At 42.2% G+C, this 71,886-nt stretch overlaps 1 protein-coding gene across 1 annotated transcript; it reads left to right on the plus strand.

Annotated features, from left to right (window-relative positions):
• The first annotated feature begins 377 nt into the window (after nt 1-377).
• SLC7A11 (solute carrier family 7 member 11) lies at nt 378-60,466 on the plus strand. Its single transcript, XM_075150139.1, has 12 exons — nt 378-775; nt 3,707-3,833; nt 7,852-7,967; nt 15,708-15,833; nt 18,059-18,158; nt 21,266-21,310; nt 46,190-46,313; nt 47,505-47,608; nt 48,110-48,206; nt 51,177-51,326; nt 53,027-53,204; nt 58,245-60,466. Exons 1-12 carry the CDS (start codon nt 499-501, stop codon nt 58,310-58,312), a joined length of 1,512 nt encoding a protein of 503 aa, XP_075006240.1. The 5' UTR covers nt 378-498; the 3' UTR covers nt 58,313-60,466.
• Nucleotides 60,467-71,886: the final 11,420 nt, after the last annotated feature.

The raw sequence follows: 71,886 nt of genomic DNA on the forward strand, positions 1-71,886 counted from the left end.
CTCGGTTTGCTTGCGAGTGCTTTGTTCTTCCCACCACCCTCAGGTCGGTTGTGCAACATGCCCCTACTGTTTAAAAAGGAGGAAGGGAGAAGAAAAAAAAAAAAAAAAAAAAAAAAAGAGAAATGCTGAGTAATGCCAGAGGTTTCTCAAATGGCTGATGCAAACCTGGAGAATTTGCATCATCATTCAGCTGAAGTAACTTGGTATGACAAGAGCTTAAATACAAGTCCACGCGGAAGCTGAGCTGGTTTCCAATGATAGGGCAGTACCAGCTCGCAGTGTGAAAGCGCAGGTGTTCCCGAGCAGCGCTCGGATCGCAGTAAAGGCTCAAATACACTTTAGGAGCTTGCTACCTGTGCGTAGGAGCCGCTGGAAAGATAAGAGAGGGCAGAGGAAGAGACTTCAGTAGTTGGCTACACAGAGAGGAAAAAACCCTTGAGTTTCTGCTGCAAACTTTTTTGCCTGCGCTTGCCGTCGGTGTGCTGGTGGCACTGTAGCATGTTTAGGAAAGCTGCTGTAACCACCGTCTCTAATGGAAGCTACTTGCAGGGGCAAGCTAATGGCAGGTTGCCCTCTATGGACAGCGGACAGCCAGCCCAGGAGGGAAAAGTTGTGCTGAAGAAGAAAGTGACACTTTTGAGGGGGATATCCATCATAATTGGCACTATCATTGGAGCTGGCATCTTCATCTCTCCCAAAGGCATCCTGAAGAACACGGGCAGCGTGGGCATGTCCTTGACTGTCTGGACAGTGTGTGGCATCCTCTCGCTCTTCGGTAAGTCCCTTAAAAGTTTCTAATTGGTCCAGAGGGGCGGCCGGTGGATCATTGCTGCTATTTGTCTGATTTTGCCATTGGATAGCAAGGCACAGTGTGGAGCTTGAGGACCAATAGGGCTACAGAAGGTTTTTGCTGCGTGGTAGGTTGCGTGGAGGTATGCAACCCCTGTCCCCCCGGCGCTGGGTCGGTAAAGGTTGGAAGCGTAAATTATTGTTTCTTACGGGTCCCTAAAGGAACAGGAAAAACAAATGTCCGTTTTATGCCATACAATGTGCTGTATGTATAATGTTTTTCTTCTGGCTGTAAGAGGCAGTTTACGGTTTGCTTGTAAGGCCCCCAGCAGCTGGGGATGCGGGTCACTCTGCTCGAACACCGGTGAAATGTTTAGACAGCTCGAGTTAGTTCCCTGGAGGCTAGAGCAAGGTCCGAGAGGAATAATTCCCGCTGGACTTAAGCTGTATTGGCATGAAAGAGAGCAAAGTAATAACAGAATAACCCCTCTCCCTAGTCTTGTATTACTGCTCTTTACTTCGTTCCTCGCTCACGATGGTGCTTTGAAAGATTGCGCTGCAAAAACCAGTGTGATGGAAACAAATTTGTAATGCGAGTTTTATTGCTGGCCTGCCTATCGTGTCAGTTTTTACTAATTTTGTGTATTTTTGAAGAGTATTAAATTCTGAAAAATGCCAGTTTATTTGTTCTGTTCACAAAGCCCCCATTCAGAGTGGAAAACCCCACCCTGGCCTCTGCGGGACAGAGGGTCCATTGACCTACTTAATGAGTTAATCTCAAAGAAGCTGAAGAACTAACATGAATATTGGCTTTATTTAAAACAGAAACGACTTGTTTTCTGGCAGGAGGAAAAGAGGACAAACACGGACTAACACGTGTCTGCTTAATAGGTGGAACATGCAAATGCCACCCTGTGTAAATTGGCTCTGAGCTTAAAAGAAACATGGACTGTTCACAGGTTAAGTCCACCCAAGCCAAACAGACAGCGCAAGCACGTTAGGACCCATTTTGGTCAAATGTTAAATGTATTGGTACAACGTGCAGCATAATCTGTTGTACAAATTGCTATAACCAAAATTCCCCTATAAAGAAAGACCTCAGATACAATTTGTAACCCTGTCAGACGACCTTGGTCTTTAGATTTAGTCAAAACAGAATTTGCTTAAGCATTGCATTTTTGGCTTTTGCTGTAATAGTAGTAATTTTCTGGCTGTGAAGTAAAGTCTGTACAAAAAAAAAAATCTCTTGTATCAGATGGATTTTCTAGGTCACTTTCCAGATCTCAAGATATGAAGAACTGTGTAATTTGGCCTAGCAAAAGATACTATGTCTTTCTCTGAATGGACCTGTTACAGTTATTTTTTCATATTTTTTTTGTGCCGTGGGTGTTTTTAATTCCCTGCATGACTTAATTATAGTAAAATCACGTGCAAAGATCACTTAAGGTCCTGCTGAGGCTGTGTGTGTAACATGTATCGAAACACAATTTCATTTCTATGATTCTATGAACCGCAACAGAAGAGGCTGGCAAGAGAAAACCTATCAATAGCTTTTTTTTAATGTGGCTGTAAGAATTCCTTTAAGTACATTTTCAGATAAGCTGAAGAATAAGAGCTGCCATGTTTTTGAAAGCCCCAAACAAAGCAAGTGAACGAGGATGGAATTTGTCATAATGTGGGTACAGCTTTAACGGGCTTGTACATGTTATGTGACTTTGACAACTGTAGTTTTCATCTTAAGGTGCTGCAGCATAAAAGCATGCAGGGAACAGAGCCGAAATGAGTTCATATGTGTTGCTGATCTTAACTCTATGTGATGCGGTGTTTACAAACTTTGTTACTGTTTTCATCTGGCTTCTCAGACTCTTCTAAAAGAGCTGCCTGCGTTTATCGGCCGTGGTACGTTTCTCTACTGATGCGGACCACCCGCGGAGCCGAGAATCCACTGGCTTTGTCACTGGGTGGTGGCTCATCAAGCAACGGTAGCAGATGGTGCATGGGTGAAGAAGGCTTCTGCAGGTCCTCATAGTTGCAGCGTGCCGTTGCCTGCTCCATAACGGCAGAGGCCGCGCGTTGTGTCGGCAGCAGCCTCGGGGAGCTCTCTGAGAGCTGCTACTTGCTGGGAACGCCACTACCACTTGCTCCAAAGGGGCCTGAACCACTTCTGCATGAGCTAATGCAGCTATGTGATAACGATTTGGGTTTTTGTTCGGTCAGTGGAAATGCACCAAAGGATGAAATGAGCCTCCTGCTATGAAAACGTGAAGCGGTCTGTATTTAAGGCAATGCAGAAATGAACTGAGCTTTCATTGCAGTAGTAATACACAACAACACTGCACCACTGTGGAAAAGCCAGGGCTAAGCCATCCCCCGAATTTTGCATATAAGATGTTGGGAGTACTATTGAGGAAAGTTCTTAATCTGCAATTCTTTCTTCCCTATTTTGGCCGGTCGATTGCTTCGCCCGTGGTTGAGGAGGGGGAATACAGTTTTCAGGCTTTTCTTCAGAGGCTGAGCCAGGCATCTCTGAGGCTGAATGGAGGTGATCATCACTGATAACAAGCAAATGTGTCAGAAGGCTTTCACTCGGTGGTGCAGTCGGGCTGCTGGGGAGCGGGGGTAGCTGGCGTGACACAGCGTTTTGTTGTCCCTTTTCACAAGATACGGATGAGTAATGAAACGTGTTGATAGCAAATAGTTTGTTCAGTGGCTTATACGTAAATGTAACTGGATATATGCACAGTTGGGTTAACTGCAGGTCTAGCTGAATGAATTAAAACTTATAAAATTGCTTAAAAAATGATTAAAATATATCAAAAGTAGTTGTGATACTACGGCAGCTCCATTGTTTAGCTTATAAATGTTTTGAAAGGTATTTTTGGACATCTCTCGTGATGCCGCAGTTTAATTCTCACAGGTGCCCTCTGCTATGCTGAACTAGGAACATGCATTAAGAAGTCTGGCGGTCACTACACCTATATCCTGGAGGCCTTTGGCCCGTTACCTGCTTTTGTGAGAGTCTGGGTTGAATTACTCATCATTCGGTAAGTGTTTTTTGGCTTTTCTGTGTTTCTTTTCTGATGGCTTTTCAGTCATAAAGAAAAATCTCCAATGTGCAAAACAAATATATCTTGATCAATGAGCTGTGTTCTTTAGTATGGTTGCTTCAGAGAATTTAACAATGCTATTTTGCTTGTCAGCATTGAAACATTCAAAAGGACATACGTGCATGTATGGGGGGAAAAACAGATTCTAAGGGAGAATCACATGAATTCAGCTACTTGCTTTAATTTTGCTAAGCTTACTGTATCCATTAATGTCACTAATAATGTTAATACCCATGCCTACATATAGTATAGTGGAAGAGGGAAGTCACCTTTATGTTTTTCTTAGTCTTGGTACTAACTTTTGGAGCGGTTGCTGTGGATACAGTCTATGGATACAGGAATAACTCCTGGTGAAGCTATTGCCCAGTAGTTTTCAGCTTTGGGGGCACCGTGTATCCTTTGCATGTCCATTCAGGTCCCCATTTTTTGTTTTTTGTGGGGTGTAGGAGAATTTAACTCTTGATTACTATGAAAAGCACTAACTGGCCAAATAAAGCAACATTAAGTCTACGTATCTAAAATGTCCAAAGTATTGTTTTGGTGGGTAAGCCTGTGGCTCGTGCAGCCCTTGATGTTCTATATGAAGATGCCAAATCATTGAATCATATCAAATAAATTTTCATAATATAAATGGATCTTTGTATCAAACTCAGATGTGGCCTTTTGAATTTTTTTTTTTTTAAAGTATTGCTGAGGCTGGAGAGCTTGTTACATGTAGAACAGGGAAACTCGCTTATGCAAAATGACTTCAGGAATGCTCCATTCCTGCCTCAGGCTAGTTAGCACTCCCTTCCCCTCTCCTCCTGAATCAGCAAATTAGTCACAAAAGTGCAAGCCTCATTTCAAATCACAACTATGTTTACATAATATTGACAAGTTCTGGCGTAGACTGTTTAAAAGCACTGACAGTGCTGAGTCATTATGAATCCATAAATCCTTATCTTGTTTCCGGAGGAAATCATTGTGTAAGTCAGATGGTCCTTTACATCCTCCCCACCCGTACGTAACCTTTGAACTAACTGCATAATTTCCATCAAACGTGGTGAAAGAGCAGATGGCTTAACCGTATTAACTTTTTGCCAAAAAGGAAAACCAGATAGAGTTTTCACTGTGAGAAGCGCAGTGCTGTGAACGTAGCGATACCATTGCACATCACAGAACCAACAGAAGAGAGAACAGTGTTAGAAATCCTGCTCTTAACCTGCACCTTCCTAAGCAGGGGGATCTTATTAACCTAGGCACAAATACCCACAAGAATCCAGGCTTCATAAATTCCTCTCCTCGTAAAATTATTTTTTTTTTTTATACATGACAGTGTCTCAGGAGTGTCATGAAAACACTCTTAGTCATCGTGATTTGCTCCACACCCAGAAAATAATCATCTTGCATGGGAAGGAACATCAGTGGATTCTTTAATCATCAAATCTGAGAGGCAGCGAGGGAGGCGTACTTGTTATAACTTGCGATGATCAGAGCAGCGCTGCCGAAACTCTGTGTAGAGTTTTATATCGGACTCCTGCATCAGTAAACTAATTGGCTGCTGCTATCAAAGAAGTTGAGACCTAGTATGTATCTAGGTTTTTTTCAGGAGGTGAAGTTGCACACACACTTCTCAGCTAAGCTGTTTTTTCCCCTGAAAGATTGCAGGATTGTCACACCTACGGGCTGGTGGAGCAGCCGCAACCAAAATAAGCATCTCCTGCTCTCGTATATCTTTTCAGCCAGTATTTTACAGTCTAGGACACACTTAAACTCTGCCCACATACGGATCAAACTGTGCCAGCATCACCTGCTGTTTAGAAGTGCCTTACGCTACGCTGCTCCTCATCCAGTACAAGTAGGAACTCTTTCTCTCCCCAAAAGTCAGGTTGCAGGTATATTACATACCTTTAAAAAACCAAAAAGCTAGTTTTCAAACAAGCGAAGACGACCGTGTGAATGCATGGTCTGTAGTGCTTAACTACGGCGGTTGCTAAACCCAGGTTGGGCGAGAGTGCTGCCAGGTGAGTCACCCACCCGTGGTGTGGCTGGGGCACTGTCCCTGCGCCTTCCCCGGTGGCTTTTTGTGCTTCTTGCCCTTCGATGGAAGCTGCTGACGCGCTTTCTGTCCGCCCCTGGGCAGACAGCTGTTGGGGGGCTGCCGGTCTGTCTTTAGGACGGCAGTCAAAAGGAAAATGCCCCATTCCTTCAGCTTCCACCTCCATTGATCGACTAGGCTGCCAGCAACATCTCCCTCCAAACGTGGGACTACGAGAGAGACAGCTATTTATTAGAGGTATAATTGAGCAGCTATGTTTTTAAAGACTTAGTGGTGTGGATAGCAGCGGCTGCCTCTTTAAAAAGGCCTTTCTTAAAATGAGAGGGAAAAATCCAAGTTCTGGAAAAAGGAGCCAGGACAGAGGAAAAAAAAGTCTGGGAAAGCTCCAAAGATCTTATCTTTCATCTGATCTAGGACACTTCAAACTACTTTTGGCAGGCTGCGGTATTTAAAAGCCGGAAGTCTGGTGATCTTCTTACGTAAATTAGAAATATTGCACCAAGGTAAAGGCAGTGAATGTATGTGTAAATCCAGCGCAGAGGACATTCGGTCCCTGAGCAAAGGCAAAATTTGCAAAGCCAATTGTTGGCCGGTGAAAGGAACAGTCCTCGTGCGTGGGGGACGTGCAAGCAGCAGCCCTCTCTTGTCCACGCAGAAATTTTCTGAGGAAGATACTTCTGCTCTGTCCTCCTCTGCAGTTTGGTCCAACACAGTGTGTGACATTTTGGTTGACTCATAACGCTAAGAAAGTGGGTTTTGTTTTAAGGGCGAAACTTTCTTGTGGAAAATTCCTTTATCGTTCGATGGAAAATAATAACTTCTCTGCAGAATTTTTCCACTGTTCCATAGCATTTTTAGCACCTATATTTTTATTAAAATTCTGTAAGGTGAGGCATTGTTTTATGAAATACTGAAGATTTTTTCACAAGAAATTTGCATGGACTCTTGTTTAACTCAAAAATCCTTTGAGGCAGAATCATATGCCCTTTTGTCCTTATTGTGTGTGAGCGTGGGGTGAAGCACAGATGCCACCAGCTGCCCTAAGTAGGGTGAAAGTGTCCTCCCAAACCACACGTGAACAGACCACTGGAACTGTAACATGCAGACAGTGTCTGATCCGAGGCACGGGGTAATTTGCTGTTAATATGTGTCAGTGCTAAGGCTTCTGGCAAACATTTAGCTTGTCTCAAAGAGGAAGGCTGTATGAATATGATGAGTATTTCAAATTTGTAAATGCAACAACTGCATGCATGCCTTTCTTTACATTTCTCTGTTTCGTGGTAGGTGCTTTCTGTACTTCGAGGATTTTTGCTCTCACTTGCAGTGCTAGGAAGATGTTAGTCAATAAAAGGAACAAGTTCTGCTTGCGTTTTAGGAAGTCCCACTTTCATTCATTTTTTGCATTATCTCAGATCTTAATAACGGACTTGGCTAGGTGTTGGATACTTAGTAAAGCAGAATTCTCAGCTTGACTGAAATTAATTTGCTCGTGTCTCTGAAGGGTGAGATATGCCTGGCCACTAAAATTTGGTCCTCAACGACTTTTACTCAGGGTTTTGCCCACGTAATCTAATTCTGGCCATGTTCACTTCAAGTGAGCGAATGAAGGTTTCTGTTGATACCTTTCCTTTCTGTTTACGGCTGCTTCACAACATGGAAGTCGTAAGAGCAATCCTGGTAAGAAGTGTTGGTGTCGAGATCAGACCCGCTGAGCAAAGCTAAACTGCTTGTGGTTTCCTGCTACGTTCAGAAGTCATGGTACACGGCGGCATAGTTACAAGCAGGCACCAAAATTAAGTACGGTTCACAGTTCTGTGATAAAAAAGTTACAGCATGATCCCGTAAGAGTATTATCTATGTACTATTGCAGATTCATTTTGTGATTTTTTTTTTTTTGTTGTGTTGTTTTTACTCTAGCCCTGCTGCCACAGCAGTGATATCGTTGGCATTTGGACGTTACATTTTGGAACCTTTCTTTATGCAGTGTGAAATCCCAGAACTTGCGATTAAACTTATTACAGCTGTTGGCATCAGTAAGTATCCAATTTTAGGTTTCAGGGAAGGGTAAAGATGATGTAAATTGGAAAAAAAAAAAAAAAATTGCACGCCTAACATTTGAACAGGTAGTCATTTGATGTGCATCGTTACAAAACGACTGTGCATCCAATGCCAAGGGCATCAGCGTGACTTTTTGCCTGGGTATGTGTGTTTGCGAACATACGCAGTAGTGAAAAGAATAGCAGACTTTATTAATGGCAGGGAAAATCTATTGCCAAGGCTGATTCTATTGCCACTTGAATTAATGGCAGAACTCTCATTACTTTTGTGGAAGCAATTTCAGTCCCTAAGAGATGGTGAGCCACTGCCAGAGATATGGAAGAATGATTACCTGATTTTAAGTGCTTTGCTCTACCTCTGTTTTAGGAGGCAATTGAGTGCCAAGTATGATGCCATGAAGAAGTGTCGTTCTCTTGAGTGGAGCACAGGCAACATGAGATCATCTTCCCTAGTTCCACTCTGTCCTTCATAGCCATAAAACTTAGCGAGGTGCTCGCGGTGCAGGAAGCAGGAACCCAACCGATGACTTCGGGAGCCGGGCGTACGGCTTGGTGAAAATGCATGTCTGTTACCAGCAGCTTGTCCTACTCTTGCTGACTTTGCAATGAGTGTAAAAGGGACCATTTAGGGCTACAGAGAACTGATAATTGCCAGTGGAAAGAGGGGGGCTACCCTGAGACCAGGAGCTTTACAGTGTACCTGGGCTGGTGAGGGAGGCTGCAAATCGTGATGCGAATGGGACTCTGGAGCCGGGTGCCTGTTTCCAGTTCTGTCTGGTCACTGGTGATGATGGTCCTTGCACACGTGGGCTCACGCTCGCGTTCAGCTGTGTTGGGAGGAGAGTGTGGGGTAGACCTGAGTAATCAGTAACAGATTGTTCCTTTCAATTTGGTCAGTGCACGTATCAGAAACAAAAGGACCGGAGAAAGGAGTTAAGACGTGCAAAATGATCAAAGGCACACAGGAGACCCCTTCGGTTTTGCACAATAATAGGTTCAGATGACTTTTTCTTTCTTTGGGGTAGGGAGTTCAACTGATATTGATATTTCCAGTCTGCAGGTTGCTGTGGCTTTTTGTAGGAGCTCGCTTGATAAGAGTTCCCTTCTGCCAGCAGTGTTAAAAAAATCAGTTTGTGACCGCATTTCTTTCTAACTTAATTATGCACAAACTATAGGTTTCATAGGAATAATTGAATTAAGGGCTTGAATTTTGAGGTCAATGACTTTTTATAGCTACATCTGTCTAAAATATTTCAGTGCAAGATAAGGGTGAAACAGATGTTCAGTAATGTCAAGGTCACCGAGACAGAAGGAATGTTAAGTGAGGACTCCATCAAAGCATTTTGTTAAGTGCATGTGATTCAAGCACAATAAGTGAACAATTTGAAATAGGTTTTTATTGCTTTTAATTTAATTGAAAATCTGTGTGATAAGCCAGGGCTTCGCAAAGTAATTAAACAAAGAAGTAGCATTGCAGGAGGGGTGGAGTTATGCTGAAAAAATTACAGCCTAAAGGGAGAGAGGAGTTCCCAGCAGACTGCTCCTATGGTGAGCGCGGGTCCGTACAGCACAGGTAGGATGAGCTGTCATTTCACTGAAAGAAGGGATTCTTGTAGAAAGTTGTAATGGTGAATAGGACAATGGTGAGGAAAACACTGATGTGTCAGACTGAGGCTTTATCTTTATTGTTTGCAGTATGCTTTACAGTGGAGTTTCATTTGTAGTAGTTTTTGATCATATGCTATGCTTAAGCTTAGGGATCCCAGAGTGTATGACTCTTATTCTTGTACGGTAAGAATTAGCTGTTGTGGTGGTAATTGTTATGAATGTTTTGTATTGTGCACGTAGGCAGAGTGATAGGTAAGATTAAGGTGGTGTTGAGCTGAACAGACACATTGGAGCCCTGAAGATCTTATAATCCAATTTAATGGCGCCAAAGGCAGTGTTTGCTTCCACCGAAAATTTTAAGTTAATCAGAAAGTGAACTGACATGCCTTTTGTCTTCTTATCCACTCCTGGTCCTTCTTCCTCCTGTGCCTGACGACAGAGTGTTCACTGCATATCTGTCTCTACTGCGCGGGGGAAAGGTAGTGGCAAGCACCACTAAACGCTGTCCTTGGGTGAGACTTTGTTCTGTAGTTTTACCTTGTCATTTCTGATCGTACTAGAAAGGGCAGGAAGAGATTTTGAAAAACCTCCAGGTGATCCCCTGCCCCCAAACACACCATATCTAAACAATTTCTGACAAATGTTTGTCTAAACTGGTCTTAAAACCTCCGGTGAGGGAGTTTCTAAAGCCTCACCTAATACTGTAGCCCAGTTTTTTCTATCCTTGTCACAGGACAGCTTTTCTCATTTTTTTTTTCCCCCCGCCTAAACCTCCTTTTCTGCTATTTAAGCCTATTATTAAAAGGTTGCCTGAGATGGATGCAACCAGGATTGTGATGGGGAGTGGCAAATACTGTTGTTCCTCTACCAGCTGCAAACAAGTACTTCTCGTAGAGGGGCTACAGCCCATTCTGCTCCCCACCGTTCCACCTCAGTGCCTCTGCACTGAAAAAGGAACAACGGTGCTGCAGAGAAGATGTAGATCAGATGAGAGCTAAAATGGAACTACTGGAGATGGTGACCTTTAAAAAAACCCCCCTCATTCTTGGTTTATTATTTATAGGAAAAAAGCACATGCTGGGCACAAAATTCCCCTCAAAATCATCTCTGTTCTGAGCAATTTTGAACAATCTGTAGAAGCAAATTTTCAGTTCCACAATATGGTGCTTTCATTTTTATTTTTTTTAAATAAAAACAACCAACCAAAAAGTCCAAACATTTCAATGGCTCACTGGAGAGAAGAATGCTGTGTGGAGGTTCTCTTCAGATGCCCCAGCTTTTTGAACCTCTGAAGCAAAGGCTGCCTGTTCTTTTCAAACTTAGAAATAACTTTAATTCACGTGGTATTTCTCAAGAGAATTTCCGCAAGGAGAAAAACCTAGGCAAATACTGGATATGCATATCTCAATCTATCTGTCAGTCTGCCATAAACTTTTTCTAAACTCCGTCAATTTAACTGTACCTGAGAGAAGAACAGACATCTCAAAGGTATCTAATTACTACAATTTTTATGAAAATAAGCAGCCAGGTAGGGGAGAGAGGACCTGGATGTGCCCCAGCATATGGAAGGACAGCTGAAGAAAATGCAAACGGGAGACGAGGACTTCTAAATGCCTAACTTTGCTTGAGTTGGACACAACAGCCCCAGCACGCAAAGCAGAAGGGATGCTGTCCCCCTTTGTTCTGATGCTGAAGATGGTCTTTTTAGGAGAAAGAGTTAAAAATTCATTTCTCTCTTTAAGTGAAAGCTTCTTCCAATGAAGAAACATCCTATTACCATGCCTATCACCATTGCAAAGCATATGGTGATAGACAGTGCAAAAAACCCCTAGATTGATATATTGCTTTATTTCTATCTTCTAATTCTTCTCCTAATGGTAAGCTTAAATATATTGGTAACAGGAAGGGATAAATTATACTGTGCAAAGATATTGAACTGTGCTATCAGTATGTAACCTGAATAGATATGCAATCTTAACTGAGCCTGTTCTAATCTTTTCACTTGGCCTCCATATCAGAAAGCAGATAAACAGGTTTCAGGTATTAAAAACTGCGAGACTGAAAGCAGGTTACCAACTCGCACATGTTCTTAAAGTTTTTACACTCATTCTTGCATATTTTGGGCATTTTCCGCTGCAGTAATTGCCCACTTCTTTTGGAGGTCTGCCAAAAAAACTCAAATACCCCAAACTATGGCTGTTGGAACCAATATTATGCTTGAAAACTAAGGTCAGCTGTACAGAACTATCAGTGCTTGCTGGAAAATACTCCAGCCCAAAGCTTTATTAGCATAAATTTGGTGTGTATGTGAGGCTATAGTTAGCTGCCTTTTTTTTTTTTCATCATGGCAGATGTTACAGACATTGCTCTCTACCGCTGACAGTTTTCAGACAAGCAGTTTAAATTAAGACATCTCTTGGCTTGCAGGGATAGCAAAAGCTGCTCTGATGGGTGCTTTTGCCTCCTGTGACTTCATCTTAATTGACACATTAAGATCTGCAAATTGAGGGTATTTTTTGCTTTGTGTGAATGCCTTGACCCTAAAAGCCTGACAAGTTAGGGGAGGGCAGATTCCTTGGTTTCCCGCTGAGGCAATGGTACGTATATTCTTGAAAAGTAGGCCAGGATGTAACGCTTACTGCTGCTTCTCCCATTAGATTTCGTTATCCATCTATAGCTGTGGCTGCGTAAAGGAAAGAGATTGTGAAAAGCAACGTGATCGGTGTTACCATTGTGTTTCGTTGTTCATGAACCCCATTTTGTTCTCCCCCCATATTCCCCTCCGTTAGGATTCATCTCGCTTTTAGTTAGGTGTTTAGTTTAAGGTAATTGTCTATGCCTCCCCATAGAGTTAGTGGAGAAAGAGGGAGACACTTCCTGAAGGCAACTCATCTCACCTGAGATAGGCATCTGAAAGAGGTGGTGTTATTCATCCTCTGGAGGTAACTTCATTGAGGGTGCAGCCACACTAGATGCCTGACTTTTAGTTAGCAAAGTTAGAGATGAGTCCTCCTTTCGCTGTCCTTTTGTCTGGGGAGTTGCTGCTTCCTTCTGATCTTTGCTTGTGATCCTGTATCAAAGCTTCTGCGACCAGAATTATCTCCATAAGGCCCTATTCATAGAAGAGAGGTGTTGAATAATGACCATAGTCCCAAGGTATAATTTCCTTCTTGAATCCTGGCACAGTTGTCATATTCTTTTCCTGCTCTTTAGCAGGTTTCTTCATGACTCCTCTTCTCCGTTGCTCCTTTCACTATCCCGTTGCTAACACAACCAGTAATGGTGCTGATACGAGATAGCAGTATAAGCCCCACATCCCTGTTATGCACGTAGAACTGCTGGGATTGAATATTATAAGACGACTGTAAATTCTTATAGCCTATTAAGTCCAATAAAATGAAATTCCATAAAATACCGATTGGTCTCAAATCTTCTAAGAACTTTAGTCTCAGCCCTGCAACTTGAACTACTATATTTGTGCAGTGGTCCAATCTGCAAGGGACGGACTTACTCTTATAGAGGACTATCAAAACTAACGGCACGTGCCCCGGACTGACTGCAGGTGTAGCACGCCTTCAGCTTCCCGATTAAATGAAGGTCCTTGCAGTGTCCGTTTTGCTTCTGCTATTTGATTAGATAGCCTCAGATGAAACATTTGGCTGGCTTGAACTCACAGTTGGGGATGGAGGAGGTTTTAACACAGCCTGCTCACAAGCAGGCTCTCTTAATGAAAATACCAGCCTGCCTTTTTTTCTTTCAAGCCAGTGTAGCTCTTATACAGATTTGGGGCTTGTGATTTGTGTGTGGCTGGCCAGCAAGGAAGGTTACGAGTTTCCACGTGAGTTGACGTTGGTACGTTGTTCGTACTAGTTTGCCACCCAGCGACATTCTCGTACGTGTATCAGAAAGGTGAAACCGATGCGTTAGAAAACCTCGAGGAGGGCTCTCTGCAGGGAGGATGCTCACGTTACCTATTCTGACCTGTGTAAGGTAACAGGCCGATTGCTGCAGTCGGCTTGAACTCTGAATAAGCTGGATGTCAAATTGCAGATACTTTCTTACACATAAAACTCTTTCTTGACATTTCCTTGTGGCTCGGTCCCTGCCTGGGCTTCATCTTCTGGGAAAGAAAAGTATGATGTCCTGAACTTTCTAGGAAATTTGAAATAAGCCAGTGCTTGTTTATGGCACTGGATTTTCTTTATAACTTAAACGCTGTTGAATGTTTTAAATATATTTTGCTTAGACGATGGTTGTTAACCTTCCTGGTAATCAAGCCCTAGGAAAAGAGAGGGAGCCTCAATCAGCGCTAATATTCAGCAGCAACCTAAAGGGATCTTTCAACATTTAAATAAGTGAAGATATGTCAGGGTAGTTTTGGGACAATAGAGTGATGAATCAGGCCCCTGGGATTTTCTGTTTCCTGCCAAGTATAGGTATACATGGAAGTAATAAAGCATAAAATAAGTAATTGGATCTCAAGTGATACTTTGCAGAAGTCCAAGTTATTTCTTTGTGACTTAGAAAAGAACACCTCAGTTCTGAAATATAGTGAAATACAGAACTGGAAAAACATTTTGACCTTTAAGATCTTTTTTTGGTGAAAAATTCACATTAAGTGATGTTGCAAGTTTATGTTGACTTTGGTAAATTGTTCATTTGAGAGTGGGGCCCTCTCTTTCCCCCCAAAAATTCGAGAAAATACTTTTTGTATTTTTTCCTGGAATTTTTATTTTATTAAAAATATCTAAAAAAATACATTGGAATCCAGATTACTTGGAATTTTCTCCCTTTTCCGTTAAACCAAAACTACTTTTGGTTTAAACTGAGAAGAATTTTTTATGATATATTTTCTGGCCTTGCTGGTGAACAGAATCTGTATAAAAGACTTGGGATAAATCAGCAGGTTTTGCCGCCAGAAAGCTCGTACCATGCCAGATTTACAATACTAGCTCATACAAACTAGCTCCCAGACTCTGGAGGGAGATAGCAACTTGTGTTTTTATGCGTCCCACGATGTGCGATATGGCTGATGATACAGTCAAAGCGGTGCTCTTGAGAGAGTTTGAAGTACGGGAAGACTGGGATGAGGAGCTAATTCATTAGCTCCATACGATGGCAAGAAAGAGAAGATGAGCGAGCAGGTTTGTTTGACTACGTTCGCCTTTCCCTGCAGCAGAAGGGGCAAGGGATTTTTTAACCAGTGAAATGTCTCACATTTTCCGTTCTCTAGGTGATTTTTTTTTTTTTTAAATATCTGAACTCCTTTAGTGATTCTATTTTGCCAGGGTAATTGTTTAAATAAGCTAGAATAACTGGCACTCAAATGATAAGACCTACTGTCATCTTGTCAGTCAGAGCTGTCGCAAAGGCCAGGAGATGCCCTCCCTGACCCAGAAGGAGCCGCGAGCCGAGCAGGCGGGACGTAAAAGCCCTTCTCGGCTCTCTGCGTGATGGTGAGGCGCAGACCTGGGCTTTGTTTTCAAGAAGTAAAAGGTCTCTCTTTCTTCACCAGTTCCCAACAGGGGCAGGGACATTTCCTGCACTCTGGTCCTCCTGCATCTTCGGTGGTACGGGCGTAAGGGAGGAGAAAGAGTGGAAAAGAGGAGCGGGGGTAAATAAGGTAGTGAGTGACAAATTTATGCGGGGCCTAAATGGGGGTGAGAAAGCTTAATATGATTATTAATTGTTATTATTTTCTCAAAATGCAAATCTCTACTCAAACCGGCGCTGATACAGAAATCTGGACTGATGGGGTGGCGCAATTAATTTCTTTCATCCAAGGCAGGGTCCTGCCAGCCCATCGTCTACCAACAGCTAACGATTCTGGGTAAACGAAGCTGTAATTTGGTGTGGAGGGAGCCAGGCAGAGAACAGGGCGACGGATGGGCTGCACAGGGGTTCAGAGGGGCTCAATTCAAGCGTTTTGTGTGGCGTCTGGAAGGGGAACGTGAGAAGAGGGAGGGCAGCAGCTGGAGAAGGTTATCGGGGTGTACTTCCTTTAATGCATCCGAATCCATTGTGTGTGGCCTCTCCGCTGGCAAAGAGTTTTGTGGCCATTTCAGCGGCACGAATATTTCTTTCTGACTTTTCTTTTTCCCCTTGCAGCGCTGGTGATGGTCCTGAATAGCACGAGTGTCAGCTGGAGTGCCCGCATTCAGATTTTCCTTACCTTTTGCAAGCTTGTAGCAATTCTGATAATTATAGTCCCTGGAGTTATCCAGCTAATTAAAGGTATGAAATGAAAAGTAAATGCTTTTAAAGTGCTTTTATCTTCACCCTCCCCAGTCTTTCCCCACCTGCCTCCACCAAATAATGCTTAGAGCAGCAAAATCTCTTAATTAGTCTGTGCTTGTTTAACTGAAGCTCTATACTGTCATGTAATTGATTAGAAGTGGAACTACACTGGGAGGAACTGGTATTTCTTTCAGCATGCCAATGAGTCTATTCAGATCAGACTCGGTTTTCAAATGAGCGACAGGATTGCTCTTCTCTGTAATTTGCCTTTGGTGTGAACTTTGTGAAAGGAGCAGGATGGGTTTTAATGACAGATGGGCATACCCCTCCCCAAAGCACATGCCTAGTCCAGGCAGAATTATGTCTCCTTTAACTGGGCTAGTGCCTGGTCCTGTTCAGTACTGGGTATGTGGTGGCAGAGGGGGCTCAGAATTGGGGAATATATGAAAGAAACAGTATCACGGATGCTGTTCTGCCGCTTCGGTGGTGTAAATTGTGAAGTTAAAGGTGCTGCACTGGCAGAGAAACTGTAGTTAGCTGTTGCTTTCATGGGCTTCCTGCCTGCAAGTGCTGGATGCTCATGCTGCATGCACGCTTTGCTGCTTCCAAGTGAAAAACTAAAGCATGCAGCAAAAGGCAATAGGCCGAGGCTAACCCAAGCGTAGGAAAGGAAAGCAGAAGTGTTTGGAGAGCCAGAATTACTCTACAGACTTTTATCAATGTTGCTGCCTAAGCAAGGAGTGTGAAAACACACCTCAGTTCTCCCCAGAGCGCCCAGCACAGACGCGGCTGCGCAGGCCTTTCCTTGGCTCTCTGGAAGTCGTTTAGGTAAAGCCATGCTGGCAGAGAAACTCTTTTCACTGACGTACGCTCAGCCACCTGAAGAGGCTTTTCCATTACAGCCCTATCGGCAGCGGGGCTGAGATGGTGACAAGCCCCAGCTCGCTCTCGTTACAGTAACGCTAGATGTACCGACACAAAACTCGAGGAGCCATTCAGTGCAGAGGGTCAGAGCGGGGAGCAGTTTTTTAATGAATTGGTGGCAGATTTTGTCTAACAAAAATCATCACAGTTGTTGGCTCTCTCCCTGGGGATGCTCTTTTATGATGCTTCACAAAGCCTCCCGTCGGAGGCAACAGCACAGCGTCAGGCTCTGCGGTGAGCTCAGTTTCTCGGCTCTCTGTGGTTAGCAACAGTCTCCGAAATAAAAGTTTTCCTGTGTAGCACTCTGCTGATTCACTATTTCTGTTTTCATGTTTTTCACTTCCTTTCTGGCAGTTGCAATGCCTCTTCCCTCACCTCCTTTCATGTGCAACGTTTCTCTCTGTTCCCATCCGCCCCATTTTTCCTAGCAGGCCAGAACCAGGTTAGGATGGGTTTTGCTGCCCTTAAGTAGCTCAGATGGTGTCCCCGATTCCTCACTGGGACCTTCCTCTGGCCACAGCTCTTCCCTTTCCCAAAAAGCCTCTGCTTCAGTGGGAATTTTGACTGAGAGCTCAGTAAAAATCGAGTAAAGGGTAGAGGATTTGACCCGTTGCTAATTTAAGTCTGAATGAATTGTGCTTCTTCCTGCTCCCTTTTCTGTGGAGGATCATTGCTTCTCAGGAAATTTGGGATATTGTAGGGAGGTCTTACATACCGTAGAGCACCTTGTAAATGAGTTAAGAGCATAACACAAATCTTACGTGTTTGCATTTATAGATATGTATTTCTTACTTAGTGTAATATTAATACAGTACTGACTATACTGTGGTAGGGAGTTACTAAATTTTTCAGTGGCAAAAACGTTTAAGATATTGGGTTTATTTACTTTAAAAATGTTGCTTGTGAGTGAAATGCTAGCAATGTTCCTTCTGATTAAAATGTTAAACAAGTGAAATTTTCCACAGCAAAAACTACAGAGCTCGTTCTGCTCTTTCATGTTGATGTAAGTCGCTGCTGGAGATGACAGTGCAGTGAGGGTCATCAAGCTCAAAATGCTTTGAAAAAAACTAATAGGTCAAATTCTGCTATTGCATGACTAGGGATGCCACGAAACCTTTTACAATTGCTGGCAGACTACAGCTGCAAGGGTTGGGTCAGAAATTAAGGTCAAGGGCAGAACTTGAAGTCAGTGAACTCTTGGGTGATTAAATGTTCCATGGTGTGATATATTTATTTGTTTTAAAGTAGTAGGTGACAAAAGAGCTTATTTTTCAATATTGTTTTTGTTGACGTTGCAGGAGAAACACAGCACTTCAAAAATGCCTTTGCGGGGAACGATGCCAGTGTTATGGGATTACCACTTGCTTTCTATTCAGGAATGTATGCCTATTCAGGCTGGTAAGTTGTTGAAACCCATAAGAATTTGTCCAGAAAACAGACACCAATATGCTCTAACAAAGACATTTATTTATATGAAGAAATGAATAGCATGTTTACCTCTTTTGCCAAACTACATCATGCAGTAAGGGTAGATCTCACCACTGTTCCATATGCTCAGTAGTTATTCTGCAAGCAACTCTACAAAGGGAAAATTTTTCTTCTACAGCGTACAATAGATAAACAGGCACTCAACACTAAAAAAAATCAGACTTTTTTTTCTGTTCTGAAGACTAGAAATAAAGGCAACAAGAAAGGAACGTTCTTAATTTTTTGTTACGTATTTTGATAAAAGGATAAAAGGGATAAGCTTTAATTTTTGTTGAACAAGTCAGTAATTACATGAAAAATCTGTGAACTGTTACAAACCTGTGGATCTCCATCCCCCTTGTGTGGAGCTCAGCCTCTGCTTTATAAAAGCAGTATTTGAAGAATAAGAAGCAAACTACGATAACATCAGTATAGACCACAAAACAAGGTAAAAAACTAGATTCTTGCACCTCTTACTCCAAGGGAATTGGACCTCACTTAACAAGAAGTGCAACTGGCTTCTATAGAAGTCAAGCGCTATTGACTGTATGAGAATCTGCCTCCAAGTATCCTGCTCAGAACTTTCTTTCAAGTTCTTTCCCTCTCCCCCACCAAAGTACACAGCAGCCTGTTTGAAAGGTGCTGCCGCTCTTCGAATCTGCCGTTCGATTTATTCATGCTTAGCCAGGGCTCCCCATCGCACAGCGCAACAGGGGCGGGAGGGGAGAAAAAGACTACAATGCACAGAGTGGGCTTCTTCTGAGATAGCTTTGTCTGCAGGTCTTCCCTTTCCTTTCCATAGCCTCACAGGCAGCCGAGTTCTTTACCTCACACAAAAGGCGAGGGCTGAGAGATAAGGGTTTTATTTATTTAATTCGGAGGGACAATGGGCCGAGCATTTGAGTTCTCTGCCTGTCTGTAACTCCCTGGTTGCAGGAGCATTATAAACATGCACACTGAAGTACTGAACAGAACTTTTATATTAGATAGTGGGGGGGGGAACCCCAGAGAGTCCAAAGCTTTTATCTGTGATAGATATATAAGAAAAGAACCTGGCATTTTGAAGCCTCAAAGAAATTGAACTCATTATGCAGACAGTCTTTACCTTCTTCTCTCTGTCTCTCTCTCATATAACCACCTCTGTTTCTCATAGCCATACATATGATGGTTTCTCACTTTTAAAATATTAACCTAACTGTATGTTTTTGTATGAAGGTGATTTTAAAAACTCTTTAATATTATTCATCACTGAGAGTTTGTTTACTGTAAAATGCTACATCAAAAATACTGTTATTCCATTGCTTCTTTCCCATTTCTTTCCATTTTCCACCTAATGTTCCAAACCCCTACAATAAAAGTAATCTCTGTTTTTCCTTTACACCTTCTGACTTTTACTTCAAGGTCCTTATTTGCCACTTATAAAAGAAATTAGCAGGAAGAGACCTAATTTGGCTAGTGGTTCTTCCCAGCTGCCTATTTGTCTTTGTCACCAGCTCAAATTGATTGCCTCGGAGCACAGAAGAGCAGACCATTAAGTGGAGTGTCAATACCCTTGCACTATCGGTTTCATGGGGCTAAATCAATCCAATAAGCTGAACGTGAAGGAGCGTTGCAAGTGGTGGTGGTGTGTCCCAGGACGCAGGCAGAATTTTATGCATAGCCTGTGAGACTATAAACTTTTGATGATACAGCTTTAAAAAACAAAACAAAGGGTGTATCGCTTATATGTGTGGGCTCATCCTGTGAAGAGCAAGTGTAGACTATTGGGTGTATAACATGCTGAGTGAAGAAGGTCAAGTAGAGAAAAGAATGCAAGGAAACATGCTTTTGCATCAATAAAAGGACTGATGCAGCGCTGTCAAATTACTTCTATCTAGAAGCAGGACTAAGACCAGAAAGAAGCAGCTGAACGTCTTACTTGTCAGAAGCCACCTCTCCTTTGAACTATCCCAACCCCTTCTGTTGTGCTCTGTGCACTACCAAGTTTAGAAACAAGTACTGAGGTGGTTGTATCAGATGGTAAATCTAGTTTTACAGAATGTCATGCTCGGTCACAAAATCACATTTTTTAAAACGGTGAGCCAGCGCTAACTCGTTCTGCTAAGCCAGATCTGGTCCAAGACTTGTGATGACGAAAAGTTCCCAGACTTTCTGCCAGATCAGGTACCATTTCTTTACTCACTGTAGCACTGTTGGGTCAGATATCATTTGTCTTCCTGTATCTGTCCTAAAAGTAGAAAGCCAGCATAAGCACTGTATTGACTGCTCTGTTTAATTAGTCAGGATGTGACTTTGTGCCCGTATCTGAGCCAGGCACATCTGTGTGATCCAGCGATGCACAGACCTAGTGCTAATAAATGCAGAACAGAGGGTTCAGTGACCTTGAGGCTTACGGTTGCTTTGTATGCAGGGCTGTGCCCGGTGAGTAGTTCCTATGAATTCCCATATGGAGCTGTCTCTTGCACGCTGCTGGAATACGACCAGAGCGCAACCTGTACTGGAGGTTGTGCAAGAGCACGCAGGATTAGCAGCCCGGGTTTGTGATCGTATGCGACACTCTAGTGTCAAAACTCTGGTTTTAGGAGGGTTTTTTAAGGCTTCATTCATTTTTATTGTTAAGAAGTCCTTGCTGAGTACCTGGATGAGAATTTTTGCCAATATAACCTGAAATTGTAAAAGGCTACAGCCACAAATGGAATATGAGGCTTGAGGGTGCGCATACATTTGTGTATAGGATTAGGGTAAGCCATAATTTACCTAGTATGCTGGGGAAAAAAAAATTAATTTCATTCTACATGGACATTGCATAGCTTTTGTCTTTTCTTCTGCTTTGCTGTCTTTTCTGAGAATTCCCTTCCTGAGTGTGGGGATGAGGGAAGGTTAAATCTCACGCTCTCCTTAATCCAAACATGGGTCTGCAAAGTCTACTATAATTAACAGCAGTGCTTTACTAAAAGCATAATCTTGATTCTTTGGGAAAGAAATACAGAATCAAAATCTACTAAGCCCTTATAATATATTTTATAACTCTTTTCTAGGTTTTACCTCAATTTTGTTACTGAAGAAGTGGAAAACCCTGAAAAGTATGTACCTAATGTTTTTCTTGACTTTTGAAAAATGGTCATAAAATTTAAAATGCTATAGAAGTAGTGATCTTCAGAAATTCTGCATGCTGGTCAAGTTGCTTGCTTTCCAGCAGATCTGGTATCTATTTGAATTGCAACTGCTTGAAGATTTGCTATTTTTGGCCTGTCGTGACCTTGTTATGTATTTTGCTTTTATGTGCACAGAAAGCAGAAAACTAAGTAGATGTCCAGGGCTCTTATTCTCCCCCTCAGGATACAAGTAACTATCAGTGGCTCCTTTCAGTGGAAGTTACTGGTATCCCGTCAGGGAAATCTTGCCCAAGAAACTTATCTGCTGCAATATTTGGCAGTTTTGCTATGTTTAAATATTAATCAAATACTTAGTTCTACTTGTTTTAGATGTCTCAGAGTTACAGGATGTTGAATACACATAGCACAGCATCCGATCCAATTAAGCCTAACAGGGGATATTGGTGGGAGTCTGTTTCAAACCAGAGACGAATCCTCTCACAGCGCCTGTCTGTAAAATATGGAAAGAAAAGCTGTCCTGTTACAGAAAGTTTGATTTGGCAGATCTATCTTGGTAGATATGTTTTGGTACATGCAACTAGTAATAAAACAATATTAAGCTTTTCTAAAAATTAAAGGAAATATGCCTTGTCAAATCAAATTGTGTTCTTTGAGGAAATTAACAATTTACTTAATCAAAAATTAATGGGTAGATATAATTTTCTTAGGTTTTTAAAATAAGATACCTGGCTGGGTTCCAAATAACTTACTGTTTAAACAGACCCCCCAGCACTGTACACTCAGAGAATATAAAGCTACATATCTGAGACATGTAAAGAAAGAAAAAAAAAAAACCCGAACAGCCATCGGGGAGCATGTGGAAGGTTTTCAGTTCGTTTCTTCAAAGTCTGAACCAAGCCTGGTGCTGTTTGGACTTTTCATCAGAGACCTGAAAACAATTATAAAGAAATTGATGATAAAACATGAGGATGGCAGAAAGACTGACAGATTGTTTCAGTGCCTTTGAGGGGTCTTGGGTGATAACGGGCTCTTTAATGTGATCAGGATATGTATACCGAGGAATGTAGGACTGGAAGCTGAAACCGGACAAATGCAGGTAGCAAATAACAGCATTAATATTTAACGAGGTGGTTGACTAATCATTAGCACAGGTACCTACGTAAAATTGGGTTTTTCATCAGTAGTCTTCAGTTCAGACAGAACACCTTTTTAGAAGCCATGTGTTAGTAAAACACAAGTCATTTGGCTCGGTGGAGAGCAGCTGGCTAATACTGCCCAGGCCTGGGACACTCGGAAACTCAAGCTAGATGATCTAGTAGAAAATCTGCGTTTAAATACCAAGGAGCTGTGTGCTTTCTAAATCAGGGGAGGCAGACATTTAAAAAAATCCACATTTTTTTAACTTTTGAAAAATGGTTGTGTGGCAGACTGACTTGAAAAAAAAGGTGAAACTAAATAAAGGAGTGAAGTGATTCTGGTCCGAGACCGAGACTTCGACTGCTTCAGAAAATTCTGGAGAGATGTGCTCAAAAGCATTTACTAGAAGCAATATAATTTGTAAATTATCATGTGGTTGCCATCAATACTGTGTGATGTTTTTAAACATGCCCATGCCTACCACCCTTTGGGACGTTTCATACACTTGTGTGTCTCTGCAGTCCTCTGTTAAGTATGGTGATTAACTGAAATTATTGGTAATTTTCACTACAGCTATTTTGGTTGACTTTTTTTTCATGTGGTCTTAGTCAGAAGAGTGCATATTTTTGAACATGATGTTCTCTGCTGCGTAGGACAGAAAGGCATAGTTCCTTTTTTTTTTTTTTAAAACACCCATTGAAGCATGTTTATCACAGCTAAGAAAAGTAGTGTGGGTTAGATTTGGGGGTTTTCTTTGTTGCAATTGGGATGTGAGGCAGGGAAATGCTCTTTTCTGCCCCCATCTCGGGAGAGCTTCTCTGTTCTCCAGGATACCCTTGGAGAGCTGCTGACGTTAATTGTGCTGCTAGTGGGGATGCAGGACTCGGGGGCAAGCCATGTGGCCTGGGTGGTTTGGTGTATTCCAGGACGGCTCTGGAAAAACCAGCTCAGTGTTACACGTGCGATGTTGTCGCAAAGCTGTTAAAGCTTCCCTTCATCACTCTTCTTCTTGGGGTGGGACTTTGAGAGGATGAGAAGGGAAGATGCCCGGTGTTTACAACGGGGTGCCTGGGATCTCAATCTCCACGCGCAGGTACCGATATACAGTAGAAGAGATTGGGATTTTGAACATTGCTAAATAAGTGGCGGGTGATGGCAGGGCAAGTGGATTGCTGCCTGCCGTGCTGATGGAGACCTCTGCACCACCTGTAAATGGGGATTCTGCACGCTGTTAGCCTGAAACAAGTGATGAAATGAAACAGTTGTAATATTTTTTTTTATCCAGTTGCCACCTATAAATTGCTCTTTTGGAAAGACGTCCTGCTGAACGGGGGGCCCGCTCCACCACCGTTTCCAAAGATACAGGGCAAGGGAATAGTGCAAACTAAACCCAGGGGCCACTGTCTCAGCTCCCATCAAACTCAGTGCAGGCGTTGGGTGAGCCGGTAATCATCCTGCTGTTGTAGGCACGTATTAGAACTCGACTGCTTTATTTATTTAATTATTTTTTAACCTAAAATGCTGTCTTTCCTTTCATTCTTGTTGTATGCCTTATGTTAAAGGTTGCGTATAGTGCTGCGGAGGTATTATGTAGCAGTTTTTAAAAGGGAAGAGGGAAGTATAGGCTTGAACCACTTAGTCTGCAACAGCTCCAGGTGTGCAATTTGTAATGTTTGTCAATGATTAGGGATGCAAACTACTTACAACGACAGAGGTGAGCGCGGTGATGCCTTCTGCGCTGCGCCTGCCAAGGTAAATGTTTGTCTGAGAATCAGTCACAGTTGCGTATTTCCAGGTGTGCGGCAGCTTTTAAAGTAACTGACAGCTGGTGCCGAGGTGAATGATCAGCACCGTCCCCGCGTTAACCAGCCCGCTGCAAACCCGCAGTGAAGTCTACCGAAAGAGTTGCGGGGAGGATCGCGCAGTTACAGCAGGGGGAATGCAGAAACGCTCTAGCAGAGAGAGGAGCTGCCGAGGGCCCGCGTTTGTGGAGACCTGGCTTTAAGCCCCTTTTCATGTGGTGAGAACTGGACTCTCTCTCTGCTCCTGTGGTATTGTGGAGGGTGAGAGAGAGATGGGTCAGGGCCTTAGAGTATATCCTGAAATCTTGAAAAAGGTGGGAACGTCTACTTTTAGACGTTGAAGTTTTCCAGATAGGGACCGCTTTGTTTGCTGGGGTGTGTGCGGCCCCAGGAAAGCTTGCTGGAGTACAGCAAGTGCCACGGGAGATGTAGGAGAGAGGCAGGAGAGGGGGGGATGCTCATGACCTTGCCCAGCTGAAAGCCGCCTTTGTGCTCCCTTGGAGTGGCTGTTTGTACAGGCAGAAAGGGCTCCTGAAGGCTGTGGGAGTCTGTGTAGGTGCAGCAGTCTGCCCAGGTGCAGTAAATTGCAGATTTAGGTCTATAAATAGGATAAATACTATGGGCCTGAGGCACTGAGATACCTAGGCGATACGAAATCCTAGATAGAGTGAGCTGACACAGAGACAGTGGAAATGAGCCAAGTGGAGAGGAAGCACCCTTTAAATTATAGAAGGGAAAATGGAAAAAGGAAGAAAAAATCTGGAAGTGAATGCCATTACTTTTTGAACAGATTTTTGGAAGTAGTGCTGAATTCTCACTTTGGAAATGTTACAGTCCCTTCTTTTGTATAAGAAAAAGGACGTTATTATAGCGCCAGTTATCATAGGATGTAAAAGTAGCTGTTTCTGTCTCCTGCTAACCCCCCTTTTGATGTCTCATTTTTAAGCTTGGACTCATTTTTTTTATTCCTCTTCGTTAAAGTGTTTCCCTCATACAGCATTAATAGGACCTGAAGCAACATGAAGTTGATATTTGTTTTACAAGCAGTGTTCAGCTGCTTTAATGTAGAATTTTTTTTAAAAGAGCCTGAAATAATTTTATTATCGAGAATATGTGGAACAACATCGAAGTGTAATAATGAATTTCTTTTACTTTTGAAAATTATGCTTTGCATATGTGTGCTGGGTCAATAGCTATTGCTGTTTGAAACGAAATATCTGAATAATCCTTGAAGCAGAGCCTCACTGTATTAACCTCATGCAGCCACGTCACGTGCAGCTTTGCTCTTTTTGATTTTCTTACTTTATAAGGATCAGCCCTACTCAAACTGAGGTCATATTGTATTGTCTAAATAATAAGTGAATGAAGGAACAGCCGGGTCTCTGAGAGAGAATTTGTCACCTGAAAATTGACAGGAGCCGTGTTGCCTGGAGCAGTAAATTTAGAGGACTGGAAATCAAGCATGTTGAACTTTCAAACTCATTCCTTATACATAGTCTTCGAGCTCATCTGTATTCTTGAGCATCCACTCTGTACTCTCAAGAAACAGACCAAGCTTTTTCAATCAAGACCCTATAAGCAGCTCGTGCTCGAGCAGCCCTCCCCTCCTCCCTTCCCAGGCAGAGCCCAGCCCAGGAGCAGCGCTCTAGTTTGTCAGGAATTTTGATGGACTCCAGATGAGAAAATAACACAAAAATAACGCTTCGCGTTATGAAGATTAGGCTCTTGTTGGAAGGGAAAGGAAATATTATTTCACTTTAAGGGAAGGGAAGCTAAGACTTGAATTCCTAATGACTTCAAGGAAGTCTGTGATCAAGTGGGCAACTAGAGGTATTGATTCACAGTCTTCCTTTAACTCAAAATCATATTATTTCTTTGGCAGTGTAAGTTTTTGTTAGTGTTGTTGAACTTAGGAAATATTTTTCCTTTAGTGGTCTTCAATTTCAGTTGTATAAAATGATAGATAGGAGATTTTTAAGGTATGTGGGTTCTGAAAATATTTGACAGCAAAAAGTTAAATTCCTTTGCAGTTGCAGTTAAGTACAGCTGCTATTTGGCATAATCCTTTCTTCCTTTTTTTTTTTTTTCTTTTTTTTTTTCCTTCCCTTATTGGGCCATTTCATTTGCAAATATTCTGTTTCTGTTTGTAAAATAACTTTGGTCCAGCCCAGGCAATCTATCATTGTTTAAAAAGTTACACAGTGCAAAGAACATATTATTGAGATGTATAGTGTTTATAAGCCTGGTCTCGGATTGATAAATCATGTCTTGTGCTGTTGAAAAGCCAAGAAATGAATTGCTTTGCTATGACCTTGGGGTCTGAGATTAGTCAGTTTGTCTATTAGATTTTTCCAGTGTTCTTCTCACTTCATTTATTCCTTCTTTTCTAAGGAACCGAAAAGCAGTAGATGTATAGCAAGTCACCAACGCTTGATGTCATCAGACATCTTGTAAAATCGGGACATCAAAATGTTTGATATAATCTGCTTTTATATTGGGTTTAAATAATGTGAATGTCATGTCTAATTAATCTAATATGTACCACCCATTTGTATTAATTAATGTTTAAAGTCACACTTTGCATCTACGAGGACTGAAGGAGAGAAATGTGGTAGTAGAGATTTTTTTCAGGGTGTCTAAGCACCGTAGAGATGCAGGTGGTTGGGAGGAGAACGGTGGCTAAGACACTAAAACTCTTCCAGCTCCAGTTGTTTGTAGCCATCTGATTTTTGGCACTGCACGTTAGGATGCACCCCGCTTCCAAAATCAATCAGAAACTTGAATTGCACTGCTGCTCGCTACCAATCTAGACCCTGACTAGTTATTCTTAGTAATCATAACAATGAAAAATACTTTTAATGTTAATTGAGAGGATGCAAGCCTTTGCCATTTCTGCCTCTCTGCTTCTTTGTTCATTTTTGTTATGTTATAATTTAATGACAAGCTCTACTCTGAAGGGGAATATTAATATTGATATTGATTATCTTAGGCACCAGAAAATGAATAAAGTCAGAAGTTTATCTCCCTGCAGCTATGCTGTTATTGCCAACACACCTCACCACTGCTTTTTATTCAGGAAAGACAGACGATGTAGTTGAAGCATTGAACTGGGACTTGGGAGAACTGGCTCAGACACAAACTTGCTGTGAAGATGGAGGGTGGGTTACTTCACCTCTTTTCCTCCTGTTTCCCTCCTTTCTCTCCTCCCCTCCTTTTCTCTATCCACTTTAAGGAGTGGGCAGGTATCACCTCCTGGCTTCATTTTTGGAGTATTTACGTCCTTCCAAGGTCGAGGGTAAGCCATGGGCTACGGGAACCAAAAACAGTTTATGCGGATTTAAAAATCTAAGCGCCTACTCCTTGAACTGAAACCTTTAGCAGATTTATTCAACCCTGGGTGTGGCTTCTGTAGGTCCCAGTCCTGTAAAGGCTCATACGGTATCAGTGGAGCAGGGAAACCTGTGTAGGTCCCTATGCGAGTAACTAGTACCTGGGGGTGTTCCCCTTGGGGGTACAATCTTATTTTTAAATAAAGTTTGGACAAGCCTTTCTCACATTATCTGGGCATAAATACAGTTCCTTCCTTTTAAGTCTGACACTGGATGCAGGTATCCTGCCTAGATATAAGCAGAATAGCTTTGGTACCTGGAGTTTGAAATCTTTCTTGCATTATTCTGTTCCACTTACTCCTAAAAGATACATTTGACTCCAATTCATTTTCCTCATGTCAGGCTACAGTGCCAAATATTCCGTGCAGAAGTTATAGGATTACATTGTGATATTTTATCTGAAGATAATCAAAAGAGACAAATGTTAATCTTTCAAATATTTTTGCAAAGCCCATTCGCTCATGTGAATTCACCAGATTACCTTAAAGGGAAAGCCAGGTCAGTAAGTGAGCATTTGCATTTTTTCCTTCAATATATTTGTGTCTTGGGTTTTTTTTCCTGTTTGAATATTTATTCTCCATCATAGAATGAGGATGTTCTAATAACCCTTCCCCCAGCTATTTTTATGTGTCACTTCAATAGAAATCTTATTCTTTCTAAATTTTGCTGTACCTAACAGCATAACAGGCTACCTAAGTTCCTTCAGTTATCTGCTAGCATCTCAGAAGATGAGGTGTCCAAACACTGGTGAGTCCAACATCACTTTGCACAGTTTAATTGTGCCCTGCGTGAGGGATAAAATGATGGATTCACAATCACGCCTTCAGAACTCTAAAATCCTTTAATGGGGAGCTGAATCTGCCAAATAAAGAAAACAAATTAATTTACTAGATCAAATATACTTAAATAAAACCAAGCATGGGTTTTGCTATTTGTAAATTGTATGAAAAAGCATTTAATTAAGAATGTAATTCAGTAGTATTTGTGGGTCTGTTTCTCTCTCTCAAACACAATTACTAGCCCATAGGGGAGCTGGCTCACCAGCAGGAAACTGTTCTTGCTAAAATGAACTTCCCTTTACTTCTGCTCTCTCGCTAACCTTATTAACTACTTACTGCTTGCATGCCTCACATCGTCAACTCATCCATTATAGTTTTTTGTAAATGACTGATAATTCATTTCTGAAACTAAGTATTTCAGTCTTGGATGCATGTTTTTGATGGCTTCAGATTTCTGAAATCTCAGTACAGGCACTAATTTTTTGCACTTCACGGGAAAAAAATTTTAATTAAAGGATGCTGCTGCTTCTCTTGCTGCAGGCTGGAAATTCTCTTATGAGTGGGATCCAAATATTCTGAGTTGCTTTGAACTTATTTATAATCTTTTTTTCACTAAAACTCCTAGTCTGGGAGACTTTAATTGTGCTATAGTTTGGTACACAGTGTCACTTGAAGACCATGGGTACAACATCAGGCTGAGAATTGCTTGACAAAATATTATGGGGGAGGCAATGCTGTCATTAGCTGTGACGTGATATGCTTCATAAATACAACTGCTGATAGGCAGGAGTAATTATTACTTAATTTTGCACCTGATCTCAGCTAATTTTTGGTGATAGTTTGGGGCAGCTTGGATTCAAAAGCAATTGCGAAGCCGGGGAGGGACGTATTGAAAATACTCTTTGGCCAGCTATGGTCTCAGCTTAGACATAGTAGTATTGCAGTCAGATTTTCTTGCAATGCCTCCTAATTCCTAATGGGGATGCCAGTAAATCAAGAAGGAATAATAAGCTTTTATAAAAAGCCACCAGACTTCCTTCAGGACATATTGCTTTTGCTGCTGCATTGTCCTGCCTGTCAGTGAGTGGAACTTTTAGAGTCACAAGTGAAAGGATCTTGAAGGAAAAGTCTGTGCTGGAGCAGCAGATGCTGTGGCAGGTTCAGCGGAGTTCTGGCTCCAGCTTCTGCTTCTCTCTCCCCTCTCCATCCCACCCCCTGCGAGACGCGCTGTCAGTGCCCTAACCTTGACAATCTGTTGGTTCTGCTGAGGATGGATGTGATTAAGCGAGCTACATGTGAGACATGCAAATCTTTCAAGGGCTGCAACTTGCTTGTGAGCCATACTTGGGGCCTGTCTGTGTTAGGATTTGGTGAGGGTCACTGAATCCACAAAATGTTTCCAACCAGCTGGAGTGAACAAGGGAAACTATGATTTTGACTGTGTTAGCAGCTTGAGTTAGAACAGGGAGAAGGTCAGGATGGGATTGAAATTGGTAATCCAAATTAAATACCAAGTAGTTGGGTTCTTTTTTTTTTTTTTTTTTGGATTTTATAATGTGGGTTACCCTGTGCTCTTGCAGCGCAGACTTTTCTTTGGCTCTGCAATTTTCGAGAGTTCCAGCACACTAGCTACCATATGTAATATCTCACAGCAAAGTGAGCATGCAGATTCAGTCCTTTGGTTCTTACTTTCCCTGTTCTAGGCTGTTGAACACAAATTTCTCCTACCACATCTGGGTGTCCCTTGCCCCACGGGTGCAGCGCGTCCTCCTCAAGAGCAGTGCTGTGTCAGAAGAGGGAGGAAACAGTGAGCACAGCTGGGAAACGTGGTGTGCCATGCATTTTGAGTCTGGAGTGATCCAGATGTACGCAGAAAGACACTCTGCAAACCTGAATCCCCTGCCTTGTCTTTGACACGAGCGCTTTGTGTCTGAGCGGTGCTTCGAATTCACCGGAGCAATATATGCAGACAGCAGAGGGGCTGGGAAGATGATTCACTGCATGAATTCACCTGTCATCTGGAATAGGGATCACAGAGAGCGAAGGCTTCAGCAGCAGGGATAACAAAAAGGCTGCGGATTTCATTGGGGACTATTCTCTTCCTTACCTCTGCAGACAGTCGGGGGTGGCTGCTGTGTGCGTGTACTCTTGTCCAGAGGTTGCGTGTTTTCCTTACGTGTTTAGTTAGGGACTGTTCTAATGGATGCTATCACAACCTGTACTGTTCAGGAATGTGTATGTGACACACATTCAACATACGTTATTATTTCTTTTTTCTTTTCCCTTGTGCGGTTTGGTTTCTTTTTTTCCCCATCCCGTGCTTTTTGGTGCGCATGTCAGTGCCGAGTCCTGTGGTGCAGTTCCACCCCGTGAGAGAGGGAGAGGATCCTCGGGTGCAGTATTCAGGCACCAGTATCTCTGTCATTGGCAGCTGCTTTCTAAACACCAGTTTAGCATTTGAATTGGTTCAGCTGACTTCCCGTCTTTCTATCTCCTACTACCACTTTATTACCTTTCTATTTTAATGTAAAAAAACCAAACCAAAAAAATCAAAAAGAAATGTGATGTTCTGTTTAGAAATTGACTGCAGTGAAGAGCTACCTGTGACAGGGTTTAAACTGATATGCCAGTCAATATGTGTAAATTAGAAGAGAGACTGATGTAATCTATAGCATTTGTAAAGGTTTCAAAGACATACCTTGATCATTAATTAAGACAATAAGGGTGTCTCATAAAATTATAGTTGAGGAGACTAATAATTCACTATCGAATGAAGAAAGGCAAGGTCATTTGTACAATTACCTGTTCTAACATTTATATTCCTTGTATAAAATGCTCCTACTCACACAAAAGTTGAGCTGATGGCCATGGAAATATTCAGGACTAGGAAATGCAGATTTCCTACCTTCCTACCTTCCTTTGAGGGAATACTAAAAAAAAAAAGTGTAGTTGCCTTTTTCTACCTATTGGTTCTGTTTGATTTTTGTAGTATGATTTATTATTTCATGCAGTCAAAATTAACTTATAGCACATGCCTGGCACGGGTGTTTAAGGAAGAGTGAGTGGAAAAATGGAAGAACAAAAATGAATGCTGTAGATGCAGGGTTAGAATCAGTATTGCTGTGCTGGGTTTTAGCTGTGGATATGTGTATTGAAATTAATAGTGCTATCACTGTTCTTTTTCTCCTAATTGTCTGATAATAGGATCTGGTTCCAATTCCTTTTATGTCTCAAGAATGTAATAAAGATATTGCAAAGATCTTAGCATAGAAATCAGGAAGGTCGTCAGCTACCTGAAAAATCAAAGATCTTCAGCAAACGTAGCTGGAGGATGGAAGGAGAAAGAGAGGGGAAAAGATAAATTGCAAAGGCAGAGGCCATAATACCAGGCTGATATATGCCAGGACACAGTAGTGCTCTGTTCCTGTGCTGCTAGGCGGGAGGAGGGTAAGGCAGGACGGGGGGGCAGGCTGCCTGCCCGGTGGTCTCCCCGCTAAGACAGCATCTACGTTCAGGCAACAATTCCAAAGCCATTGCTGTGATATGTTTGTTCCTGTTTACGCGGACTCTGTGGTTTAAGAGAAAAGGCCCAACTCGAAATGAAAAGGACTGAAGGAAATCTCTCAGAATTCTGGAAACAGTCAAAACTTTTTGAAGATTCCTTGTAGTTCTGAAAATGCAGGATTGGGGCAGGCTCCTGCCGAAGGAAAGGTGTCGGCTGGAGGGGGGGGATGAGTGGACAAGCAGGTGCGTGGGCTGCCGTGATGTATGGCCTTAGCTTTTCTGATCCAAGACTAGTGGAGAAAGGGGGTCTGGGCTAATCTCTTCTGCAGGGGATGAGGATACTTCAACATTTTCATTTTTAGCAGCGGCTGCCGTTGTCAATTTAATGCTGATGATGTAAGGTGTCGTGACCGGGTATGGGTGAAGTTATTGCCCGCAGCATACATGGAAAAGGCAAACATCTACACGGAAGTGGACACTTAAGAGGCAAACCTTCAACCAGGTTTCTCATCCTCTGCCAAGCCCGTGGCACCTCTTTAGAGGAAGCAAAGTTCAGAGAACTGGGCTGGAGCTTCCTGCCCTCCCTCCTCCTCCCCAGCGGTGGAGGTGTCTCCCCGGGGTGCCGAGCACCCCGCAGGTTTGTGGGAGCTGGCTGGCTGGCGCGGAGAGTCTCGCAGCACCGCTGGCTCCGAGTTTCACAGAGCTTTGGTGGCGTCGAGGCGTAAGGGTTGGGCTCGGGCTGGCGGCCGCCCCAGCTGTCTCTGCGGTGGCTGTTTTGTTTGCCTGGCGCAGCGTCACATCGCTGCGGAGCGAGTCGCTCCTTTCCAGCCCCGGTGGCTCAGTTTGCTGATGCGATGACCTGCCGAGTGCAAGGTGTCTTTGCTTTCCTTTTTTTTTTTGTTTTTTTTTTGCTTTTTTTGTTTGTTTATGTGAATCATTGTTACTGTGTATCAGCCCTGCTAAGGAAGTAAAACAAACGTTTATTCACAGTGTCCCCTGGGTAGCTGGCAAAATCCTGATCTGCTTTACCAGCAGGCTAACGTAATGTAACAGCAAAACAACGTAACCTTTGAAGTTCCCACTGCCCTGCGTTTTCCTTCATTTTCACCACCTGAAATACATGTAAGACTATTTCAACATCTATTTCTCTTGCACTGAGGGACATAGCAGTGCCTGTACAGAAGGGTGACAGTATCCTTTTTATGGGAACCCTGAGCTGCTCAGCAGAATATTCATTGCAGGAATAAAAATCTCTTGTAAGACTGATGTACCGCTAAAGCTCCAGAGCTGTAAAACATCCTGTATTTTACTGGAGAGATCATGGGTCTCTCGGGGCTAAGCTAGCTCTTCTCTTGGCTGCAGTGAAGGTCTCAGGCTCCCATTAGACATTTTCATGCTTTTTCGGTGGTTCATGAGCAGGTGGCCTGACTGAATTTACTGGAAAAGAGGTGAGACAGCAGTGCATTAGTGGCAGATAGAAAAGTGAGTGAACTCACCAGATCAGTTACAACCAGATGAGGCAAAAAAAAAAAATTGTCCAAACAGGGATCAGATAAAGCCGTATCTGTACACTTGCAACGTCAGCCACGGCACTGAGCCCTTCATGCCAAACATACCGGGCCAAATCAGCAAACATTTTGTCTACGTAAGAATTACTGGCTTGAGAAGCAGTTTTTCATTTAGCTATGATGTATTGCCTCTTTGTATGCTAATGCAATGCCTGAAAACCCTGATTGCGCTCAGCTGATAACGGCTATCAGCCTATGCTTTGGGCTAACAGCTGGGTAAGGTGACAAAGTGTGTGTCCAGGGGAGGGGGTTCAGAGCCTGCCTTTTGATACAGAGCACAGTCACTGCGGCTCCCACTCCCTGTAAAACCCCGCAGAAGCCAAGAAATTCCTTAGGAAATTGCACAGGTGTAGAGCAGTCCTTGCTCATGGGTACTGTCAGTGTCGGTTACATCCTGTGCACAGAAAAAAAGGGGAATCTCACAGCCATTTTTCCTGTTTTTTGTAAAAGCAAGCCAACACCCACTACCTGTGGATAGCTATATATGGCTAGTTTAATTCACAGTGTGATGTTCTGATCTGTACCATGGTGCATCCTTTCCTGGCTGCAGAAGATGAGCCTCTTTGTGACCCTTTTGTTTCCTTTTCGCTTTAATGCTGAGCCTCAAAAATGACAAAGTGCCGCGTGCGAAGCCAGCGTTAGGTGAGCGCGGTGTTATACCAGAAGCTGTAGCGGCGTCTTGCATGCCATTAACAGTAACCTTTTATCAGAGCACCATCTAAAACTTCTATAGGCTGATGCTGGCAACTGACAGAGAAAGTGAGATAGCATTTTTTACTGGTATAAAATACAAAATGGGAGAATAAACTGCAAATAAAGGAATGGACTACTAAAATTGCAAAGATAGTATGTTCTTTATTGTACTCATGTGCATCAGATGGGAGTTTTATAACTGCACAAACAGTTATTAACACGTGCCATATCATGAAGAGTACTTACCCTTTAGAACAGCATGGTCAAAATATCAATAGCGATGGTATTATCATACACAAGAAAAGGAATATATTCCACTTGGTTCAGCTAGCAGAAAAACTTAGTCAACTTTGACACAGTCTTTTTGCATGAGACATTCAATGGGTTTGTCTTATTTGATTGTTCAACTTTAATAAATAGTGAAGTTCCTGACTTGTATTTAAGATATGTAATAGTCGTATCAAAACAAGACAATTTGGCTTTGTGCATCTTTCCTATAGATGAGCATATCCCTCTCCGTGTGATCGCAGAATTTCCATCAGAGGCGGCTGTAGGTTCTTCTTAGCCAGTGAGTGCTCAGGTTCCTATTCCCCTGCACACCCCTTCCCTACGTGGTAGCTGTTTTATGTGTGTGCTTACGGGTTTACTGATGTTCTGGAAGCGGGTCGCGTACAGTGTAGCATATACTTTGATATTTGGCTGTGAGTGTGGTGCAATTTTAAATACACAGTGACAGTGATATTTTGTTTAAGAAAAGAATATTGTTAACTAACAAGCCATAAGGGTTTTCAATCATTTAAATTACTGTACAGCCTATATCCATGAACTGTGAACTAAGAGGATTTATAAGATTTTAGTGGCTCCAGAGAAGCTGTGAAGTGAATAATCTGCATTTTACAAGTTGCACTGCTGTGGTCTATTATGTCAGTCCTCATTCACTTGTAACACTTGCTGTTGAGCAAGTACTGTTATTTGCATCTTCACCTTGTCATTATGTTTTGTTCATTGCAAAAAAATGGACTACATAATAACAGTATTTAATTTTTTGAAGTATGATGGAATGAAATGTCCCTTAGAAGAGTAGTTTTGATATCATCATTTGAAAAGATCTAACAGAAATGGAGAGACCTCCTCTACAGATCATGAGAATGGATAGTGAACAGGGAGCACTCTAGTCTGACAAGGGGTTTAACTTATGTGTGGGGTTATTTTAGAGAAAAGAATTAGATTTATCCTACAGTGAAGGAATGACAGGCGCTTCTATTTTTTCATATCTGTTTATTACAGGAAAAAAAACAGCTGCTAAGCAAACCCAGATAAAAGTAAAGATTTATCCACAAAAAGCATAAATGACCATGAAATTCTTTCTCCTTGGGCAAAACTTCATCGGAGGATGAGCTTCTTGTGGGTCTAGGGACAAAATATTTCTATAGATGTGAAAAATAAACAGAACCACTTTAGGATTCGTGCTTGGTGCTTGTGAAGGCCATGAGGAGAGTCTTTTTCTTAGTTGCAGGCTATCCCAGACGCAACTGTAGGCCACCTGGGCATGGTATTGACCGTTGTCAGAGTCAGGATGTTCCTAGAGGAACTGCCCTGAAGCGTAATGAATTACATATTTTCTCTGCTCCTAAGAAAATAATTTCCCCCACAGTGGCTGAAATCCTGCCATCTGCTTTGTGCTTATTTTGGTTATTTTGGTTACTGAAACAAGCCTTGCAAGCACTTTTGCTAAACTAAACCATAAATTTGTCCTGTTCCCCAGAGCTGGTGTTTTCTCTAGGCTGACTTTCAGGTGCAGATGTCGGGGAGGCTGGTACTGGGCAGTGTGCTATGGAGCGCCAGGATGTAGGGCTCTTTGATGGCACCAGTACACGTTTTTTCATAGGTTGATTTTGAGTCAGAATAAGGGGCAGTGCAGTAAGTTCTGTGTAAACCATCATCATCACTTTCATTTTAAGATCTTAGCGCGGAAGAGTAGCGCATCATTGACAGAGGGTACACTGAACAGTGTGCAATTGCAAAGATGAGTCAGCCCTAAAATCCTAAGTCTCATTGACCATACTGTCCAAGATCATTGAAAAAGATTAATAAATTTGTCTGGTTTATGTCGCTATCCAAACTGGAAGGAACTTGATTTGCAGAAGGGTTTCAGTACTAACTATCTAAGGGTTTAAGATTTCTCAGCTTGGGCACAGAAAAAGGAAAATCCAGCCTTACTGGTGATTTTGAAAATTGTCTATATTTATCTTCGTGACATCACTTCTTAAAATAAAAAAGGATATGCTCTTCTCCTATGCATGTGATTGTAGTTTAAGGATTACGAAGTTTTAGCAAGAGAGGATTTCAGCTTACCGATATTTCCTTTCTCAAAGCACTGAAGGTAATAAAATAGAAAAAGTTGATATTTCCGTTTGAACTCCATTCAAGCGCGTCCAGTTACTGCACGCTACAAAGGCATATTTCAGCTCACACTTGGAGTTTTCTGGATTTCTTTTCTGTGTCAGAACTTAGTCATTTCTTACGGAGTTATTTCAGTGTGCTATATGGGCTGTCCCACATCTGTAGCCAGTCTGCCAGGCTGTCCTTAGCAAGAGCCTCATCTCCTTCCTTTCTGCGGAGAAAACTCTTTATCTGCCGGACAGCCCCCTTCATGGCAGTGCAGTATTGTTAAGACATCTCCTTTTAATTTCATTTAAACCCTTTTATATCTTTTAAAATGCTAATGCTTCAAGGCACCCGCAGTTACCATTTTTCTCATTTTGAATTCCTTCAGAAGAAGAGCCTTTCCTGGTAAATGATATTTCAGTTTCCATGGTGCTCCTTATTATGAGTAGCTGCTCTTTTCATCATTGAATAGTGCAATTTTCATTCATGCCGAAATATCAATGGTAACATACAGCAGCAAATTGTTCCTTTATGATCCTTGGCATTGTGGAAACTCTCCTGCTCAAAATTAAATGTCAAAGAATTTAACGAGTATGAAAAATCTGACTCCTTTTATGCACACACACACACACACACGCACACACGCTCCTCCCTCCACCCCTCTATGCACCTAAGCATTTGTCTTCCCTTGTTACCATAAGAAGTCATTAATATGCTACCAGCGATGCTTCCTAAAAAGTTCAGCTGCGGGGCCGAGGGGGTGGCGTTCCCTCCTGTACCCTCCGCCGGAGCTGAACGAGGTGTTTTGTATTCAGGCTGCTTGTTCCCAGGCTCTGAACTTGAGCGACTCGTTTTGGGAATGATAGCAGCCTCGCCAGCCTGCTCCCTTGCATTACTCAAAGTGTTGCTTTGCCATTTGCCGTGCCATAAATCAGAAACATATGTCCTCAGTGTAGACAATAGAAATACATACAGATTAAAGCAGGGCTCCGCTTCCACCCCAACCCTGCTGCCTGCAGATGCTCGGGTACCTGCAGTAGTATGGGAAAGGTGCTGCGACAGGCAGCACGGTTTTTAGTGGGATTCCTTTTGTAACCACCATAATCTCTTTCCCTGGCCGTGACATTATTATCATGTGGTAGCCGCTATCTGCTGGCTTAGGTTTCCCAGCTCTGAGGCCTGATCTGCTCATTTCCCACCTCAGGTTCCCTTGTTTATTCTGCTAAATATTCCCCCCGACTACTGCCAGTGCTCTGCTGACTGCTGTCTTTGTGCTTCGTGGGAAAGTGGGCATGCAGGACGGCAGCCCTGCCTGCTTGTTAGTCTGCAGGGAACTTCAGGAGACTCCCTCTTTCCTACGAAAAGTGACTCTGCTTGGGGAAAGTAGACCCTGTTCATAAATCAGGTGTTCAGGGAATTAATAATTTCAAATTTCCAGGAGAGCCTCCTGTAATAAATAAAACGACTTTTAATACGCAATTACATCACACCCTTCTTTTTACATTTTAATTCCGGCGGTGAGGTTCGTGTCTGTGCGGAGCAGTTAGGAGGAAGTTAGACCTGTGATCCCGTGCTAGATCAGGCAGCTTGGAGGAGGTGCTTGGAATCGCGCCTCTGCCCCACTCCCCTTCATTTCCATACGTGAGCTTGGTAGGCGGGTGTTTTGTTTTTACAGCCCCATGTCAGGTTTGTAGTTATAGCTTCCTTGCCTCCAAGCAAGCACCGTGATTTACTATTGCTTCTCACCATAATCTACGCTACTGGCAGCGCTGTAAGCACTTCCAGCGAATAGGTCTCGGAAGAAAATAAAATGCTGGAGCTTGTGAAAGAGCAGAGGTGCCCCTTTCATCTCCTGGTTGAGTGGGAGCTAGGCAATAAAAGTCAAATCTGAGTTTTTGCAATTCTGGTGGAAGAGGTCACAAACTTCCTAGAGTACATGAAAGTTTCCCACAAATGAAAAAAAGGGAGGATGTCAAAACGCTGATGTTAGGTAGAAGCATGGAAGTCATTCATCAAACCCGGGAGCAACAATATATTTGTATTTGAATCCTCTGAATTTAGACTATGCTGCTTTTTAAAAAGCAAGCTTTTGTGAGCATGGCAGACTCTGTTTTAATTACAGGTCCAACCTAAACCACACCTTAATTGCAATACCCTAGATAAAGGAGCATCTTCATCCAAGCATCTTCACTGTAATTTTAGGTTCTGAAATGCTAAATGACGACCCTTTACTAGAGGTCCTGCTCTGCTGCTGCCCACATTTCCAGGCACCTGACTCTTCTCCAGTTAAGCCTCCCAGGCTCTTTGAGGACAAGCACACCTGAGTTTCCAGGGCAAGCCTAGCTCCATGCAGGGGTGGCTAGGCCTGACTATTACAAAGGGAAAGAAAAGCCAGCTTAGGTCCTTGGGACCTTTAAGTCCTCGGGAGGGCTGTGACTTGGGATCAAGTTACAGTGCAAGATAAAAGCCAGGTCTGATTACTCATACGTGTCTTGGAAACAGTCATAAGCTTTGTACAGTAAGTTTGCAAATGAGGTAAGGTGAAGATGTTGGGTACTGGTACTTGATGGACATATGGAAATGGTTTATCAAAGAGTTGATGGAGAAGTCACAGGGGATGATTTATATCTTATGTTCCAAGTCTGTGTTCCATTTCTTTTTTTAAAGAGATATTTTTAAAAATTAAGCCCCCATTTTACTTGCATTTCCTATTATTTCAGCAGCTCTGTGTACTGCCTCTTGTGCTCGCTTTCTGGCTCCTAACAGTGCTCACGCGCTTGCTGCACAAGAAACGTGCATGCCTAAACAGAGACAGCGTGACTAATACTTAGTGTAGCAACCTGAAAAGTCCTTTGTGGATTTAGCTGTCATCTTTAATATCTGCTGTCTGGGCTTTTCTTTGGGAACGCCAGGAATGCTATCCACTCCATGTGAAAAGGTTCAGGGTCCTGCTTGAACGTGAGAGGTCTCTCTAGTTGGTAGTCCAAGTTGGAGGGGAATCCATTCTGCTCTTCAAAGAAAGGTGTTTCATGAAACAAATTTGACAAGTTAGGGCTTGGGCCGTGGCGTAAATGAATACGGAACTCTGGCGAAATCTGGCTTGCCAACCTGAGTCGGTACACGATGTGACCGCAGCCAGGTTCAAATCTCTATTAAAATAAAGCAAATCGCCTTGTAAGCGTAACAATTATCCTCAGTCTCTCCAGGGCTGTTGACAGATCTGCTTCTGCTTGGGACTTCAGCTGGGAGGGCTTGCCTAGAAGGAGATGTTATGGGGAACAGTGTTACCCTGTGCAGTTGGTACCTTTCTAGGTCTTAAGTTTTAGCCAAGAGAGTATTTATGCTAATGCACTTTTTAGGAAAGCCTGCTGGAAAGGGTATTGAAAAGATTTGAGAAGTTAATAAAATCTACTGCCCTTCCCAGCACGCTTGTAACGCAGTTTGACCCTTTAAAGTCAGTTGGTCATAGAAGAGCCCTTTTATGAACTGTAACCAATTATAAACCAAACCAATGAAGTCAAACACCAGGAAGAAAGCAAGTAATTAGGCACAGCAGAAGGTCTTTCCTTCTCTTGCTAGGTGATAGAAAGCAAGCAGGTTTTTAAATGCAGACTGCGGCCTGATTCTTCACTCTATTATCCCAGCGTCGTGCTGCTGTGTCTCTGCAGATGTCAGGGGTACAGAACCAATGCATCGAAATGGAGAAGGGAGCCCTTTAATGCTCGCTCCAGCAGTAACATCCGTGGAGCGTCTGGTGGCGTAAATGAGAGTGCAGCTTAATAACTAGTCTCTCCTTTTTTTTCGTTTCTCCCCTGGAAAATCACAAGCAAAAGAAGATGAAGAGAAGTCACGTAATTTAATAGTGTCTGAGCTGCAAGCCCGCAAACAGCAGCTCCGGTCTGGAACATAAGGCTGGAACATATTGGGAGGCAGTGAAGGGGGAGAAGCGATGATCTGCTGAGGAGAACCTTCGCTACAATAAACAAAATAATAATAGCTCGTTGCTAAAGTCAGTCATTTTTGAGACCCGTATTAGCATTTACAAATATGTGGATTCGAGAGGTGCTGTGATGATTCCCATCCCTTTTGCCTCTCTATTCCTGGCTTTGATTCTGTCCTGGGAGGTGGCCTCCTTTCAAGTTTTGCATCCTCCTTTTCTCCGAACAGATGGGTGAGATTGTAATTTTTTCAAACATTGACATGGTGAGAACCCTTTGATCCCTTCAGGCTGTCTTGTAGGCTGCTTTTCACATGAAAAACATGCATCAGACATAAGTAAGTTTATATCAAAACATACTGCTTTGCTGTCCAGGGTTCAGGATTGCCACAGCTCACAGAATGAACACCCGGGAATGGCGAGAGATATAGGTCGGGCTCTGGAACCTGACGCTTACTAAGCCAAGACTATTTGTCTTCTGGTCTTGCACCGAAGTCCTGGGAATACTAAATTACCAGGGCTCTCTTGCTGCTTTCTGTATTGTATTTGGTTATTTTTTCCAGTGTCAGGTTATTTGGATAAATTTGCACTTGTGACTTCTTCTGCCAAGCTTTGGCCCTATGGACAGTGCAATGGATGATTAGACTTTTTTAAGAGTGCCAAAATCTGGAAACAGTTCATTTGGAAAATTGCTTAACAGATTGCAAATGGTGAATAAATTATTGCATAAGGGAACTTTTGAAAAGGATCTTGAAACTCCTGTGGTGGTAAATTTTCAACTAAAGAAATATAGCATATACAGGCTCATGCTCACGAAAACCAAGCAAATCCTTGCCTGGAAACCAGGTGAAGGAATTAGGACTTTCCCTCTCTCCTTTTTTCCTTTTTTTTTTTTTTTTAATTTAAATGTAACAGAAACTATCTTTCACAATTTCCATAGCACAGTAAAGATGTGGTTTATCTCACCTAACTTTACCAGTAATTAATTGATTTGTTCAGACCTTCTTATTTATGTTTCTCGGCTGGATCCCACTGGAGCAGCTTTTTCCAGGATAGTCGACTCAGACTGAGCGTTTGTAAAACCTGGCTTTCAAATGGATGCAAGGAAATGATTTTGGCACGGCCTCTAAACAGCAAAGGATGTGGTGACAATGTGTTTCATACTTCTGAACTCAGCTGGCTCGGTGGGGCATATTTGACTGTGTGCTGCTTGTTTCGTAGAAAGAACAGCCCGCAGTGGTCACAGCTCTTAGCGCTCACTGTTTGTTGTTATAAAAGTTGTCATTAAGCTGGGATATGAGCTGTATACTTCTGGGAATGTTCCTCGCCTAATTTATTGACATTGTTGTTCTTATCCCCAGGTTCTAGCTCTGGCTTTCTTTTTCTTTTTCCCTATTTTTCTTGCCCCATGCCCCCTTTACTCGGTCTGCTCTGTGTTTTTCCTCTCAAAAATATTTGTAGGAGGTAGTGCAGTACCAGAGCAGATTATCAGAAGATCTATGATTCTGCAACACCAAAGGTCAAATCCAAAACCCAGTGGATATCCTGATTAACTGAACCCTGTGCCCTGGCTCCGGGGCCCTTTACAGGCTCTAGAAGGAGGAAATTTGTTTCCAAGCCATATACAGCATAGCTTGGCAATGCATTTCAGCCCTGTATAGCTGCAGGATGGACTAGCTGTGTTACTAAAGCTGAATTTCTCTGTGATGGGAGACTCCTCAGTGACTTTTTTTCTGGGAAGCACAAGGTAGATGTGCTCTTCGTTTAAGCTGTTGTGATTCTTCATTACAATTGCTTTGTATATAGAGCAGAAGGGGAAGATTTGGCTTTGAATAGTAGCTAGGGATAGGTAAATTAAAACGTGTGGAGATTCAATTCAGTTTCATCAGCATTCAGATGCTTAGAAGCTACCCTAATTATCTCTCATCTGATTTTATAAAGACTTTGTAAATTATATTGTCAATATTTTCCTTATTCAGTTTTCCTCAGATTTTTTTTTTTTCTTTTGATACAATTTTTCTTCAAAGTTCTGGGAGAAGAGATGAATATTGCAAAAGACTTTGCTGGCAGCGGCTTCCCCTTCTACCTGAGGAACACCCTGCTTGAATATCGTCTTGGCAGTAATGCAGGAGACACTTCTAAGTCATTGTATAGGTTTGGGGCTAATGTCAGCACCTGAAGGTCTACTCAGGAAAACAGCTGATTTGAAAATAGTTTTTCTTGATTTTGAAATCTGTTGAGATTTCACTCTGAGATGAAAGCACTGCCCTACAGTAACCAGTAGCCACTTCAATGAAAGTTGAAGTCCTGGGCCTGCTTTAAGTAGATAAAATATTGTATCTGAGCACACACAATGCTATGGTATTTAAGCCATTGGCCATTCTGAGGTCTTTACTGGTTGGATAAGATTTCTGTCTTGGTCTTAAGATTTTTTTTTTTTTCCTAAGAAATGTCATACTGAAATGGTCAAGTTTCCAACCAAAAGTTTTAGCTTCAATGAATCAAAGTCTTAAAGTGAAAAATATTTTTTTCTTGAATTTTCTGACTCCCTCTAGTCCAAAATTCTCAGCTGGCTGTGTGGCAGTTGTGAATTTGCATTATATCGGAAACATGGCTTATTGGTGTGCTGACACCCTGTGTTGTGTTTGATTCATAGGATGCAGAAGTGAAAAGGTGAAATCTGCATCGGTAGAGGCAATTTAACAGAGAATAGTACTTAGGTATGATTTTTCCTGATTTGGAGAGAAGATTTGGACGTCTAGGAGAATATCTAAAATAGAAGAAAATTGGTACAATGATCCTCCAAAGAAAGGAGGTAATCTTTAATTCCAATGGCATTACAGTTTTTATTCCAGTGCGGTGACTGTAGTTCATAGCAGAGAGTTTGATAATGGTATCCTGTTGCAAATTGGGAGCTGCCTCTTAAATTGGATGGATAGAAAAGATGCGATTAAAGCTCTCACTTAGTGGTTTTACATATAGTTTGTACCTGTCTGTCTGTGCTTTCAGACGATTCGAGGACCAAGTGTAAATCTGAACGGAGGTGTCAGTGAGAAACAAACCGTACTGTATTCCTCATTCCTGAAATCTTGAAACTGGCCTTTCATTTTTGTCTAAATCTGTCAGCGAAAGCAGTGCCTAATAAGCAGCACTTGGAGGGGCTGTGTGCGAACGTACGAGACAAAAGGAGTGCAATTGTTCCGCTCTGAAGACAAGGACTCGGGAGCTTAGAAGTCACAGCATCCCTTGTGCTGCTCCGGGCGTGAGCTATGATCTGCGGGCTTGTTAATGAATAGTGCTTGCTGGCTAGTTCTGGCTTGGTTTTGGGGGTTTTGTTCTTCTCCCGAGTTTTTTTTGTTGTTGTTGATATCACTATCCAACGGGGATAGGCAGGACCCGCAGTGCTAAGCAAACGGTCATGTTTGGAAGCATGATATTTTTTTTTTTTTCCCCCTGAGTTTTGAACTGCCATTTTGTTTTAGAGGCAATTAAACTGGGATTTAAATTAGAAGCAAATAGAGCAAGCAGGTGTTTGGTAAGAGTTAGAATGGACAAAGATGGTTTGTTAAGTTTAAGAATGCGGTCATTCAAATGGTATTTGTGAAAATAGTACAAATTTGCTATCTTTGGCTGGAAACGTTTTTTTAAGGTTGGAGTAAGTGCTGATTTATCCAATAGCTTGGTGGTTGAAGCATTCATCTATGATGCAGAAGTTATAATTAAAATCTCAGTTCTGAGAGGCTTTGAAACCCTACCTTGAATCAGATGCTAAGTGGATTGAATTCAGTTTACACCCAGGTCAGGTAAGAAGCTTAACCCAACTGGTTGCAAAATATCTGGCAACTGACCTACAAAAACCATTTTTTTGCACAGACATATTATCAACACACAGTTCTGCAGTATTTCTTGAGTAGTTTTCCCAGCAATACAGCACTTGTATTCTGGGCTGTTTGCTCTGGTCCTGGCCGTGGCCTTTTCCGTCACCAAGCAGATCCTACAAGCGGACCGACTCCCCTCCTTCCAGCTTCCTCACCTGAGACCACGTGCGTGAGGTAGCCGTGGGTTAATGCAGTATCATCGTGTCTGCCCGGATTTGGTGCTGCAATACGGCATAATCCTCTTACCGACCCGTGCGTCTGGGCTAATGACAGTATTTGACACCGTGGTTTCTAAGGCGGGCAAGATATGCAACAGCGATATTGTCCCGCTTGATTTATTTATTTAGTCTCAGTTTAGAGCTTCTTTTCAGCTCTATACAGGCATAGCGATGTCAAGGATTTCTTTGTGAAATAAGGACTGGTAGTGAAGAAGATCCTTAAATTCTGACCCAGCTGTGTTTCTTTGAGAAAAAAATCAGAAAATGAGGAATCTTTGTGTTGATTTTTAAAACACCTTTTCCTTTGAGGGAATTGCAGTAGTCCTTTAGGACTGTGCTTGTGGTCTCTTCTGGGACACCAGAATTCCTCATTCTGTCTCTCCTTTCTCCCACCTGATGGGGTGACCTTCACAACAAAGTTCTGTAAATGTGGCAACCTTTGCATGTCTTCAAAAGCAATCTTAATATTGACGGCTGGAGGGAACCGGCCATGAAGCAGGAGCTCCCAGCTCTCCTCAGAGGGAGCGCACGTACTGCGTCTTTCCAACTGCAGCTCTCAGCCTTGGAATTAAAAGACCAAACATTGGTTTCACATCTGAGTCTCTTCTTGGTGTGATGCAGATATCAAGCAATGATATCAAGCGGAGAGAGACTAGAGTAACACTTGAAGCATCTGTTTTTTGTTCCTAACTCAAACATTTGTCTGCAGTGTGGCTTCGGACAAATTTACTGTACCTCTGTTCCTTTTCTTTAAAATAGAAATAATTCTGCTTTTCTGCTTTGCTGACTGGGAGAACATATTATTTAAAAGTTCGGTGTTATTATGTATTTGTGTGTTATTGTTCTGTCTTTTAGCCAAGATGTCAGGGGTTTTGTACTGTTCTGTACTATTTGTGCTGTGTTAACAGTACAAATTTGTGCTGTACCTATTTCTGTGTCATATTCTGCCCTCATGTATTCCCTGAATGGTGAGCGAGATAACTGGGATATGGTAAGGTGTGTGAGGGAAGAATTGCACAGAGGAGGAGAGGGCAGAATTTCACATGCTAGACATTTTGGCATCCCGGGGAAGATGTCGAACCGCCTCCAGGTGGGCAGTCATTGGGTACCAGTAGGTATGTTGGAGATGCCGCTGTGATTGCTCTCCTGATAGACAGAGAGCTGAATCACCTGCGTCTGTCATCTGCCTTATTGCTGGTTCAAGCACCGATACCTGTTGCCTTCCTGTTGGGCTCAGCTTGAAAGTCAATACGGGTAGGCAGCTCAAATGGGCCATACTTCTCCTATGGGAAGCGTGGGGACCACAACCCCTTGACGTCCCCAAAGGACTCCTCCCTCAAATGGTTTCTCACCTCTTCATTATAAACCTATTTGCTTTGTCTAGATGGTTTTGTTTAGATGTGGGTTTTTTTACTGGTAGTTTCTAATTGTGATATTTTGGGATCACCAAATGTGCATTCGCCATCATTAGTGGCTTCTTCTCATGTTATTTGTTTCATGTTCAGGGAATAGCAACCAGATTGCAAAATAATGAGCTACCTTGTGTATTTCAGAAACATACCCCTCGCAATATGCATTTCAATGATTATCGTCACAGTTGGCTATGTGTTAACAAACGTGGCTTATTTCACTACAATCAGTGCTGGGGAATTGCTGCTTTCAAAAGCTGTAGCAGTGGTAAGTTACAGAAGAAAAATACAAAGCTATATCCCTGCTGCAGTTGTGTTTGTTGATATATGCTTATTTCCAGGGGAAAAAATCGGGGGGACACATCCAATAAGGCTTTTCTATGGCCCTTCTTTTACACCACCTATTAGCATCCCGGTGAACTTGGTCTGATTTTTGACTGACAAGTGGGATTGCACTTAAGGCCATCGATAGTGTTTGTAATGTAATGTTAGACCGTATTTATTGACCTGATATAACAAAGTCAATAGGACTTAAATTTTATAGCCAAGTACATGCTTGAAAAACTCTTTGCTAAATTGTAGGCCAAACTCCTGGGAAGCAGGAAACACAGATATTTGTGGAAGTGGGAGCTCTGAACTATTTTTTGTAGCAAGAAGCGGTAACGCTGTCTCTGCACAACGTGCATCCCAAGTACTTAGGAAGGGGGTTGCTGTGAATACTGGAGTTCATTTGGGAAGGAGTTGCAAGGCAACCTGGCTTGGAAATACTGCTTTGATTGTTCTTGCTGAGTTGTGGTGATGACACTGCTTTTTATATTTATGGTATCTGACTCGCAATGAGGAAATAAGAATTTCCGCTTACTTTCCAGTAGTGACACTGCCTGTGGCTATTTCAATTGGTGTGGCATTTAAAAAATGACCAAATTCTGTAACTCATGGGAGATTTAGAAACAAAACATTTTGCAAACCTGAAGAAAATTGTGCATGTCTCCTGTGGTGCCCAAAACTCCAATTAAGGCTCTTCTGGTAACCTGGAACAATAAAGTGTGAATGGATGGACTATACCACTGGGTAGCATCAGCTAAGTAAAATGAAGGCTGTAGGGAAAAAAAAAAAATATTAGGTGTGCAGATCAGAGCTTGATCCATTCAGACTGGGTCTTCTTTTTTTGAGTCATAATGGTCTAAACTGACATAAATCAGGGCCTGATTCCACCTCCACAGCATCGCCTCAACTGGCGATCTTCCACGCGCAGTCAGGAGTAAGGGTGGGGACCTCATCTGCAGTAGCCTTGGTGTCACAAAAGAAGAGGTAACAAACGCACAGCACAACTTTCAGTGAGGGATGCAGAAAAGGGGCATAAGTAAAACTTACCATACTTCTTAATAATTTGTTAATAGAGTAAAATGACATTCATGTTTTAAGAAAAATCACTGTATGTTTCTCTCTCCTCCAACAGACCTTTGCCGAACGACTAATGGGAAACTTTTCTTTAGCTGTACCAGTATTTGTTGCTCTCTCCTGCTTTGGATCTATGAATGGCGGCATTTTTGCGGTCTCCAGGTGAGCGTTGCTAATATTGCTGGGGGTGAAGGGCATGGGATATACACTGAAAGTGAGGAAGCAAGAGGAAGGGAGGGTAGGATTCATTCCTTTAGCAGGAAATGAAAAAGGACTATAATGTTTACCAGGTGTGGGGCTTTTTCTCACTTTGTTCCTGTTGAATTTAGTATCTTATTGTTAAAACTCTTAGAATGGTTTGGAAATGGATCCCTCTGAGTGTAGCGCTTAATTAGGGGTTGCTTTGTTTCATGTGAAGGAGGGAAACTGGGGGGAAAATATTAACTAATTCCAAACACCGATCATAGTGCAAGATCAGGAGGGGATACGTTTTTTAGAGATGACTTTGATTTCTGCGTATGGGCTTCTCCTGCTAGTCTTTGCATTCAGAATACCTCAAACAAGCCTAAGAGGTGCCGCTGTGCTCTGTGACTTTCATGAGCCGCTTTGCCTAGTCACAGTAATGAGCACATTTAAAGTCTGTCCACATTTATTTCCCACCAGGATGTTCTTCGTTGCATCCCGCGAGGGTCACCTTCCGGAAATTCTCTCCATGATTCATGTCCGCAAGCACACTCCTCTGCCAGCTGTCATTGTTTTGGTAAATCATACAAACAAATGTTCCTGCACAAGAATTCATATTACAGGCTTGCTCTGGAGGATTCCAGCAGAATTTGGGCACTGTTTGAGTCTCATTTATTAACGTGTACGTGGGCTTTGGGCAGGGCAGAGGACAGTAAAGAGAGGAATGAGATTTGGGAGTTGTTCTTATTCTATCATCTCCTTGCTGTCTTGTCAGTAGCACTTGACTGCCTATCGCTGCAGCCTAATTCATGTCGTGTTGCCCTTTATTTCTAAGGACCTGCTAGTGATGAGCTAGTTCCCTTTCAGAGAAACAAATTCCAGTTAAACAAACAAACAAAAAAGGGATTCATTTAACTGAAAGTGCAGCTAAACAGCAGCATCTGGGAGCACCCTAAAGGCTCATTATACCACCTTATAGTGAAAAATGCAAACAATTATGCACTAAGATAATGGAAAGGGGAACCCTCAGCAGTGCAGTGTAGCGGTGATTAAAAAATGAGAGAATGTGTGCCTGGGCAATAGTCTGTGAATTGTCTAAGGAAAAACACCAGTATTATAGTGGAAATTCTATTACTGACTTCTAAAATAGCGGCAGAGCTAAATGTTGACCATGTGTTTGCATTGCGGACTAATTTGTATGGTACAATGTTAGGACAAAATGTCAAAATACCGACCGCAAACCTCAGTTTGCATAGTGCCAAGAAGATTTCCACTTAACTTGCAGACTTCATAACCGTGGGTGTTCAGCCCCTCTTTTGGGACCAATGACTGTAATGTATCTGGACAGACCTCTGCATCCGTGGGGAGTTCTAGCCACAGCAGATGTGTGTGCATCTATGAGTGTATGCTAGTAAGATCAGATTCTTGTATTGGAATTTAAATCCGTTTTTGCTATAGATGCCTATAAGCTCACTTCTGAAGTGCCAGCTGAAGTGCTGAATTTTATATGTGCACATACAACTGTAGGCATCCAAATTTTGAAAATTAGGCAATGTGATTGTGGTGAAAAGTTTGAATGGAATTCATTTTACATAAGCATTTACTTTGCATTTTATTTCTTTGGGCTGAAATAGTCATACCTTTTGGGTAAATTGCATTGACTGTTTTCTGTGGAATGAAATGCACAAGATGTATTAATATATTATTTTTTTTAAAAAGACGTTTTCTGGTCGTGTTACACCAGTGCATTGATTTCCTTTGAAAAAGTCAGATTCTCGTATGAAGATGGCTTCCCTTCAGAGATTGTAATTTTTTTTCTTACCTTATTGCAACTAGAGTAGTTGCAGGATATATTCTGCATCAATAGTCTGCATTTTAGCATTTTCCTATTTTATTTCTCCTGCCAAAGTCTACACACTGTAAGAAAGGAAAGAGCTCTTGAGGAGAAACTGAGAAAATGAGCATGTTCAGTGTTTGAGGCTTGTTAAATAAAAAAGCATTTTTAGGAATTAAGAAATCAATTTATGTATGTATGTCCTGGCATTTGATAGATACGTGTGTAGCAATTCCAAGAAATCGTGCAATCTGATTGTAACCCTACTTTATTTTTTTTTCTTGATAGCTTTCCTTCACTGTCCATGGCCCTTTCTTATCATGCTTATAACTGAGATTTTAAACTTTTAGGGGCTGAGTCTATATAGAAGAAATCTTGCCCAACATAATTCAGGGGTAAAATTTCCTTTGACCTTTACAGAGGAGGAGTTTGCTTAATATCTGTGTGTAGAGAACCAAGCCATGAGAGGTTGGAAGCCCGAGACCCATATTTGAAATATGGATCCTTCTGGTTCAAATCCATGCTGTCTTCACTGCTTCAAAAAAAAAAAAAAAAAAAAAAAAAGAAAGAAGAAGAGAGAGAGAGAGGCTGTGGGTCTAGATAATTAATACAAGTTAGTTTTCCTTACATAAAGATTTAGCCCAGTGTTCTACTGCACCTGCAGTTGATTTCACCTGTTGCCTCGTTATAAACCTGGAGAGGCTCTCACTGCCAGGATCCTCCCTCTTGCCGAACAGTAAGGGCCACGGTGGAGTTGACTCGTTCCTTCATCCCCGAAGGCAAGGACTGTGTTGCTGCGGGCATAGGGTGTCCCGTGGGGAGTGTGGACTATCCTGCAGAGTTGATCCAAGCTACAAATGTTCTCTTTTTGTCCAGAGATTACCCTGTAATAGATCCCTGTAGCCTACACTAATCATCTAACCCAAGGCGCAACGCTCTAGTCTATACATAAGCTTTTGCCTGCCTCACAGAAGCCTTGTATCTCAGAACAGCTTTTTAATGTGGAAATGTATTTATTCTAGTGTCCCCTCTCCTTCTTGCTCTTCAGTAGTCACCTGAGTGACAGCTAAATGCTTCTCTCTGCTTAGAAACGTTTGCATTTCCGATGTGCAATAAATCCATACCCTGCAAGCCTGAAAGGCATACTGCAATACAAGCTGCTGGTAACCCGGCGTGCCCAGCTGGCATCCCACGGTGTGTAGCTACCCTTTACCATGCCCGCTGTGCTCAGTTCCCCTGGTGCAGCCTGGGGGACAATAAGACTTTTTCCTTCCACAAGACACCTAGAAACTTCCGCTTTCACATGATCAGATGTGATCAAACTGCTCTTATCATTTACATCCGTGATGAGCGAGTAAAACTGCAGTGGGCTAATACATTTGTCAGGGCCCGTGAGAACGGTGCTCAAGCATTTTGGTGACGCAGTGGGCTGTGTGCCCGTGTATTTGTCTGCATCACAGGGGACAGATATGTGTTGATCACGTGTGGTCACCTGGGACAGGTATATATTGATCGAATGTGATCTCGGGGGACAGCTAGGTACCGATCACACACCTGATGGGCGCGGGAAAGGCAGAACCAACGTCTGTGGCCCTCAGGTGTCTCTGCAAAAGGCTGTGCTGCTTGTCCCCATGGAAAAATTTGACATTGCTGCTGTAAAATAATAGAGATCAATCCACTAAACCCCTCTTATGCTCTGAATTTCTTTTGCAGCATCCTCTCACAATGATAATGTTATTCAACGGGGATCTCTACAGCCTCCTGAATTTCCTCAGTTTTGCCAGGTGGCTTTTTATTGGACTAGTAGTTGCTGGGTTGATTTATCTCAGATATAAACGTCCTGATATGCCTCGTCCTTTCAAGGTAACCTCCGCTCTCTACTGTTTTACATGAATCATTTTCCCTCCTATCTATTGTGTAGTCAGACAGTAAAGGAGCATTTTCTGATGTAGAAAGCTAACCTCTTTTTTGAGAAAAACAGAGCGGGTAGAAAATAGTTTTTTGCACTGAAGGGGCTCCTTGTGTTTTCCTGCAAGCTCCCCAGCGCGGCCCCTGCTGCGTTCCCTTCTGAAAGATAATTCTTGGCTATTCCCTGGTGCCTGGGGGGCAGCGACTGAAGCTGCTGTGCCAAAGTGAAGGTGTTTGCTCAGTTTTGCCTGCCTGTCGCATTGAGGCAGCGTGATGCAAGCTGTGTGAAAATACCTCTAGTCCTGTCACATAGGGTTCAAACTGCAAATATTGGGGTTACATGTGCCAACCTGCTTTTCAGCCAGTCCTCTATTTAATGTCTCCTTTGATAAAGGCCTGAATAATTTTGCCACCGGAATTCATGTCAAGCGTAAGCATTAATATTAAACATTTATTTCATTGCCTATCCAACATCAAATATGCCAATTTGATGTTCAGATAAGTTGTTAGTGCTATTATTATGACACTTGGGACTTGCAATGGATTTGCAGTCATTGTGAACCCAGAAAGAAAATGCTAATAGTCTGGCCCATTGAAGAGTAGCTGTTTTGGCCTTGGTTCTGCTATTCTTCATGCTTATTTTAAGTAACATCTTACAAAGTTGTCCCATTGTGTATCTGGAAAGATAACGTCCATCGTGAAAAAAATGGAGGAATCTATCCCTATTTATATATTGCCAAGAAGCCTATTTTGTGAAGAACTAAGATTGTGTGCTGTTGCATTCTTGTAGGTATATCTGTAAGTAGGAAGGTCAACAGCACAACCTATTTTGCTTTGATTAAAAAAAAAAAATGCTTTGACAGTGTACAAAAGAGGAACGGTAATGCTTCAAGGCATGAAAGGAAGATAGTAATCTCCAAGGAATTCTCCAATTCTCCGTTACACCGAACATCTCATAAGCCATGCCTGTAGGCGTTTCCTTCAGAGAGGTGCTAACATAGTGATTGTAGTGGTGTTCTTGAAAATTGAGAGAATTAATTTGATATTGTTATTTTTTGTACTTTCAACAGTGACACTGATAATGCTATCAGTCATACAGTCAGAAAGTGCTTTTTCAGTAGCTATCAGTTGCCTAATGCTATCAAATATCTTTATCACTAGTCAAATTGGTGTTTAATTTGCTCTCTTCCTGCTAGATTTTGATTTTTACCTTAGGAAGAAAATCAATACGTTCTTAATAGTTTTAAAAGGTGACTTGAGCTCCTGATTGTGTCTTAAAATGTTTTTTAATAGGTAATTATCAAAGAGGAAATCTTTACTGTGTTAGTGCTGCTTACTTATCTACTGGGGGATTAGAGAAAGGACTTTCGCAATGTAACTTATTTACAGCCCTTACGTTTTAAAGGACGTAAAACACTGTAGTGTTTTAGTGTGTAATTAAAAGACTTCTATGGTACTCACCGCTTAGCACTCTGCATAGCTTCGTTTCTGCAGTCACTGACATTTTTTGTGCATGTTCTAGATACCCATGTTTCTCCAGAACTATCCTGTACTGCTGGGTTTTATCCAATTTACGTTTCATGGAACATTAAATGCCATTGTCATTCAATAACAAGGTCAATGTACAGTAATGGTTCTTTGTGGTTATGTTTCAGGTGCCTCTATTTATTCCAGCGTTGTTTTCCTTCACCTGCCTCTTCATGGTCGCACTGTCACTTTACTCTGATCCCGTGAATACAGGGATTGGGTTTGCAATAACCCTGACTGGAGTTCCTGCCTACTACCTCTTTATTGTATGGGACAAGAAGCCAAAGTGGTTCAGAAAGCTCCTAGGTAAGTCCCGGTGGGACTCCTCTCCTTCACACTGACTCCGGGAACTTCTCAGGGCTCCCCGTCTTGTGAAATCTTTCCGATCGATCCTCTCAGCTGCTCTGAGCTGGGGATGACAATGCAAGTTTCTTTTTGGCGCATTGCTCTGCCGGTTGCAATTAATGTCCGTTAACTAACGAGATAGTTTACAGCAAGCCTATTCTTCAGCTAGTGATTGACTTTAGATGACTGGATGCCTCTCCCCCTGCCCCCTTCTCCCCTCCCTCCCCTACAAACATCTGATTCCTTTTAAATCACCCATCTCCCTCCCCTGGCCGTTGGCCTACACTGACAGAGAAAGTATTTCACTCCTAGGAGAATCGGTTTGGAAACTTAAACATCACAGTTGTGATGACAGGATGGGTTCAGTGCTCCCTGCTGAGACCACAGGTCTGTGGAGTATTTGGAATGGCACAGGCTCCGTCGGCCTTGGTATGGGGATATTGTCCTTAGTGGCGTCTCCCAACAAAATGATAGCAAAATATACCGTGCCTGACACACCTCTGTGGAAATTGTTTCTGTGCTCCACGAAAAATGACTTCCGAGTGACTTGGCTGTAGTATTTCACACCTGAAATACACTGAGAATCATTTTTATACCATTTCTGAAAGTCTTTGAAAGCATTTGTGGGAGTTCTGATATGTTGGAGAAGGGTTATTTGGAGCATTTCAATTAGAAAGAAGTCAGTATCATTTATTACAGCTCTCCATTCTTCTCCTTTTTGTTACTGAACATGATAGGAAGTTTTCAGAATGGAGGTAATTTTCAAAACATGAAACAAGAATATAGGCAAAAGATTTGAGGAATGATGGATAATTTATTAAACAAAACTGAAAGAAAATCTCTTCTGCTGCAAAAGAAAAAATCAACTCGTGAAAGTTTTCAATTAAAAATAGTTTATTCGTATAGATGCTGAATCAAAAATGCATATTGTCTTCTGTGCTTCAGTCTTGAGGGATGATTTAAAATGAGCTGCTCACAATAAAAGAATGGGGTTTTTATATGTATGTTATTATACTATAACCTTTTATATGTATTTTCTCTATATAAATACAGGTTGTATAGTTATATCCTATCTACTGTAGAGTCTATGAATTGCCCTCTCAATTCATACTGGGACGTCCATTGACAACAGGGCAGAAAATATTTACAGGAAAAGATTTTAAGGCTAGCACAGTCTGGTCTTCTTCATTTTATATCCATAAAGTTATAAATTACTTGCAATGTCCCGGGAATGGGCAGAAAGCTCCAGTGCAAATGAAAACAGTTGTATGCAAAAAGACATTCTATTAAATGGTTGGTTTTTTGTCTGTTTGTAATTTCTCAGCCTTGACATTTGGGGACTAGGAAATTTTCCCTTATCAAGCTCAGGAGATTTTTGGCATTTTCTGTGAAGTCTCAGAGGTTTTGGAATACAGTTACTTGAATCTCTGGCCACAGGATGCCAGTGTTGAACTACATTACTTGAGTGAGAGGAAAAATATTCTCCTTAAGGTAGACTGGGTAGATGTGAAGCTTTTTCTGCCAGCTGTGACTATGGAGGTGAAGCTTTTCAGATAAAACAAAATTCTCCTCCTAGAAAGAAGGCCTGGAGCCTATGTAATACCTATGGATGGACACAGTGTACTGGCTCAGAGGGGAAAGCAGAGGGACACCAGTCAGTGGGTGAAACAGCTTGTTTGCTTTGTAATTATTATTCCCAAAATAACAACAGTAATGACAGAAAACTGATGCTGACAGTTTTGGGGTGGAGCAGAGTGGAGATTTACTGGTTAAATAGAAAGATTTTTCTTTTTTTTTTCCTCAGAAGAAGCAATAAACCTTCTGTGCAGTCATTAAATTGGCATTATTTTGTGAGTGTTAAGGGAGCTCCATTGTATAGCCTGAGAGCATTTTTCAAAGGCATCGAATGAGGATAAATTCACTTAAGGTACCTCTGTGAGATATAGAAAAGAAGTCATTGGGCAGCTGCAAGCTTGATATTCTAACCTTGAAACAATATGCATTAGGTGTACATAGGCATGAAAGAGTAATTCCAGACATGAGGTAAATGGACAACATGAACGAATGTGATTGTCATTTAAGAGGTAGATTTCTGCCAGATTAACTGGGCAACTTCCTTGGAGAAGATAACTGATTTTTCTAGACAAAGGAGAAACGTGATAGAGCCAATCTACTTAGACTTCAACAAAGCATTTCGTGTAGTAGCACCGGGGGGTCAAAGCCCGTTACTCTGAACATCGCACCCTGCTAACAAGACTCTTCCTGCGCAGCTCAGCGCATGAACGGGGTGGGGGGGGGGGGGGGGGGGCTCTCCATACCCATTTGCAAAGTCACCTTGTTGGGGAACTTGACTTGTTCAGCTCCCCACGTGCTTCGGAGAGGAGAGGTGACCGCTGCTCATAACCCTACGTGGAACGTGTTAAGTAAAGGACAGCACTGGCGCAAAACCACATGGGTACAAACCAGCCCCACGTAAAATTAGACTGGATATTCAGAACAGGTTTTGTAAGGATCAGAGGAGAGGGATGTTGAACAGCCAGAATGAGTAGTGGGATAAAAGACCCAGCCTGAAGATGAGTACGTTTATGAAAGGGGTTTCAGGCTGGTTACAGTAGCGGAGCCCTCGAACGGATTACCCGAGAAATCCTCTCCAAGGCTGAATGTCTTTGTTCTGTACTTTTTGACTGGCCTTAATGACATTTACATTGCCCATTCTCCTTACCAAATTGCTGTATTGAACAAAAGGTAACTTCACAGTTTGTGGGGTTAATAGGGTCTGGGTGGTATTTTGCAGTGAGAATAACATTTTGTTCTCTCCCCTTCCAAAGAAATTTTGCTGTAGCACCAGATGTGCTGGGACAAATAATTTCCAGCTAGTACAGGCTTCATTTGACCTCTGCTTTCTTGCTTTTTGTAGAACTAATGTGAAAATGAAAAAAGTCAAGCCTAGCAAATCCTACAAAGCAGATCAGCGTGTAAAAGCGTGCAGCACCAGCACGCTTCCATTTGGGCTTCCTCCCTTGAAAACCCAACCTTAGACTCATATTTAAAACATCTATTTCTTTACAGTGGATTGAATTGCAAGGAGCTTAAAAGTTGAATCCTGCTTTATTCAAAGCCTGAGCCCATGCTGGAAAAGAGATCTGTTTATATAACAAAATGTCTCTTTCAGCATTATTTACAAACACCAGAGGATGACACTTGCTCATTGAGGACATAGTATTACATGTTCGGTTTGCTCCTCTTTGTCGAGTTTGTGATGCTAGGATCCGAAGAAAATAATCTCAGGATTTTGCTGTGGCAGATTTCATGTCCAGTCTTATACTATGCGGTAAATTACTGCTTTCTTTCCTCACCCAAGCTTTATGTGGTGCTTGTGTAGATACGAGGTCTGCGTTTTTTGTAAAGGTTGTCCCCTGGGACCTATTTACAGTGAATTCTTCTCTTGAAAGGGAAAATTAGGGTTTAAAGGGCGGGGTGGGTGTAAATTGTCTTTACTGCCATGGTATGTTAAGTTGTCTTGTTACAAATGTGAAGCTGGTCCTGTAACTCAAAGCAGACAGTATAGAGGTACTGACTGGAGACAGATTGGAACTTTTTTTTTTTGGAAAATACTCCTTATGCTGTCTTATCCTGAGTATATTGCAACCAAAAAAATCCAAGTAAGCCCCGCAGCCCCCGCAACTTGTCTATTGCTCCTCCATGGCGTTATCCCAGCGCAAAGCAAAACTGCTCCGTGGAAAGGGAAGAGTGGCAGCCGCCTGCCCCCCAGCCAGGGCAAGGGCTGGCTGCGGGTGGCTCTGTCCAGTTGGTGGAACAGAATATTAAAATCACAGCCGGCTCTCGGGATGCCCAGGCTTTCCCTCTGCTGCCGTGCCCTTTTCCAAAAGCTGTTACACCATAGCTCACCTTGAGAGAAAGTCTGTTTTTCTTCTTCTTCCTTTACTCAGCCTCAAACCTGGAAGGGGTGGGATGGCAGGGGCGAAGCTGGGCTCCTGGCTTCCCGCTGCTGGCGTTCCTCCTGCCCCCCATCCTGGCCATGCTCAGCCCAGCTCTGAAGTCCCCGCTGAGTAGGGGAGGGAGGCGGGAGGAAAATGCAGCCCCTGTTGACTCTCAGCCTCTCTGACCCCATCAGTTTGTAGTCTAAGGGCAACCTGGCTTTGCACGGAACTGGGGACCTCCAGAGAGCAGAGCAAAAGGTGGTAGAGTCTGCTGAGACAGGGGAGCAGGAAAGTCATTTCAGTTCATATCTTCTGCGAGTTGCTCTGTTTTACCCTCCTCGCTTTACGCTGGTGTAAATGCCGACATGCCGTGCTAGGCAAGGAAAATCAGAACTTTCTCTTACAACTGCTTGTTTTAAATGGGTTACTAAAAAAAAGTGACAAGTGAAAGTAAGAGAATGCTCTTTTACTATTCTGTATGTAAATTAACTGTGCCATTTATGAATCAGTACCCTAAAAAGAAAACCACCAAAAACACCAGAAGGAAATAAATGTCCAGAGCGACAAAAAGACAGCGTGAAGTTGCTTTGGATGTGTGACATTCTTAGACCTGTGAAGCTTTGTAATCATTGTTGCCTTTTTTTTTTTTTTTTTTCTTTTTTGCTTAGGCAGATCTTGGCACAGCTGAATTAACTTGGTTGAACTCTTCCAGACTTTTATTTCAACATTGCAACTTTGTTAAAACTAAGCAGGTGTGCAGAGTAGTCATGCTTTAAGATAGCCTTTAAATGCATGCAGACCTTTATTGAACAAGTTTATACCTCCATACCCTTCCATTATTATTGTATATGCATAGCCTTGGATCAGAGGCAAAGAAAACATAGGTAAAAAGAAAAAAAATTTGCATCAGACGTTTAAATGATATATGCACCTGGTATATATGACCGCTGTGAACCATGTGTGCAAGTAGGCTGTATAGCAGCTAAGATAATTTTCCTGGCTGCTTCTGCCTTCTCCATCCCCACCAAAATTTCCCATGCGTATGCTTTTGTCTTTGCAGACAGGGTAACTGTAACATTGCAAATCCTCCTGGAAGTCGTCCCATCAGAGGAAGACCAGAAATCATGATCTTCATGTACAGCTTTTGGCTTGGTGTTTCATTTCAACCTGAGGGAGAGGGTAGGGAGATTTCTCCCCCTACCTAATGTTCTGCAAACTGGAGGAACAAGTGACAGCTGGGATGGATACCGAGCAAGTCAGTTACCAGAACTGTATTTTACGATGTTGCAAAATTTTTTTTTGATGTGGTTGGTTTATCTGTAGAAAGCAAGAACTTGTGCTATGAGGGAACTCATCTCTTCACTATTTCTTTTGTTACAGTATCATATTTTAACAAACCGTAGATTCGTCAAACTAGGATTTTGGTTGCATTGTCACTGAAAATAGGTTTAAGCGATGTGTAAGTAATAGGTGTACTGTGAAGAATGTATCCTGCTTGCTGTCCCTGAAGAACCCAACTCTCACCAGAGAAAGGGTGAGATAAAGCTGCTGAGTTTCACTACTAATGCTCTTCCCGTCGCTCGGGTTGGCAGCCCGATTTGACTTCTTTTGGCTCGCTGGGAGCACCAGCACACTGATGGAGAAGCACAGCGGTTTCCACACCTTTGTGGTGGCAAGTTCAAGGTTTCTTCATTCCGGAGTTGTTATACTATAGCCGATAGGAACATCTGAGAATTAATAACTCTGCCAGTGGGGCAGGAATATTTTAGCCCGGAGGGCAGTAATTTCATACATGTTAAAGTTTCTACCAGTCTGGAAGCGATTACTGTTTTTAGCAAGGTTTCTCTGTGTACATGTGTATAGGAAATAGAGCAACTGAGTAATCACCTTCAAATGAGTCAAAACATTTGAATGCGACCTCATTTGCTGTATGAATATTTTCTATCTGGAAGCACATGAACCTGCAGTTATCAGTCCGGCAAACCTAATTTTAAAGTTTTATATCATTGTCGGTGGGTAGAAATGAATAGTCGCTGGTGGGAATACTGTATAGACATGGCAATGAATGCAATACCGTTTTATGAATAAGGTATAAGGCAAGCTACGACAGATTTGTCGATTTGGGTAGGATAAGCGCCTAATCTGTGGCGCTTTTCATTCAAGCACACTCCAGGTAACAGGGCTTTGAAGCACCAAGGAAAAGGTGCTCTGCCAATGTCTTCTTCCCTGTTTTATCTCAGCTGAAACAGAGAAAGGCCATCAAAACTGATAAAATCAAACGAAATTCATCTTCAGAATGATGTTTGAGCTGAGATTTGGCTCAAACATGAGCTGAAGCTTTGCCCTTTTTTTAAGATAGTTGTAGATAAAGAAATTTTTTAATGCTTAGAAATTCAGTTTTATATTGTTAGTGGAAGACTACTCAGCCTTAAGATTAAGGTTTGTTATCACTCTGTTAAGAATATAATGCTTAAATTTTGAATGCACTACTTTTTGAGCTGTTTGCTATCAGCAAGTCATATGTTTCATGAAAACTTTTGTGGAACTAAGCAGCATTAAACTTCCTAAATTGGGAGAAAAGCACAACTAGTAGCCAGACCACTACAGTAAAGGGAGACTGTGTATTGTATATATGTTGTATATATTCAGAATATCTACCATTTTAAGGGTGTACAGTAAAATGTCTTAAAATTTATACACATTTTTCTTTCTTGTATTTCTACGATGGAATTTCATAGAAGTAGGGAAATGGGAGTAACTGATTATGTAGAAGAGCAGTAATTTAAGACACGGAAAACATTTTGCAAACAATTTTTTCTTTAAATGTTTTCTGTTTACAATAACAAAGTGTTATTTGAAACTTTTTCAGGCAAACATTTTGAGAGAGATTTTTATGTTGACAGTGCACGTGTTTAATTACTATTGACATTTGGGTCAGAATTCTGCTTTTGAGGCCATCTCCTGCCATCCCAATTCACCAGGGTTTGGCCTGTGCCATCGTGGAGCATCTTCAGAGCACACAAACCGCATTTCTCTGGGATAAAGATAAGCTGCCTGGGGCCCTCCAGGAGCGCGCACCGAACACGCTCCTCCGCTAAGGGCCGCCGCGCGCGCGGGATCCCACCGGAGCTAGTCCAAAGCAAAACCTCCTGAACACTGGGAGTGCGGATGCCAGGTTTTCGACACCAACTGTTTCATTCCACGTATTCACTCCTATTGTGCCACATTACTTGAAAGTTTAAATGTAGGCAGTGTTAACTTGTAGAAATAAATGGGCTCTGTAAATATAACTGAATGTTGCTTTATTTTCCCGTCGTCGACTTTAAAGTTTAGAAATGTTTCTGAAGCCTGATTCAATGACCACGTTTTACTAGGTTTATTTCATGTAAGGGGTTAATTTGTCCCAAGGGAAATCCTGTGACTCATTGATTGTGAAGTTGTATGTTTTAGGAAGAAAACAAAAATTACCTGCAAAATAAAAAACTATTTTTTAAAAAATGCACAGGGATTCTAATTTCAGGTTTAGTTTCTTTAGCACACTCAATCACAATACAAAATATTGTAATTGGGTTTCCAATGTGTTATAAAAGTCAGTATTAAGGACTTTTATTACACGTGGAAGTGAAGCATATCCTCACAAATAGAGGAAAAACAGGTTACAAATTTTTCTGTAAAGCATCGAGTTACTTTTAAAGACTTTTAAAAAAGTATTGTCTTCAGAGACATAAAGGAAATTCTTCTAGAATAAAGGATAAATTTTATATATAATTTTTCTTATTGGGGCCTGAGGTGGTCAGGCCAATGAGACTACTTCTGTGAAGAACTTCAGTGAGCCTTAATTTTTTTTCTTTTTCTTTTTTTTTTTTTCCTTGCCCTTTGCACCTTTTTATCAGCTGGACCCTGTCAAAACATTTCTTTCTTTTTGTTTAGGTGGGTGCTGCTGTCTTTCTTCTTTGAATTTGTTGCTCTTCTGGGGTATAGGCAGAAGTGTCACCAAAGGCAACAGAAGTGAATATTTTACGTGAGTAGCGAATACTGACAAGGTTTAGTACAGCACCTCTGAGAGAAACAGTTCAGCATCTGAAGCCTCCGAAGTGCTGACCTATCTTCGCGCCTCCTGATCTGGACTGCTAATGTGGCCTAAGGCATAATTTTATCAGAGGGGCACATTTTGATTTCTGAAGCCTGCTCCCAGCTCTGCACGAGCACAGCGTGGCCGACCTTTTCCCTGGTGCCACGTGCTGCAGGTCTGTCCCTGCCCTCCCCTCCCAGCCCGGGAGCCTGCCATGGCTTTCAAGGGGCTGTCGGATGGGAGCCGGAGGGTCCCCTCTTCCTTCCCTATGTCAGCGATACATTCCTTGTCGGGTCCTAGGGTTTTCACGACTTGTTTCTGCTATGGCAGATAATCTCCTTTATACACAGGAATCAAAGCGGGTGAGAGAGAATCTCAGTTTTTAAACGAGGTTGCCTGTGGGCTGATAAAACCTGCATTGTGTATGTCGTGTGCAATACTTCCAGATCCACCCTATAGAGCTTTTCATAGGTATTGTGCCCTTTTTGCATCGTTGTACGTGGACATTTTTGGTACAAGACAAAACACGCTGAGGTCTTTGACGTGACCTGGCAGCCGCAAAGTTTTAGGAGTGCTTTTTGTCACGACGGCATGGGGTTTGCGAAGCAGTAGTGCCGACACGCCGCCGACGGGCAGCACCTTCCTCGGCACACTGGGGCCTTCGGCTGTGGCCGAGGGGCAAAGATGCTTTAGCCTGTCCCCAGCTCCTTGCCTTGTCAATCAGCTCCCAGGCTGCAGCAGTTTGCCATGTAGTGTTTTAAGTTAACCTGCATCGATTTTGGTCTGCCTTAAAATACTGCGCCATCAATCACAGTGGTTTAGGGGCTGGCTGTGGAGCCTCTCTGCAGCGGAGAGAGGTAGGTAGCTCAGAGCTGCGGCTTCAGCAGCTAAACATCTAGTGTCTCGTAGCGGCGTGTGTATATATGTATCGGTATATATTGCCATAACATGTTCAAGTTATACTTCTACGAGAAAACTTTTAAGTACTTTTGGAAAAGCCATTCAAAATGAAGCAACTGTCATAACTTTTATGCCACATTTTTTAATTGTTGGTATGTTTTTCACTTTATACAGAAATTGTTGCTTATTTTTACTCTCAGTTGTGTATTTCAAAAGTTGTCTTTTAATGCTAGTGTACAGTAACAAAGGCATTTAATCTAATTTGATGTAAATATGCATCTGACATCATAAACTAAGGGCCAAGCTGGCTTAGAGAAAGACAAGCCCGAGAAAACTAAGCTGCCCCAGGATGTGATGCATCCCGTGCTAAGACAGGTATTTAAGGTAGGTGAGATGAACTGATCTCTGGAATTGCTCCTAGCTCTGTTTTTCTTGAAGGAGGAGATGGGATGACTAGTTTAGGCGTGCTTAACATGTTAGGTAGCTGAGTGGGAGTGAAATGAACCCTAAGTTACTGCAGCTGGTATAGTAAAATTACTAAAACCCCTTATATTCTAAACTGATTGATACTGAGGATCACAGTTATCCCCTAAGAATTACTTATTTTCTGTTCAAATTGCAATGGAGGTTTCTTTTGACTACATTTTCCAGATTTTCTAATTTGAATTAAAATTGGAAATTTTAAAATTTAATTAAAAGCCAAACCAAAAAACGTTGCTTGTTCATCTGCCTTTGACTATGTACATATAAATATAACTCTTTGGAGGAATGTGTATGCTCCTGCTTTTTGATTTTCAGAGGAAAATCAGCCTTCAATTTAAGAATATTTTTCAAACATTATTCTACAGAAAAACATAGAAGTTACCTATATTCACAAGGTAGGTAGCTAATTGTGTTGATGCAACAAGATGAAAAGGACTTTCCATAACGTTCAGTACCTCCAGAATTTTTGGTTCAAACATTAGACATATATTAGGATCCAGACAGATTTTAATCTTAGAAAAATGGGTGTTGATCTTTCTTCAGGAGGAAGTAGATATGTCATTTTTCCAACATGCCTATCAAGCATCGTGTTTAATGACCAGCAGAGCACAGATGGCTCGTATAGCAGAGCCTGTAGCAGGGAACACACTGAAATCCAGTGCAAAAAGTGTATTTATGTCTGGGAAGGATGTGAATGACAACATCCAGCATTTTGAACCCAGGAAGAAGTGGTCAGGGGGACGTGCAGGACAACGTGTGATAACCCCTCTGGTTACAGGGCTGCATCCTAAGACTGGGGTCTTTTCTGCAGCGACTGCAGTGTCCGTACGGCCGCTGGCGCGGATAAGGCCAGTAACAAACGCCAGTTCAGGAACATCCCTGGCCCTTCGGACATTTGAACTGGCTTGCTCTCTTAAACTCACACTCTCGATGTAGTCTGTGAAGGTGGCTTTGTGCAAGCCTCGTAACAGCAGTGAGGACAACCATCCTAAGAAAGCAGACTTGTGCCCATGCCAGCTTGTATCCCGCCAAAGGTGCTGTGGATTCCCCCTCAGCCTGGCTCTCCCCCCTGGCAGGATCGGTCCCCAGGGAAGGCCGGTGATGCCAAAGGGAGATGGCAGAGTTGAGATATCCCTGTGCCCAGATAGGAACTCTTGTCTGCAGAAGATGGCAGTTGTGTTTTTTTTTCCCCTCGGACGTCCCCCCGGCACTCTTTTATCCAATTCTCTGTGGTGATGAGTCTGGAGTGACTCGGGAAAGTCTCCTTGCCTTAAACACTGGTGACTCGTTGAGACGCAGCAAACTGATGCTGACTTTCCTGCTTGCCTTCAGAAGCCTATATATTTTTCTTGCGTGTTAGTCCATGTTTAATTTGATTTCTGTTATTGTCTTTTTGCCAGGGAACTGCTGGGGAGCATGTCTACAATTGAGACACCAATTCTGTTTACATTTGCTTTCTTGTTTCCTTTTTATTCAAAGGAACTTTTGAAATAATTTTTTCCTTGAAGTGCAAAGACCCAAATAGATAAAACACCTTTTTCAACAAAGGCTTGACTTTATCAAGAGAGAGTTTAGATCCTCTTTACATTCTCTGTAACAGGAATGTCTACAGTGTTGTGATCTAAACCAAAGCTTTGGTATTTTCTAAATATCATATTGATGATGATCTAACATAGTTATAAAAGCGCTGTGGCTACAGTCAGTTTTATGCTTCTGTAGCTCATTCTCTTCTCACAACGCAAGCTACAAAACTTTCCCACTGCTAAGCTTTTCTGCAGGCCTTTTTCTCCTCCCAGGAATTCAGCTAGATCTCCTTCGAAAGGGAAATACCATCCCTTCCTTTTGGGTGCACTCACCGTCTGCAGTCGGCGCTTTGGCTGTTAGGAAGGGCCCGCGGCTGCAGGCAGGCGCCTTGCTGAGCCCAGAGCTTGTGCTGCTCCAGGGGAGCCGGAGCCCTGGCTTTTATAAAGTAGCTAGCTTTTGCATCGCCACCCGGACTTGTGCTTACGATGTTTTATAAAATTGCTGCCTAGGAATTTTGGTAGAGTTGTTTTTTCCCCTCCCTGTTTGTTGTGAGATGTTGAAATGTTACGGGGCAGTTTTCCGATTTTACCCCGTACTCTTGGCTCTGCCTCAAGAAAGCCATTTGATGCAGTTTTAGCTGCCAGTATCTCTTTGCCACTCAGTCATTACAGTGTAATTGGATCTAAAGTACGTGTATAATTTGCTGCTAGCAATGCTGGCTTGTCTTAATTATGACATCCAGCTGATTTCTAAGGATACTAATCAATTAATATGCATAACATAGTAGACAGACTTGTACAGATGAATCAGTAAGTCTTCACGAGAACTTGAGCTTTCATGGTACATATTAAGCTGTTTAAAAGTATCAAGGCAGGATCTCTGGCTTAAAGTGGACGGGGGCTTTCAGAAGGGCTTGTGACACAGCGTGTGCAAAGCCTGAGGTGTTTTAGACTGTGTATATGTGCGCGTTCTGCCACACTTGGCAAAATTTCTGGAAGAAAATGAGGAAAGTCTTAGAGGTATGAATAAGAGCTCCTAGGCAGATGATGATTCTTACTATTTCCCCAGTGCTTTCTCCTACATTCACCCTGACTGAAGGTTACAAATAACTTTTCACTGAAAGCATTTCCTTTCAGTGTCTCCTCTGCAAGCCAGCTTTCTGAGACATCTGTATTTAATTTTAAGCTGGGTGCTATTCTTGCCAATCCACTTTCGATTTTTTTAAGCCTCATATTTTTCTTCATCTGAAAACTGTCATGTCATAGAAAACCAGTTTTCCAGGCTGTAACACTACTTTTAAAAAGTAACATGATCACGAGTTATGGTCACATAAACATCTAAAGCCTTTCCAAGCAGCTCCTCCCTTACAGGCTCATGTAGTTTTGTTTGCAGATTGCAACCGGAGGATCTTAAAGCTTATCACGTCAAATACTCAGCTCCTCTAAGGTAGTTTTAATAGAATCCTCTGCAGTGTTTTAATAGAATCCTTGCACTTACACTCAACACCCCATTAGAGGTCCTGACACGGCCAACTTGCATTAGAAAATTTGGACACATGACAAGTCCTGCTAGAGGTTATGAAAATTCTGTGGGGATATCGATAGATTTGGACAAACTGAAAGACTATCTGCACAGCCGTGAATTTTATGATTAACCATCTATGTATACTTAATTGCTTGCATATTTTCAATTACCAACAGCTTCATTAAAAAAGTATCTGTTATCCATTTCTAGGGGGCCAATTCAGGTTTTCTGGGTTTGTTCTCTTTTGTTCTTTCTTAATTTTTTTTTTTTTTATTTGGAGTATTACGTTCAGCGCAGTTCTCTCAGGTATTCTTATTACCAGAAAGCTGGGACAGGCAAAGAAGCTTTTAAGGGAGTTCTTGCTGTATTTTCACTTGACATACTGCACAGTGCAATTCAATATTCATAAATTACTTTTGGCTGCTGTTAGTATTTCACAGCTCTGTTTGCTAATTCATGTGCCAGATATATTTAAAATGAATCATTAAATGCCAGGAGATTTGATGCTTGTTCCACATGCAATAGCTCACTATTGAACAAAACTCCAGTGCTTTGTACTGATGCTAAACTCTAGCTACCTTTGATTTTATAATAAATATATGAGTCAGAGGCAGGATCAATCAGATCCTATACTGTCAGCCTGGCAGAGATGATTGATCATACCTTTCTGACAGCACTGCGTTTGACTGCAAGTCTCATGCAGCCCTACTTTAGATCATACAAAGGCATCTGGATGATGAAAAGCACGCTAGCTTAGAAGATAGCGTACAGTGCTGCACCAGAGTCATATTTATCTAGCGGCACGTGTACTCGAAAATGCTTCAGGCTGTAGCTCATGCTAATAATTATCTCTTGTGTTGAATACACCTTGACCCATTTTTATTCCTCTACCCATATTTTAAATGAAAATTGTTTTCAAAACCCTTTCCAAAATGGATATATAAAGCCTTTATCTGAAGCAGACACATGTGGGTAATAAAATACCTAGTCTCTGCGCTCACTTACGAGTTGTGACTTTTAGAAATTAAATCATTATACGTTAGTCAAAAGGTTAGGTGGTCACCCAAACTCTCCCTTTATTCCTGCTTTAGAAAAAACCTGTCTAATCAAGTATCAGAAACAACCTAGTCCTGCAGATTCGGGTTTGATTTGTTGCTGTTTGGCTCTTGACGATGGATGTCTGCACCAAAACTCTGTGCTTGAAATACGGGCTGAAACCCAACAACTTCCCTGGGCAGAGGGGGCGAGGGGAGCAGCATGTGGCCGTCTCCCCTTCCCGGGCTTGTTGGAGAGCCGTTTGTGTAGCCATTGTAACCGCGTGGCTCATTTGGAAGCTGTGCTCGTGGAGAAATTGTATTTCATTCATGTTATGAATGTGCCCGCATACAAAACACAGACTGGTGCAGTACAATGGGTTTTTTTTTTTCTCACAATTTTTCAAGATGTCATTTGAGATGTATTTATGTTCAACTTGTATGGCTTTCATCTGGCTTTCTCTTATATTATACATGTGGTTTTCTGTATATACATATATATGTATGTATGTATGGTTTAGGGCTAGCGATGCAGAGGTGCATTTCTGTTTTGCAAGTTTAAGGAAATCAATAAAGTGTTATTATTTAATGCATGTCAACTTCATTTTTAATACTATTTCTAAAGTAAATTGCAGAAAGCATATAACCATCCACCATGGAATAATAAATTGATATAGAATGTGTGGGGAAAAGGCAATAAGCCAGAATCATTAGAAAGCTCAGTGCACCACTCCAGCAACACAAAGCAGTCGTAAACCTGAGGTTGGAATTGCACACAGCAAATGGTGTACACCAGTAAATCTGGTCCTAGTAATTTTATTGCAAATGACATACAAGCCAGAAAAACATTTAGATAATTGAAATTAACACTTTTAACAATGATCTATAAAGCAGTGAATAATAATTAGGAGGTTCTTTCAAGCTCTCTGTAATAAATCTACAGTACTTCAGAATCTATTTTTCCCCAATATAAATGAGACAAAATAAGATGGACCCTCCTTTCCTTACGCACGGAACATCTTTATTGGTAAGGTATCACACCAGCCCCCGGTCTGCCAAACACCACAACTGTGCACGAAGCCGAGGCTTGTTATTTTGAACTTGGAACAAAGCTAGATGGAAATGAAAAAGATAATAAAAGGGAGCTACTGGAAAAACATAACACAGATTATCTTTTTTTGATTGATGCAAATCTGCACCTGTGTTTACACATATCAAAGTGGCTGTGCATATCGGGTCTTGGGAACACAGCTCTTGGATAGATACAAATGCTGCTGCAAACTTTGAAGTCCTTTGGAGGATGTAACCACTAGGCTAAGGTTTTGGGTAGTCTTTTCCAATACTCAAAGAAAGAAGTTGTTTTCTATTTCATATTTCATCTGTACCATATTTTTCGACGTTGCTCTTAAAATACAACTGTTTCCTTTCTTTCTAACTAAACTGATGAAAGAGGGGATTGAATCTGTCAGGTAATAAATCAGCTTTTTGATGTTGGTTCGGTTGTTTGAATCACTGACCACGTTATTGGTCACTGTCTGTCATTACGCCGCCTCCCAAAGGCACCAAATGCGGAGCCTGCTACCCGACAGAGCCCAAAGCGGGCACCAAGCCTTTAAAATGAGCCTGGGAAGAAGTCTGGGTGTCAGTGGGAACACTGCCTTCCATGACTTTGTGCACATGGGTGAAATATTTCTCTGTGGATTAGAACCAAAACCCCAGCTGAACCCCTTTAAAAACTGAGCTTCTTCAAGCAGTCGTTGCAGTGGGTCTGAAATCAGTTTTGCTACCTGGGTTCTGCGTGGAAATCTGGCCATCGCTTTCCAAGCTATTAATCTGAGCTCTTTCATGAATACCAAATTCATTTCAAAAAAATCAAATTCAATAAAACAATTTCTGTAGGGGAAGCAGCAGTGTTGGGAGAGTGACTGAAATATGGGTTTGCATTAAATTCCCGTTTTTGCCAGATGATAGGGATGCTTCAGAAGTACTACTGCAAACATTTTAAAAACAAAACCCAATCCTCCAGACTTATATAAAACCTTTTCGCTCTAATAAATGTGGATAGGTGTGGGTGTATGAGTGTGTGTGAGAGAGGGAATAAAGCATTATGGGTGGAAGCAGAGCACAAGAGCAATGCTCTGTGAACTAGCGCTGAGCTCTCGGCCACCGGCCGCAGGGGATGAGCGGGCGCTGCAGCCGGAGAGTTGTGCTGCTGCAATTTTGGGATGTCGCTCCCATAGTCACGTCTCTCCTCCCGAGTGCTTCCAGCCTTTCAGGTGCTGACACTGTGGAGAAATTTGGCTGGAGTGGTTTGTCCCCGGCTGGAGGGAGGAAATGGGGGCTGCAGAGCATCAGCGGCAGCAACGTGCCCGGGAAAGCCATCGGTCCCTGCGGAGAGGCGGCCCCCGCCCCGCCCCGCTTGGTTCCTGCTCTCGTCGTACCCAGGGAGGCTGTTGAATTTGGTGAGAACAAAGTCTGGGGAAAAACAGGTGGTTTTTGAGAGCCCACCCAGAAACCGGTGTTTGTGACAAATGTAAGCTACTGGAAGCTTGCAAACTATAAAGTCTTTTATATTGAGCTACAATGGGCCGTATAAAAGAAATAGGCCCCAAAACTGAACGTATCGGTGCTGCCAGTGTTGTGCGTATTTCTGTGCTCCTGCCTCCATGGGGGATAATTATTTCAACTCCCTGGAGAGGTAAGCACATCTCAAACAAAAAAAAAAAGCCTCATTTCCTGAGGGCAGTTGCAAAAGCTGGGTTATTTTAGGAGGCTGGAGGAAAAAAGTAAGTTAACAGTAGGGAGACAGACTAAATTGAGGATCAGGGCAATACTCTGACAGAGCCATTGCCTGTAGGAAAGAATGGGCAGAGTTTTGTCCCCGTGAATTTCAAGTCACGGTGACTGGAAGAGGCACCGACAGGCTTAAAGTCCTCCTAAAGGAGGATGCCAGAGAGACAGACCTATCTCTCCTTGCCAGAGAAAACGGATGGCTGATGGATGAAACCTGAGGGCAGGTAAGAGATGCCTGGGACAAGTTATATTGACTAGGGCTGAGCTGAAAAGAGGTCAAAGCTGTTGTGGCATTCATTTGTACAAAAACAGAATGAACTTTCATATAAATCTTCTGATTTACCTTCTGTATTTTTCCCCTATTTACGTTCAGGCAACAAATGTATTTGAATTTGGGTGACTTCCACTATGAGGTCTGGTTGGGCTCTATGTGTGTGTCCCAGGAGCCTCCAGCCACCAGATGGGACCGAAACAAGGAAGAAATTGAGACCCAGAAGTTTCTTTGTATTCTGTGCAATCTAACCTTTTTTATTTCTTTTTTTTTTTTTTTTAAATAATATAAATGGATGATACAGGTCTATGAATATAAAAGTTGCCGTATTGGCTGAGTGCAAAGGTCCATATAATCTAGTGTCCTATCCCTGCCTGTGGCTTTTCTTCCTACAACAAAGGAATATCAGCAAGAGGGACAGACATAGCTTCCCTGACTTACCTCCCAGGGACGGGGGGGGAAGGACTCCCTGCGCCAGCGGCTGCGTCTGGACTAGGGTGTTTAATAGCTGTGAGGAACATGGCCTCAAAAAACGTGCTGTCTCTCCCTTTTTGAACCTATCTAGGAAGAAAGTTAGATAGCCATTTTTGTTTGTGCTGTTACCGCGTAGCTTAAAGAATAGTAGTTTGGTGTTTTGGGTTGGGTTTTTTCCCATTTTGGTTTCTTTTACTTTAATTTTCTTTCAGGTCAGAACTAATCATTAGGACAAACCACATATTTCCAAGTTTCATGAGAGGCAGCAACGTTTTTTAATGAGCTGTGTAACAGATGCTATTTTGGCCCTGGCTAAGGGAGAGACACCTAACAGATAGTTGTGCCATATGCAAAGCGCTTTAAAGAAATAACTGAGCGTTAATGAGTTCCCACCGAAACGTTCCCACCAAAATGTTCCTCCTCAGACTCCGAAATGGCTGAGCCGAACTTCACAAAAAGCCCGTCCGCAGCAGGTCCCTCTGCCGTGACCAGAGTCAGTCGCTTCATCTTCTGAAACGTTCAGGCAAGAGGTGAAGAAAGAAGCAACAGCCTCAGAGGTGGACCGGGTGGACGTGAACCTTCAGCAGGTACTCACACAAATCCCGCTGAGTTCGGATGACAAAGGTGAGACACGGCCCAAGACGGGTTATTCGCAGGTCGGGCACCCACCGTGTTCCTCTGCAGGTGCTTCTGAAGTGGCGCACAAATCCCCCCTCCCCTCACCTGTAAAAGTGCGCTGCCTTCCTGGGGGGGTAAACCTCCCTGCAGCACTGCTTTCTTGAAGGTGCTTCTGTCCTGCCTTTCTTCACCACGAAAATTCAGTCTGGTAAGATTTGTGGCTCCCCATCCTGCCCTCAACGCGCATGCATCTGATACGAATTAATTTCTTGATGTGGTTTGTAACTAATACATGGACAATGCATTTTTTAATGATTGTTTTGGCAGTTGCATCTCCTTTTTCTGCTAATATTGTATCAATTAACAAATTGTGGTTCCCTGAGACTCATCTCATATTCAAGCGTATTCGAGAAATATTGTTTTGAATTCTTTAGTCTACAATTGAGGAATTATATCCATAAAACTATTGTGATTGATTAAGACAGGCACATAATATTGTTTCTGTTCTGCTGGGGCACCTATTCCAAACATTTCAGTTCAAATGATAATGGAAAGGGCATGCACAAAGTGCTTCAGTTACAATTATGCCTTTGAAGTAATAAAAAAATGTATTAAAAGACAGCAACAGATTTTGGTTGTCTGTGTTTCGGAGCATCTAATTTGATACATTTTGAGCTTAATTTTCAGAGTTAAGAGGAACTTCCGTAGTTCCTTAATTTAGAAATTAATTTAATTTAGAAGTTGTGGACTCTATTTGTAGCAGTAAGTTTATTTTTTTCCCTCTGAACAATGTGCATATCGCTCATTGGGTTCCAAAAGTGCTTCAAAATTTTTGCCTGCAAAGCCTGCAATTCAAGTCCATTACTAGAAGATTTTGTTCATTAAAAAAAAAAAAAAGGCTTTCTTTTTATTGTCTGTGCTCTGAATATAGTTTATATTCTTGTATTGTTGGCAATGCTAGGAGCAGACCAGGAGCTATCATTCCAGAGACAGCTATCTGAGCCTAGGC

The sequence above is a fragment of the Calonectris borealis genome, chromosome 4, assembly GCF_964195595.1.
Source record: "Calonectris borealis chromosome 4, bCalBor7.hap1.2, whole genome shotgun sequence".
Lineage (NCBI taxonomy): Eukaryota > Metazoa > Chordata > Aves > Procellariiformes > Procellariidae > Calonectris > Calonectris borealis.

Excerpts from the sequence above, each read along its gene's own strand:
- SLC7A11 (XM_075150139.1), top strand. The coding sequence starts at position 499 with ATGTTTAGGAAAGCTGCTGTAACCACCGTCTCTAATGGAAGCTACTTG. Across the intron at positions 18,159-21,265 it reads ATGTATGCCTATTCAGGCTG|GTTTTACCTCAATTTTGTTA; the intron begins GTAAGTTGTTGA and ends ACTCTTTTCTAG. Across the intron at positions 46,314-47,504 it reads TTTCAAAAGCTGTAGCAGTG|ACCTTTGCCGAACGACTAAT; the intron begins GTAAGTTACAGA and ends CTCCTCCAACAG.